General features: G+C 46.9%; 1 long non-coding RNA gene across 1 annotated transcript; it reads left to right on the top strand.

Moving 5' to 3' along the window:
• The first annotated feature begins 5,643 nt into the window (after positions 1-5,643).
• LOC147959813 (uncharacterized) lies at positions 5,644-9,358 on the top strand. The gene is made up of 3 exons (XR_015610928.1): positions 5,644-5,976; positions 7,374-7,445; positions 9,060-9,358. It is a non-coding gene; the product is annotated as an uncharacterized LOC147959813 (long non-coding RNA).
• Positions 9,359-72,089: the final 62,731 nt, after the last annotated feature.

Here is a 72,089-nt window from a genome sequence, read left to right on the forward strand (position 1 = left end):
AAACTGCTCCTCTAGGGCCACGGGGGCTATAACCTCAAACGGGGCATTGACCATATCAGTAGTGTCTGTGAGCGTATCTAGGGTCGGCTCGGTGGCTGCCTCCATCTTCTTGGGGCTCTCTGTCTCGTGGGGATCAGCCTCTCGCGTATGCTCCAATATCGGCAGATCTTTGCCTGGTTCTCCTTGATCCATCATGAAACTGACGAATACTAGGAGATCACTGAAAGGAAAACACAATTGCAATGACAATGAAGCAAAAAAGAGAGTGAGGATCAGTTACTGCTTTGCAAAAGTTCTTTTCTTCTCTGATCGAAAATATACCAACATCACGGATCTGCTTACCGTCCCTTCGTTGGGAGAGAAGAGCAGTGGCAGATGCGAGTGTTGGCTTTCTTGAAGACGGTGAGGGAGAAGGGGATTCAGCGAAGAGTGAAATGATGGTTGCTTTGTTCGTCAAACTTAGACTGTGGCGAGGTGGGGTTTTGTGATACAACGGCTCGTTACTACCGCGCTATGACCGGGGTGACTCTCCCCCTACATACTGCCTTCTAATTTGGTGGAAGGCATTTGGGCCCGCGTGCTGCATGGCCTGCATGTCGGTGAACACAAGTAAAACTGCATTCCGTAGAGGGAGACGTTTCGATGACCTCGGAGGAGCCAGAAGCGGTAGTGTATCCACTGTGCTAGTTGTAATTGTTTTGCTGGGTAGCTATAAAGTGTCTCCACTATACTAGTAGTACTTGTTTCTCTGGGCCCAAGACGAAACAACCCATCCACCCTAGTAAATAACAAAATCAATTCAAAAGCCCATATATTTACTTAATGAGAGGCGCTACCCACACCCAGCACACCGCCCCCCCAAAAATACCTGGGTGCTCTTCTTCCTCCTCACTCCCACCCACCTCACGTCAGCTCGCTCCACTCGTATCCCAAAATTTCTCACCTCACCCCTATAGAAAACCCCAGCTCCCCTTCTTCCTCACTACTACAGAAAAACCCCGGCTCCCCTTCTTCTTCACTCGCACTACAACTAGGCTCGTCATTCGTTACTCTGCTCAAATCCATGAGCTCGACGCGACACCCTCGAGGAAAATGGAGTCAGCTGACCCCAGCGCCAAGAAGATGAGGCTCCTGCCAGCGGCGACGCCTGTTGTAGATCCCGCACCCGGCAGCGCGGGGAGTAGTGGCGAGCCCGCCTCCACCGGATCCCTAGAACCCGTAGAATCTCGGTTGGACCGCATCAGCGATCTCACGGATGCCATCCTTGGGGAGATCATCTCGCTTCTCCCCACTAAGGATTGTTGCGGCACCCAAGTCCTCTCAATTCGGTGGCGCCCTCTATGGCGCGCCGTGCCCCTTAATCTTGATTGTTGTCAACTATCTCTCTTCAATGATTTTGAACTCCCAGAGCCATCATCTCCTCCCACCAGGGCTCCGTTCAAAGCCTCTGCATCCCGTCATGCTACCTCAACAAGCATACCATGCCCTGCACAGTGGACGCCTGGCTAAAATCCCCTGAATTCATAGAACTACAGCTGCTTGAGTTCTACTATTCCCTAGGAAATCACCTACTAGATACCGAACGCCATGTACTTGTGCCCTTAGCACCGATGTCCATCTCGCGGTTTTCCTCCCACTACTAGGGAAAACCCTAGTAGTAGCGCTTGTTTTATAGCTAGCAATAGCGCTTGTACGAGCGCTACTACTAAGGTGCTACAACTAACTAGTAGTAGTAGCGCTGGAAAGGGAGCACTACTGCTATACCTAGTTAGCAGTAGCGCTTTCGTTGGGAAAGCGCTACTGATAGTAGTAAGTAGCAGTAGCGTTTCTTCTGAAAAGCGTTGCTGCTAACTTTTCCTGTATTTTTAAAAATACAGCTTATTTTCATTGTGGTTTTATATACAGTATTTTCATCATATGATTTTATGACCATGATTAGTTATTATATATAACAGCGGGTGAAATGAACGTGGAGTAGATTCAAGTGGAGGCAACATCTGGTGCATGTCGAAAGTACTACTCTAATCCAAACTTTATCTAGTTTAGATTAGTAGTACTTTCGATGTGCACCACATGTTGCCTCCACTTGAATCTAATCCATGTTCATTTCAACTACTGATATATATAATAAGTCATCATGCTCATATAACAACTTAGCATCATGCATCATCGATCATAATAACAAATAAATCATCATTGGTATCATAATAACAAGTCATACTCATCATCATCTACAACTTCTACTCCATACCACATCATCATCATCATAGTCATCTAACCAATCCTACTTAGTTGTTCTTAGCACATGATCATGAGTATTAGCTAGGACCTACTACCTTCTCTTAGGTAAAATAGCATAAAACAAGATAGGCCCTGACTCTCCATTATGGAGAACGGAGATTATCCTATCTCCAATTCTTGCCTTTCGCACAATGTTGCTTCCAAGTACCTCCTTACGACTGTCCATGCATTTTTTTCATTCTTTGATTTTCATGTCTTCATTGGTTTTAGAAATCCGATATGGACAGGTGTGATTCGTAGGATGACCTAGCAGTATGTTCAATACATCAAGGCGACCATTCTGAAACATCAGATGAGGCACACAATCCTTTGGGATTTTCTGTTGAAAAACATAGTAATAACTTTGTAGTTAGCAATGTAGTTCAGTTTTAGAAGAATTTATGCATAACATGCATGGATGTCATAATAGTAAAAAATCTTACCACGGCATCTCCATGGATGTTACTGTAGGTCAACACGTGCACTAGTGGCATGTATTGACCATAATGTGGAGGAGTTTGATAATAGATATTGTAATTCTTAAGATCAGTACAAAATGCGATGAGATGATTTTTCTCATGATAGGTTAATTCTGAGCCATTGGTATAGTAGGTTCTGTCTACCATCTTTCGCACATTGTTTGAAGAATGAAAATAAGATGTCAACTATTTTGAAATAAACAATATAAATTAGTTAATAACTATGTTTGGGAAACTCACATAGCGGTAGAATTGGAAGCGTGTCAACAAGGACCCAAATGTCCATATTGTCTTGGTCGATGTCAGGATCACCAAGATCCATGGTGACAAGCATACCCTCATAAAAACCATACATCTTGCAAAGTGCTTCCCAATTTGTGCAACCAAAATGGGTTATGCTCTCAGAATTGTACAGATTTACTTCAAAATCCATACCATGATGGGTCCTTAGGTGAATTTTCTTTGTTTCGAAATTTTCATGGTCTTCAAAATCCATCCTCTCCAAGACATAGTGTCTTGCATGGCATGGGATAAGCTACTCGAATTGTAAAAGAAGAAAATTACACGTTGAAATAGTTGAAGTCATGCTTAATTAAAAAAACACTTGTCGTCGTTGCGTACCGTTTCAACATCGAAGGTCTCCTGGAGCTTAATGCTGAAGCGCAGACCTTCGTCCAGGTGAGGCCTGTCGCACAAACCCCGGTCGTCGTTGCACCATTCGCACTCCCCTGGGAGACTTTCATCGTCCGATAACGACATTTCCTAGGTTCATAATTCAAAGATTAAACTTGTACAATTCAATATATGTACTACAAAAACTAAATTAGATCATTATTATTCATCATGGGTTGACTATCGGTCTGCCGAGTCTTTTTCTTGAAAACTCTCAGCTCGCGTGGTTTATACATTCGACCGTTGGTGATGATCTCTCCTCCTTTCGTCCCCGAGTGCATTACACCAAAATGTCTAGCACACGGGAACGAAGGAGAAGCGACCCCCATGACAACAGTCGGGATTTTTCGTCCTCTCATATGTGGTGGAGACTCTCACTCACTGATTCCTCTTTGACATTTGCGACCGACGGTGATGGTTGTTACTCCTCCTTCCCCTAGTGCATAACAAAGGTCTAGCACTCGGAGAAGAAGGAGAAACGACCCCCACGACAACAGTCGGGATTCTTCGTCCTCTCTCATATATGGTGGATACACTCCCTCACTGATTTTTCAACCGTCGGTGATGGAGCCTCGACAGACTTAAAGTCAACCCGAAATGTCGTTTAATTATTTTTCTAGAAAATCAAGGCCACTTGATATTTCCTACATATTCTGGCACAAGTCATGCCAAAATTCACGGAAAAAGCCGGCATGACCTTTGCTAAAAAGGACATATCGAGTGCCTGAAATTTGCCGGAATGGAAATTAATCAACACTCCAGCAAAACATAGGCCACTCGGAGGTCTAACCTGCAAACATGGCTGGCCACTTGGGCAAGCACATATCCTATTTGAGCAACACAAGATATATATGTTTATATCTACATACACCTGAAACACCTAAATTCTATTAACTATGCCTAATTAAAAACCTACATTTTTAACATGATTCAATCATAACTAGGGTTCATACTACATTATTCTAAGATTAAACACCTAAAATACCTAAATTAAATTAACAACATGGGGTGGCTGGTCTCACCTCGATCGAGGTCGGAGGGGGTCGGTGACGGGGACGGTGGCGGGGATGATGCAGGTGCTCCTTGATTTCTGCAAAAACAAAATATAAACAAAAACATTATTATCGTCATCTTAGGACTTAGTGAAAACCCTAAATCAAAATATAAAAAACCTACATTTACTAAAAGTTTCCTATTCTATTCAAAATACCTACATTTACTTATTCTTTTCAATTTCATATATTTTATTATATTCAAATTACTTATTCAAATTTTCTAAAAATTTCCTATTCTATTCAAAAGGCCTACATTTACTTATCCTTTTCAATTTCATATTTTATTCTATTCAAATTACTTATTCAAATTTGAGGGGGGAGAGGGCAGGAGGGGGAGGAGGAGGGGGGGGGGGGCGCCGACGGAGAGGGAGGAGGAGGGGGAGGAGGAGGGAGGAGGGGGAGGGGGCCGCCGAAGAAGGAGGAGGGACGGAGGGAGGACGACGGCGGCGATGTCGGCCACGACGACGGAGGCGACAGAGGCGATGGAAGAGTGTGAGGAGGAGGGAGGGACCTTGGGGGAGGAGTGTAACACCCCCAGTGTCTTGCTACAGTAACCCTCTATGATTAAGCTAATCATTTTGCTTAACAGTGCTTGATCACATTGGAATCATATCTCATTTCAAATTCCAACTCAAATTGAAATTCAAATATGAGGTGAAATAAAAGTTGTCCAAATCCAGGAACTAAAAAAAGTTCATAATTTTTGTAAATAATCCATTGTGAATTATGTTCAGGGTAGCAACATCATCTAAAGTACCTGGATGGCTCTAACATCTTGAAAACAGAGCCAACATCACCTTTTCGACTCTTTTAATGCAATGCAAAAATTCAAAATGGAATTATATTGCTCCCAAACTTGTTGTGGCAGTGCAGTATATTGCATCATAATTATTAGGCCATATTGGACATTTTTCAAAAATGTTTTGGTGGCCAAACAATTTGCAAACAGAAAGAAAATGGAAATGCAGTAAAAGAAAAGGAAAATGGGAAAAGTGCACGTGCACTTGGCCCAGTTGACCCAACAGTGTGGCCCGGCCCATTTGGGTCGGCCTTTCCCTAACCCCCCTGCACGCACGCGCACCCGACGACCGGCTCGCCGTCGCAGTCGCACCAGCTCGCCTCCTCGCCTCCTCGCATCGCTACAGGGCGCCGGGGTGGATAAGAAGACCACCGCGGACACCCTGGGCAGCCCCAGATATTTTTCTCTCCCCCTCTTCACATCTCCCTCTCCGTCGATCTGGAACGAGGCCGAATGCCGCCGTCTCCATGACCACGGCGTAGAGGAGGCCACCTAGCTCCCCCTGCCTCCTTGTCGAGTCCCTCCGCTCCGCCATTGCCTCCCGCATCGCCTGCTACCGCTGGGTCAAGCCGGGAGCCGCTGTGCCGAGCGCCACGAGCTCGTCTTCTTCCTCGACTCCGACGGGATCCTCCGACGAATGCGCCACCCCCCTGCTGCTCCTAATCTGTCGCCGGCCATCTTGTGCCGCTCGGTGAGCTCCTCGCCGTCTCCCATCACTCCCCGGTTCCTCTCTGCACCCGTAGCGCCGAGCCCGCACTTGCCGAACTCGGTCCGCCGCCTGTCGTTTTGCCGTCGCGGCCACAGCAGCCACAGCCTGCCCCTGAGCACACGGCCGTGCTTGGTGCATCGCCGCGGAGCCGCCCACGGTCGCTAACTGCCTCGTCGTGCACCGCCCGCGCCCACTGTCGCCTGCGCCGCCCGCTTCGCCTCGCCGTCGCCCCGCGCACGGCCTCGCCTCCTCGCTGCAGCCACTGCCGCCAAGTCTGCGGCACACCTCCGCCCGTCCGCCCCCGTTGCTGCCCGCGCCTAGTCCGCACCCACGCGCGCGACCTCGCCTGGCAGCGCCCGCCTAGGACACCCCTTGCCGCTGTCTCCGGCCATGGCCACGGCCATGGTCATGTGTGTGTGTGCGTGTTGTACGTGCGTGCAGTGTGTGTGTGCGGTGTGTGCGTGCAATGCGTGTGTGCGCTGAGTGTGTGGCCGCGCCCACCTCCGGCCTCGCCCGCCTTCGGCCGGCCTCGTCGCGCCGCCACTGCCGCTCCCTGCTGCTGCTCTGCCCGCTGCACTGCTCCTCTGCTACAGTAACATTCAGTTACTGTAGCAGTAGTCAGCTTTGCAACTTTTACACTAACTAGTCCTCTTCACAGCCCTTAAACAGCAGCTAAACAAAAGTTAATATGAGTACAATTCATATGGGCATGGAGTACACTTGACAAGGTTCAAAACATCCCATTGGACCAAATTTAAAAGATGTAAGGATTAAATCCTATGAAAATCACAAAATCCTATGTTCGTATATTTTAACAGTTTCTGGAATTAACTTCAAGTGGCATTTTTCAAATGCAGTTTTGATCAAGCAACTGAACTCTAACTGGATGTTAATGACACTGTCATGTAGATCATAGAAAGGTGATAAAATTGGTAAGGGGCACTAAGCCATATGTTGAGCAGAACAATAGTTATAGCCTTTTGAAAACAGCCAAGTGATGTTTAAAACTGAGGACTTAGCAGAATTTTAGCCTTTTCAGAAAATGCTTTAAACTTTGAAAATTCTTAGAAAATAAACCGTAACTCGGATGAAAAAACTTTGTACATGAAAGTTGCTCAGAACGATGAGACGAATCCGAATATAGGGTCAGTTCATTTGTCACATGCCCCTGGCATGCTGAACATGGAACTTTCCCCACTCTTTTCCTCGGTCCGGAATCCGCCTAACGCCGAGAATTCATCCTCGGATGTTTATTCCCTCCGTCTGCAACGTGTAGTACTACATTAGGGCAACCCTAGCTCTGCCCGTCGTCATGTTGTGCCTTGTGATACATTGTTTGCTCTGTATTTACTGTTTCCTCCCCCTCTTCTCTCTGGTAGACCCCGAGATCGATGATGCCGCTGTGATCGACTACGTCACCAACGACCCCTCCTTCTTGTCTGAGCAACCAGGCAAGCAAACCCTCCTTGAGCATTCTGATATCGCCCATTTCTTTCCTCTCATGCTTGCATTAGAACTGCTACTGCTTTCTGTATGATCCTACTCTGATGCATAGCCTGTTTTTGTTACCTGCTTATCCTAAACTGCTTAGTATAGGTTGGTTAGTGATCCATCAGTGACCCCCACCTTGTCCCAGTTGCCCCGCTTTATGTTCGATGACTCGATCAACGTGATCGATGTCCAGGCCCCGACACCGCACATCACCCCCTAGTTGTATGACTCTGCAGAGTTACCATCGAGTGCCGAGGGTGGAACCTCTTACATCACTCCTGATGAGATCTCTGTAGTGTAGCTATACGGTCAAGGTCATCGAGGGTGATTTCCTCCTTAACCACTTTCGTTATGGCTCTGTCGTGCAACCCCTCAAGTGTGAACCTCGAGGGTGGATCCTCTTACGTTCACCTTGATGATAACATCGAGTGGAATTCACCGAGGGTGATTCCTCGGGTTTTCCCCTTGGTGTTAGACACACAGTTACTATGGTTACTATGACTTTGCACTGAGCCATGTTACTAAAGACGGGTCGGCCCTGAGGGGTACTCGCGCGAGCTTAATAGCGAGTGATGTGGAGTCGGGTTGACCTTGAAGGTGCCCGCGAGATACTTACGAGGTGTGGCCGGGCATTCTTAGCCCTTGTCGCAAGTACTCGAGACGGGGCGACGGGGTCACATTGATCGTGAGTCTCTGCTCATTACCGCGTGCTCCTAATCCACTACGATTTGGATATTTGATCCGAGGGGCCTCTGGCCTGATAGCACTAACCATCACGTGGGCATAGTATGGGCGTTCTGCGTCGTATACATCAGCCGAAGCTTAATAGACGTCAGCGACTAAGCGGTGCGCGCCGGGTTGGACTGGTAAGCACCTACCTTGTTGAAGGGGGTAGCTAGGTCTGCTCATCGGCCGCATACGCAACATGCAGGAGTTCCCGGGGAGATGGCCCATGACCCCTGGGGGCCTAGGTTTAGTCTGGCGTGCTGGCCTCTCTATTAAGCCTAGGTCGGGTTGCGGCGTATTGTTTGGCCGAGGCCGGGCATGACCCAGGAAAGTGTGTCCGGCCGGAGTTAATCGAGCGTGGTGGCTAAGTTGGTGCACCCCTGCAGGGAAGAAAACATCTATCGATAGCCTGTCCTACGGTAACGGACACTTGGAGTTGTATCCCGATCGATACAACAAGAACTGGATACTTGTGATGAGAAATGGATGGGGATGAGAAATTGATTGTGATGAGAACGGATAGTATGGCTCTGGGATTGCTTTCTCGCTGGGAGTCGAGAAAGGATCTCTGGCCGAGGTTGATAACACTACTACTTTACATTATGGTGATCTGTACTCTTCTATATGCAGCAAGATGTTTGAAGATGCTTGAAGATGCTAGTCTTCGATAGGCTAGGCTTTCCCCTTCCCTTCTGGCATTCTACAGTTTAGTCCACAGATACAACCCATTCCTTTGATACAGATGCATACTTAGGTTAGATCTGATGTAAGTTTTGCGAGTACTTTGGATGAGTACTCACGGTTCCTTTGCAACTTCTTTTTCCCCCATACCCGATTGTTGCAACTAGATGACGGATCCCAGGAGCCAGACGACGCCACTGATGACTACTACTACCCGGAGGATGCCTACTACTACGTGACGACCGCTGACGACTTGGAGTAGTTAGGAGGCTCCTAGGCAGGAGGCCTTGCCTTTTCGATCGATATTGTTTTTGTGCTAGCCTTCTTAAGGGAAACTTGTTTAACTCATGTCTGTACTCAGATATTGTTGCTTTCGCTGACTCTTGTGTATTCGAGCTTATGTATTCGAGCCCTCGAGGCCCCCGACTTGTAATATAAAGCTTGTATTATTTTAAATTTGTGTCTAGAGTTGTGTTGTGATATCTTCCCGTGAGTCCCTGATCTTGATCGTACACGTTTGCGGGTATGATTAGTGTACGATTGAATCGGGGGCGTCACTAGGAGGATGGTGATGCCGGAGGAGGACAGCGGCGACGGAGGAGGACGATGGCGACGGCGACGAAGGCGACAAAGGCGATGAGAGAATGTGAGGGATAGAGTGAGAGGACGATGCGCGCGGGCCGGTTTGGATAAGGGCCCTTAGTGGTAGCGCTTGTCCATAAAAAGTGCTACTGCTAAAATCTATAGCAGTAGCGCTCTCTGTAAAAATGCGCTACTGCTAAAATCTATAGCAGTAGCGCTCTCTTTAAAAACGCGCTACTGCTAACGCTAAGCATGTAAAAAAATTCAAAAATACATTGGTCATCAATGATCTTTTTGTGTAGAATCTAAATTGTAAATAGGCGGCCACAGATCCTACACATAGAGTTCAATGAAGACCAAGTGGTTGTGATGGTTTGAGAAGAACCATATTTGAGGTGGTAAAAATTCTGTTCGCGGAGCGAGGTGGGACTAAACTTTGGTCTTATTAGGAGGGGACTGAATTTATCAATAGCGCTGGTCAGGGAAAAGGCGCTATTGCTAAGATCAATAGTAGTAGCGCTTTCTACGCATGAGCGCTACTAGTATCCCTAGCATACCTGGAACGGTCTGTCAGTTTTAGTAGTACACATTTTCTAGCTTCAGCGCTACTTCTATGCTCATATTAGCAGCGCTCGTATTGCCCGAGCGCTACTGCTATTTAGCAGCAACACTTCTTTTGTAAAAGCGCTACTGGTGAGCTCCTGTGTATAAGCATTTCCCTAGTAGTGTCCTCTCTCCACACGGCCACCTTTGCATTGTGCTACCTACCAGACAATCTGGTACTAAACCTTTGACACCTATTTCTCAAAAAACTTTCACTTGTGCGGGTTCGTATATCGTAGGCCTCATTGCACAACATCATCCACTCTAGTTGCCCTGCCCTGGAGTGCTTGGTGCTTGTTTTCATAGTTAGAATTGGTTGTCTCCAAATAAAGTCGCCTAACCTTGTAAGAATTGGAATTTCTTTTGACGGAAGGCAGATCATCATCCAAGATGCCCCTTCACTTCAAAGGTTGATCCTTGATTCTAGTTATTCACCGTCGCAAATAACCGTCCTCTCTACACCTAAATTGGAGACCTTAGGTGTAATACATGATCCCTGTGCTCATTTCAAGATGGTGTTTGGCTCCATAGTTCTTCAGGTACATACTTTATATTATCATCTACACTTGTAACCATAAGCTGTATTTTAAATTTCTGCGCATGAGTTATATATCATCTTGGAGTACACATTTTGTACTAATATTATGTTCTATGCTCAATGAAGAGTTTCTCCATGGATAGCCTATCAATGGTGCTGGATTCTGTCAAGATCTTATATATCCAAATGAATAGTTTTGATCCGAACAAGATTATTGGCTTGCTGCAATGATTTTCATGTCTGGAGAAGTTGTATATCAAGATGATAATTTCACGCACATTGGAAGCCTGCATATAGTGTACTAGAATTAACCGTTCAGTTGTTGCTCTTTCGACACTCTTTTTTAGACCTTAACTGTTTGCAATCTTCATGTCTATTTAGGCAACAGGAGGGGGTAAGAAAGTTATAACCAATCGGTGGATTTTTAAGCACCAGGATTTTCTCACTTCTCATGACATTTGATTAAAGACAATAACGCTAGAACGATATGTAGTCAACCATGCAAACACTAGATTTGTCACATTCTTCCTGCTGAATGCGAGGTTACTATTGTCCATCAGACTTAAGTTTATCAGCAGCATGGTTTTGACGGATGGGTATGTCGAAGAGCAAAAAAAGGAGTTTCAGGTGGACAAAAGAGCTTTTGAACATGTCAGGCTTCTATTTACAACATATTGTGGTCACAATCCAGTAAATTTTACGACCCGGGATGTTCATTCTATGGACCTGGTCGATCCATTTGACTGTGACTGCCGAAAACAATGCTGGAGTTAGATGTTGTTGCCCTTTTCAATCTAGGTTTTGTCTAAACCCGATGAACAATTAACCCTCGTGCTTTTGTATAGTTTGTAAGTTGGAGTTAGATGTTCTTGCCCTTTTCAACTCGGCTGTGACTGTCATATTTTCTTTGAAACAAGGCAAATGGCTTGCCATTCATTTAATTTAGAGTGAAATATTGTAACAAATCCCAACCAAGGGAAATAACATCACTCTCACCGGCTGCTTGAGCTCACTGTGGATTACAGAAGCCAAGTGATTAGCCCCCACCAGCACCCACAAACTTATTTTGAACTAGCACACCAAATGGGCTATAAATTTTCATAAGAAAGGTTGCATGACCATGACAGATTTGGATTCTAACATTTAGGACCCACGAGGAAATAGCCTACCCAAGGTGGTGTCGACTTACTAGCTAGTCAACAAACGATTCTGCCTACCAGCCGTTGGATTGACATCCAACATCTATCGTGTATCTTCTATCTCTTGTCTTCTTCCTCCAGCCGCTCAAACCAAACCACCCCGTAGGCTCTGCCTGCTCTCGCCTCCCATGGCTGGTTGCGCCTCCGCCGCCCTACCGTACCCTCCAACCTTAGCTAGTCCCTCCCTCTATTCCCCCACACGTCCTGTTATTCTCCGGCGAAGTCAGCCCCAACACACACCCGCACCCAAATCAGTCAACCCTCGTACTCCCCTCCACATGCAACTGGACCAGCGCATCTTCCATGGCTCCTGTTCGTTCCGTCCGAGGCATCACCGTCGTCCTCCGCCTTGGTTCGCTCGCCATGCGTGGTGCGCCGCCCTCTTGCGTTGTCAACATTGTCAACAACCGAGAGGAATAAGGAGATGACTGTACGTGGAGAGGATGACAGTAGGGACCCACTAGCATCATGGTAGTATGCAAGAAAGTGCCTCGTTATTACAAGCCCAAAAAATGGTTCCTCCTAATGGTTGGACATCTGGGGCTCACGCCATTGTCAACGTAGTCAGTAAACGAGAGAATTACACAACGAGCGGCTGACACTAGGGACCCAGCAGGTCGTGCAGTTGTTATTTACTTTTTTTAGGAACAAGTAGTTGTTATTTATACTAGTTTTAGCGACGGATCAGGGTAACAATGGGGCTGTGCGGGGGCTGTGGCCTGTCTAGCCAGGGTTTTATTTATGTTTACCACATCATAAGCCCAGTTGTGTTTTTTTCTTGCTGAAAATGGCTAGCCCAATTCTACTTTTTTCAAAGAAATACCCAAACGATGCCCACTTGCTTCATCAGCCCTGCTGGGCTGCAAATCTTTCAAGACGAGGAGAGTTTCATTCGGTTGGCCAAAGAAATGGGCTATCAATAATGAGAAATGAGATGTACATTTTTAAAACACATCAAACCGGGAATTAGTTTCATTTTTTTCATTACAAGATTTTAAATTCCATTGATTTTTATGTGTGAACAATTATTTGGATTTTATATTTATATAAATTATTTTTCAAAATAGTTTGAACGTGACTCAAAATTTCGGGATTAAAAATAGTTGACCGCACCGAAATATGCAAAATTTCATATAATTTTTAACCGTGGACACAATATGGGCTGTAATGATAACAAAAAGAAGATGGGCTAAAAAAATCCTTAAGAATTAGCAAATGGGTTGTAAATTATTAGAAATAATGGTTGATGGGTTGTATGTTGTTTTCCATAGATTTCAGGTTGATGCGTACGCTTTCCTAAAAAAAGGTTGACGCACACGCAACGCTGTGTCAACTTAGTCAACACATGAGAGCAGTGACTGTTGGATGTCCATCCAACGACCGTCCTACTTCTTCAATCTCTGCTCTTCCTGCTCCAGCCGCTCAAACAAGCGCCGGCGGGACTGCCTACTCCCTCCTCCCGCGGTCGGCTATGCTGTCGCGCAGGCCTCACCGCCCCACCGTACTCCCATCGCTGGCCTAACCATCCCTCTACTCAACCACACCTGTTGTTATTCTCCGGCGAGGGCAGACGAACCAGTAAACCCACGTACTCCCCTCCGTGTGGGAAACAACTGCCGAGTTTTCCCTGGCTCCGTGTCGTTCCCTTCCTTGGCCTCGCCGTCGTCTACCGCCCTGGTGCTCTCGATGCGGCATGGTCAACGTGGTCAACGAACGACATCCATCGAAAGTGGACTGTACATGGAGAGGCTGACAGCTGGGTCCAAGGCCGCACACAAGGAAATGCCTCCTTATTACATGCAAAATAAAGATTCCTCCACCTGACAGCTGGGACCCACCGGAAGGGCCTCTGTATTTTGCGAAAAAAACGTTCCTCCCGCTGACAGGTCGGACCCACCAACTATATCTTCGCACGCAAGGAAGTGCCTCCTTATTACACACACAAAAACAAATACTCCCCCTACTAGCTGGGACCCACCATAGTTGGAGGCTGACTTGTGGGCCTACTGACGCGGACGGAGGGCTTTTTCAACTTAGTCAGTATGAATGATTCTAGCTCGAGTGACCGTACGATGTCCATCCAACGGCCGTAGTGCTTCTTCAACCTATGGTCTTCTTGCTCCAGCCGCCCAAACCAGTGTCGGTCGTGCCGCCTGCTCCTGCCTCCCATGGCCGGTTGTGCTGCCACGGAGGCCTCACTGCCCCCTACTACTCCGACCGCTGGCCAGGCCATCCCTCTACTCACCCACACCCCCTGTTATTTTGTGGCGACGACAGCTTCACACCGCAGCCGAACCACTGAACCCTCGTACTCCTGTCCGTGTGGGTATCCACTGTCGTGTCTTCCCCGGCTCCGGGTCATCTCCTTCCTAGGCCTCGCCGTCGTCCACTGCCTTGGTGCTCTCGACATGGCATGGTCAATGTGGTCAAGGAACGATTTCCATCGGAAGAGTACTGTACGTGGAGAGGCTGACAGCTGGGTCCATGGCCGCAGCAAGGAAGTGCCTCCTTATTACGCACAAAATAATGATTCCTCCACCTGGCAGCAGGGACCCATCGGACGGGCCACCGTATTTCGTGGAAAAATGTTTCCCCCTGACTGCTCTAACCCACCAGCTACATCTTTGCACACAAGGAAGTGCCTCCTTCTCCTTCCTGACAGTCGAGACCTACCTGGTCGAAGCATACATAGCGTTGTCATTCTGCACTACAAGAAATATATTAATACATGACGGATCTTGTCCGTCACAGATTAAGGAAAAATTGTCATGGGTGCCCATCCTTGACGGATTTGAAATCCGTCATGTATATCGCGTCATAATTTGATATTGTGCTTTCCTTGACGGTTCTTGACCGTCATGGATCTGCCGCAGGCCCGCCCAGGCCCAAACCTTGGTGACGGAACAAATCCGTCATAGACTAACGCCACGTCGGATTTTCAGTTGACCAATTCAAGTGACGTGGCTGGCTACATGGATACTATTTTTCGTCACAAAAGTCGTCATGGATTTAGGCACAATTTAAAGCGCAATTTAAATTTGGTCGACCCCATTTCTTTTGGCCAGACTTTGACACTGTACATTTTTAGCATAATGCGATACCCAAATCCTGTTTGTCCAACAAAAAGTATTTGCAAAGTTCCAGACATTACATAGTTTATCTGGCATGCAACCATCCGTATGCATATACAACATAGTAGTTTACAAAATCCTTTATGAAATGATGTCTTACAACACAGATTGACAAAATATATCACACATCAGGGTTATGAACAAGTACAATCAATTTTACATCATCAAAACATATAAAATATTGAGGCTGTTACTCAGGCTCTTGCGTTCGGCGCTCTTGATGGCAACTATCATGTCGTGGCTGATTGTGATGACCAGCACCAAGTAGCCCGCTGTCCAAAATATAAAAATGAATTACATGTCCAAAATTCTTAAATCTTATAGTGTCTACAAATGAGAATAACATTGTATCTACTATAAAAGAAGAGTAGACACGAGGTTGCTTAAAATTAATCCAAAGGAAAAGTGTGTGAATGAAAGTCAAATGACAAAGTAACAAAACACATATCATAGAACTCCAAGTACAATGGCAGCAGTAGTTGAGGCCATATAAAGGCCAACAAAATGGCATCACTAACAAACAATATCCCTCCATGATGTGTAAACTTGTTGACACATGAACATTTGAAGTTTACGACAACTAGGTCGACGAGCAACGACATGAAAGTTAATGTTTATGCTACAAGTACATCTTAAAGGGCTGACAAATAGTAAACAATACTTGCATAGTACTATTAATTATAACAGGAAACAATAATGAAATGAAATGAACTAGTATATATTTATACAAGGTGACAACAGTAGGAAGAAGGCTTGCGCATGTGTAGCAAACCTCATCGGCTTGCACAAGAACTACAAATATAGTCTATACATGGCTTAAAAATTACTTCAGGGTTATTAAGGTACAAGCCGAATCAGAACATATGAACAACGGGTGATGGCCACTCTATTAGTGTATTGAAGCAATGCAAGGTTGTTAAGTTACAAGCCAAAGTCTGAAGTTCCTTTTTTTCAATTGCTCATCTTGTACATATTGCATTTTATATATGCTCAATATAGGGGAACAAAAAAGGTATCACCATGAAACAAAAAGCATTGCTTAAGTATAAAATCCTAGCACATATCCTCCAACAATTTCATATTTAACATCTTCAGCGCAAATCAGAAGCATTTCTATTTCTTTTGTAATCTTAATTAGTGTATGGAAGTTGAACTACTGCACGCATATACATAATAGTAAGAAGTCACCTTAGTTTTTAAAAGCTAAAATAATTCATGCACACAATTAATTAAGTAGGATGTGGGATCTTGGAGGACTTACATGTACGCCTTACAGTAGCAATCACTAAGCTATAATCCATGAACCATTTGTCTATGTCAACTGTGTTGTACAGTAGTAAAAAGAGTAGTACCTCAAACAAAGCTCGCCTTGCACTTAGGATCCTTAATGGTAGGGAAGAATTGAAGAGCTCTGATTGCCTTAACATGAAATAATAACCAAATTTATTTTTAAAATAAATGGATGTGCAGAAAAATTGCATCCAAGTTGAACAACAGGTATATATATTTCTTTGAACAACACAGCAAAGTCGATGATGGATGTGACATAAGTCAGTTTAATAAAGAAGATAACGACAATAATGTGTTCTGCCAAGGCCACACAAGCGTTGAGTAAAACTACCACCGAGAGTACATGTTTTGTTTCATCACACAGAATAAAAACAAAACATAATTCTCCAACCATAGCAACTCCACCAGATTTTAGTTTAGAAAATTATATGATTTTGTTTCTTACTTAGTATTCACACCAGAGATTATGTAATATGCATTTGTGGCTTATGAAATGCGGCTTAGCATATAATTTTCCTTGGCCAGACCCCAGGTAGATGCTTCATAATTTATATCACATTTCCATACTGCAATCCAGAGATTCAGACGTTTATGATAAAAAATCACAGAAAGAAACATGCAGCTAAATATGTTTTCTGACTCCAGTCCATCAATATTCACAACATCCGGGTACATGCTATAAAATCGTAGGAGGCATAGAGCAGCCTTCTTTCTAATGGCAGGCCGGCATCTACTTGAAATATGATGGGATGTTTCATTACTCCGGCTGCTAAAGTCAGAAGATAGGAAAAGATGAGTGAAATACTGTCCACTCACGAGAAGTTACTAGGCACATCAATTAACAATGCATGTTACCATAGAAACGGGGGAGCTAGTAGTAACCATGCGTGACAAAAAATCAGGAGCAACATGATCTAATTTCAGATCTAGTGCCTGTATAGAAAATCAGCCATAGGAAATTGAGAATGACGAGTAGGGCGTGGAAGGGAATTGAAACTCACCCTGCGTATTTGCCGCTGTGCACATGCAGCGCAGCCGCCCTAGTCCTTGACCTTGGTGACCACGCCACTCTGCCTCTAGCATGGTGGTCGCCGCAGTCCAGACCAATGGGCGCGAGCGCACCGATCTTGGGGGCGCCATCCACGAGGCGAATAGGGTGTGAAGCTGCGTGGTGTGGGACGGACAAGAGCCGCCGAAGATTCGCCGACGATGGATGCGAAGCCGCAGCCGAAACCCTAGCCACGAGATTGGGTTCGCAGGTGACGCCAGAGACCAGGAGCGATGGATCCAGACGGACTGGGGGTTGGAGGGGTCGTAGACCAGCCCGTGAGCATGGTGCACGGTGGAGGACGTCGCCGGAATCTGCGGCCACTGGCCACGGCGTGAGGGGTCTCATGAGAGAGAGAGAGGGAGAGAGACGGGTTGCCAATGGGATGGATGGGTGCGGGCGCGGCAGATCTGGCAGTTGTCGGAGATGCGAGGTGAGAGGGGAGGGAGAGGAAGGCAGGGGGAGGGCCAACGACGATCTGTGGGAGGAGGTAGGAAAAGAGGTGGTGCGTGGCGGCTAGGAGAATCGAGAGGGGAAGAGAAGCAGGGGCAGAGAGCAGTGGGCTGAGGAGGAGGGTTCTAGGGTTAGCTTTTTATACGCGGAGCAGTTACACGGGCTTTAGCGGGCTTGTGCGGGCTTGTAGGGCTGTAGCAGGATGTCCATGACAGTTTCTGAAAACGTCATCGGAAATCTATCATGAATTAACAGGTTTCTTGTAGTGTTGGTCGCGAACGTGGACGTACATACGATCGGTCTGTCTGTAGGCTGCAGCGATGAAACATGGACGAGTAAGGAAGGGCACGTGTCGTAGTAGAGGCGTGCACATAGCATGTACACGTATGTACAGCCAGGGTGCAAGAAAGTAAATATGGCCACGTACGGACATACGGGCGGGGTGTCGAACGCCTACTCGCGCATATGTATGGCCAGGGCTCGTGTACATGGAGAGGCAGCGACGGGGTCCTGTTCATCGGCAGCCAACCGGCTGGGTCGGAATGGAGAAACTGCGTCGTCGTGTTCATCAGGAGGCAACGGAACGCATGTTGTTCATCGGGAGCCAACCGGGTTGGACGGAACAGCCGATCGAAACGAGGCCTGGCGTACCGCAGAATGGAGGAAACGGCCTTGCGTTCGACTACCTACGGTCGAAACGTGATCCTGTTCACCAGGAGGGGTGTGGCGTACCGCAAAACGGAGGAAACAGACTTGTGCTGGAGCGCTACGGTCGAAATGGGGGTCATGTTCATCGGGAGGGGTGTGGAGTACCGCAAAACGGTACTCCACGGCCTACTATTCATCTCCACGTCGACCTCCTCCAGCCTCCACGGGCTACTGTTCATCCACCGTCGACCTCCTCCAGCCTCCACCTGCGACTGTTCATCCACGGGCTCCTGTTCACCCAGCCTCCACCGCTCCTCCACCGGCTACTGTTCAACGAGCCCTCTCCACGGGGTACTGTTCAACCACCCCTCCACGGGCTACTATTCATCCAGCTCTCCATCGGCTACTGTTCAACCATCCCTCCATGGGGTCCTGTTCATCCAGCCCTCCACGGGGTCCTGTTCATCCACCCTCAACCGGCTCGATCGAGGTCCTGTTCATCCAATGGGAACGGCCTCTACTGCCACAAGGTCCTGTTCATCCAACCCCTCACCGGGAACTGTTCATCCAACCCCCAATGACGCTCACTGTTCATCAAGAGGTAGCAAGTTTGATCGGCTTCAGTTAGCAGCAGTAGCGAAGGAATCGCTCGATCGGGTTCTGCAAGTGCATCTATTGACACCCCTAGTTGGTTTTGGAGTATTGATGACAAACATGGTTGAGGGACTAATGTGTTTGTGAGAATTGTAGGATAACACAGGTAATAGTCCCTCATTGATTCGGTTTACCTACCAAAGATGACCCCTAAAAATGTGTGAAGACATTGAAGACAATGGTGGTCTGTGAAGAGATTCACGTTGAAGACTATGACATGAGAAGACATCGCATGAATACTATGGATTGCGAAGACATAGTTGTTTCATAGTTTCCTTTTCTTCTTTGTTGAGTCATAGGAACCACCGTATTGTTAAGTGGGGTCCAAGTGAACAAAGTCAGAGTGACTGAAGTGATGCTCAACCAAATCCTATGTCTTCGAGCGAAGACAATGAGAGAAAATCTTATCCAGAGCTGGATAAGTCAGCTTTACTTGTAGCCCAAGTCAAGCTGTCGCGTGTGTTTGAAATCTGACCGCTGGACACATGTCAGTTCCTTAGTGACCTTGGGTCATTTCAGGCAAATCAGGTCGGGTTGCCTCCTGGCTATAAATAGCCCACCCCTACACCATAAATTGGTGGCTGCTCAGAGTTAGTGCACGGCTTTTGTCGTTTGAGAGAAACCCACCTCCGAAGCCTTTGAGAGAGAAATCCTTGCAAGGACAAAGCCCTAAACACCCAGAGCCAAAGAGTGTTAGGCATCACTGAAGTCTTTCTGTCTGTGTGATCTGAAGACTTGTTACACTTGAGGACTGTGAATCCTCCAGCCGGTTAGGTGTCGCGTTCTGAGCATACAGGAGTCATTGTGGATCGCCCGTGAACGAAGTCTGTGAAGGTTTGGCAGTCTCCCTTGAAGACTTACCAGAGTGATTGGGCGAGGACTGTGTGTCCTTAGCTCAAGGGGAATAAGGTGAAGCTGTGGTCTTCTGAGTTGAATCTTAGCCTCCCTGACCAGACGTACAGTTGTCACATCAACTGGAATTGGTCCAACAAATACCTGTCCTCACCAAGCAACTGGTTCTATCTCTTACCTCCCTTTACTTACTGTTTGTCTCCGTGAAGTCATTGCCTGCTTGCATGATCTTATTGACTTCACTGTGTGAAGAATGATGTTGATTGGCTTCATACTATCTTCCATCTTGATCCATACTACCTAGTTGCTGATAGTCTTCGTGGTTTCACTTCATTGCTTACTTAGACTATTTCTTGTCTAGTGTAGTTTACCTTCCACTGCATATCAATAGGTTCATTTCTATTGTTTGTCTTTAAAGCCCCCGTGTTTTGAAGACTTTCATAAAAATTGCCTATTCATCCCCCTCTAGTCGATAACTAGCACTTTCAATTAATGAACCTATTGATATGTGTGTCCTTCCCAAGGCCGATGAAGGCGTCACCCCAGCTAATGTCAAGAAGTTCATTCAACTGGATTCTACTGCCAAGAACATCATCTATGGTCATCTGACCAAAGGACAGTATGGCCGTGTGAGTGCTCTGGAAACTGCGAAGCTAGTCTCGGACCGGCTCTCCAAGGTCAATGAAGGCATCTCAACCTAGAGAGACTCAAGGATCAGTGTTCTTCGCAATCTCTTCAACCGCTTCAAGAGAAATGACAATGAGAATGTTTAGCCAACGTTTGATCGCCTCACTGACATCACAAATGAGCTTCATGCACCCGGTGCCACTGAGAACACCAAGCATGAAATCATCAAGACACTCTTGAGATCACTCGATGGCTCATTTGACACCCTGGCCCTGATGATTCAAGAATGCCCTGACTTCAAGACTCTCGATCCGTTTGACATACTTGAGAGGCTCAACACACATGAGTTCCAGCTATCTGAGAAAAGAGATATCTATGGTCCCAGCTATGGCCGAGCTCGTGCTCTGATGTCAAAGGCTGTTTCCTCATCTGAAGAAGAATCTGACTGCAGTTCTGAGGATCCTGAAGACATTGGAAAGGAACTTGCCATGCTCGTGAAGAAGTTCCAAAGGTTCACCAGGAAGAAAGGCTCCAAACAGTCTTCAACATCCAGCTCAAGAAATGATGAAGCTTCCTCCCGTGACTACAAGAAGAGAACGTGCCACAAGTGTAAGAAACCTGGTCACTACATCTCTGAATGTCCTCAATGGGACAATGAGAACAATAAGAAGAAGAGCAAGAAATATGATTATGATGACAAGAAGAAGAAGAAATCCTCAAAGTTTTCTTCCAAGTCTTTATTGAAGTCTTCATCACACAAGAAGAGCTCATCTAGCAAGGCTCGTGCATTTGTTGGCAAGGAGATGGATTCAGAGGAGGAGTCTGCATCTGAGGAGGTGGAGATGGAGTCTGAAGAGGAATCTGATTCAGGCGTGGCAAGTCTGGCTGTAGCTTCAGCATACGTCGCCAAGTCCATCTTCAACACTGAAGACGATGGCCTCTTCACCAACGCTGATGCTAATGATGAGGATGACTCGGCACCCACCTACTGCTTCATGGCACGTGGTGCCAAGGTAAACTCATGCGATGCTCACTATCAAACATCAAGTGAAGATGACTCTAAATGTGAATCTAAACCTAGCTACAAAACACTTGCTCAAATTGCAACACAGCAACAGACTGCTATGGAACACATTCAAAAATTGTTAGACAAAAGCGATGACCTGTTTGACGCGGAAATGACTTGAACTCAGTCCTTAATAGAAGACATTAAAAATCTTCATGTTAAGTATGAGGAACTTGAAAGTCGTCATGAAACACTCTCAACTACTCATGAAAAGCTCTCCTATGATTATCTTCAAAGGAAGCAAGAGCTTGAGAACTTGAGATTGGCTCATGAAGATCTTCAAAAGGAGAATGAGTCACTCTGCGCTCAACAGACCAGTTCCGCTCAGGAAGCATTTGAACCACCATGTCTAAAATGCCTTGAGCGTGATAACGCTACTTCTATTGCTGGATGTTCTACTACTACTACTATTGCAATATCTTCAACTGCTGATGTGGTAACTAACCCCTCTGCTAAGGATACCACTATTATTGCTAATGAGAATGCCAGGTTGAAGACATTGCTTGAGACAGGAATGTACAAAATTCTCAAAGGGCATCAGACACTGTGTGATGTCCTCAAGAAACAGATTCTGAACCGAAACCCTAGGAAAGAGGGTGTTGGGTTTGAGAGGAAAATGAATGTTGATGGTTCTTACTGGAAGCCTGAGCAGTACCCCAAAACCACATGGGTTGCTGCAAAGGGACCTTCAGTGGATCCATCTACCTTATCTGGCTTCACTTGTGCTAACCCGATTATCATTGATGAATCCTTTGATGCAAACTATAAACTGTTTAAGAATCATAAAGGTGAAGTGTTTGCCAGGTATATTGGTACTAACTGCAGGAATGGACCACCTTTGAAGAAGATGTGGGTGCCGAAGAGTTGTCTTGAAAATTGTCAGGTGAATGTCATCATGACACCACCTGGGAAGAAGACAAATTCCAGACCAAAAGCTTCATATGGTCCAAAGGCTTCATACGGACAGAGGACTCACCAGAGTCACCCTAACACTAATGTTTTGCAGGGAAACCATACTCAGGCCTATGAATATGAGCGTGTTTCATTAAACCGCCATGTTCATAATATCAAGAACTATTCTGCCTATTCATATGAGTATTATTCACCTCTTGCAAGACTATTTGCTAGGGCTCCAAAGCCAAAGTTCTCAGATGCTGCACTTAGACTCATTGCTTCGAAGCCACCCCTGAAGATGTGGGTGGTTAAGAACAATTAACTCTCTTTTGCAGGGAAAGGTCTCCAGCCAGAAATCAAAGGCGTCAGATGCTATTGCTGGGGACCTAAAACATCTTGTGGGGCGCAAGATAAAATGCCCAAATGGTCTTACTATGTATTTTGTTCCTGAGTCACTTGCCAATCATCCTATCAGTCCTAACTTGGATCTAAGCTTTCGTAATCCACTTGCTCGTCAAATGTTTATGCTTCACAATACCCTTCGTGAAGCCTATCCCCCTAACTGCACTGTAGGGTATGACACCAGCTGCTTCAGAATGGATTATTTGGATGCACTAACCACATGACTGGCGATCAAAGTCTTCTCATGGACTCAACCTTACGTCCATCTGACAAGAGTCACATCACATTTGCTGACACTAGTAAAAGCAAGGTATTGGGTCTAGGTAGAGTTGCAATCTCAAAGGATCAGCACACGGATAAAGTGATGCTTGTTGAATCCCTTGGTTTCAACTTAATGTCTGTCTCAATGCTTTGTGACTTGAACATGATTGTGATCTTTGGAAAATACCATTGCCTTGTTCTAATGGAATCTGACAAGTCTCTAGTCTTTGAAGGGTACCAAAAAGGTGATCTGTACATGGTAGATTTCTCAGCAGGACCACAGTTGGTCATATGTCTTCTAGCAAAAGCTTCAGAGTGCTGGCTCTGGCATCGGAGGCTAGGGTAGGCTGGCAAGAGGAACTTGTACACTCTCGCGAAGAAGAAGCATGTCGTAGGCATCGAGGGCGTCAAGTTCAAAAAGGATCATCTATGTGGTGCCTACGAAGCCGGGAAGATGACTAGGGCCAAGCATCCTTCAAAGACAATCATGACGACATCATGTCCTTTTGAGCTGCTTCACATGGACCTATTCGGCCCTACTCATTACTCCACACTAACTACCACTGCTTGTCTCTATGGGTTCGTTATGGTTGATGATTACTCTAGATACACATGGGTGCATATAATTCTCTACAAGACTGAAGTGCAGGATGTCTTCAGACAATTTGCCAATAGTGCCATGACGAACTATGGCATCAAGATCAAGCACATCAGAAGTGACAATGGCACAGAATTCAAGAACACCGGCCTCAACACCTATCTTGATACATTGGGAATCACTCATGAGTTCTCTTCTCCATACACACCTCAGCAGAATGGCATCGTGGAATGCAAGAACAGAACACTCATTGAGATGGCTCAGACGATGCTTGATGAGTACAAGACTCCAAGGAAGTTCTGCCCTGAAGCTATTGATACTACATGCCATGCCATCAACCGTGTTTATCTTCACAAGATTCTAAAGAAGACATCATATGAGCTACTGACTGGTAAGAAGCCAAACATAAGCTACTTGAGAGTATTTGGTGCCAGGTGCTGGATCAAGGATCCACATCACACTTCAAATTTTGCACCGAAAGCACATGAAGGTTTTATGCTTGGTTACGGAAAGGATACGCACTCCTACAGAGTCTTCAACCTCTTTCACTATAAAGTGGTTGAAACTGTGGATGTGCAGTTCGATGAAACTAACGGCTCGCAAAGAGAGCACATACCAAATGTGCTAGATGAAGTCTCACCAAGTGAATCCATCAAGCTTATGGGTACTGGAGAAATCATACCTTCAGAGGCACAGGCTGAAGAGGAACTTATCATTTCTGCACCAAATCAACCTGAAGACTTTGCTCAGCCTGAAGCCAATGCTGAAAATGAAGACAATGATCAGCAAGCGAAAAATCTTTGTCCAGTTCATCCTCGGCATTGCAAATGAAGTACAAATTGAGAAGATAATTGATAGCATCAATGCACCTGGTCCACTCACTCGTTCAAGAGCAACTCAGCTGGCAAATTTATGTGGGCACTTTGCATTTGTCTCTATATCTGAACCCAAGAAAGTTGCTGAAGCCTTCATGGAACATGAATGGATTCAAGCTATGCAAGAAGAGCTTCAACAGTTCGAGCTGAACAATGTATGGGAACTGGTCAAGCCTCTTGATCCTCGCAAGCACAATATCATAGGCACAAAATGGATCTATCGCAACAAACAAGATGAGCATGGTCAAGTTGTCAGAAACAAGGCTCATCTTGTTGCTCAAGGATAAAATCAAGTTGAAGGGATTGACTTCGATGAAACATTTGCTCCGGTGGCTAGTCTTGAAACCGTTCGCATTCTGCTAGCCTATGCCAACCACCACAACATCCTTCTGTATCAAATGGATGTGAAGAGTGCCTTTCTCAATGGCAAGATTGAAGAATAAGTGTATGTTGCACAACCACCTGGCTTTGAAGATCCAAAACGTCCTGATATGGTTTACAAGCTCAACAAGGCACTGTATCGCCTCAAACAAGCCCCTCGTGCTTGGTATGACACACTCAAAGACTTCCTGAAGAGCAAAGGCTTCAAACTTGTTTCCCTGGATCCCACTCTCTTCACGGATATATACGATGGTGAACTGTTTGTGTGCCAGATCTATGTGGATGACATTATCTTCGGCTGCACTGACAAAAGATACAGTGATGAGTTTGGACACATGATGCAAGAGCAATATCAGATGTCCATGATGGGTGAGCTGAAGTTCTTCCTTGGTCTTCAAATCTGTCAGCAAAGCAACGTCATCTTCATATCTCAAGAGAAATACCTCAAAGATTGCCTGAAGAAGTTGGGAATGCAAGACTGCAAGGGATACATGACGCCAATGCCAACCAAAAGTCATCTGGGCCCCGACGACAATGGTAAAGAGTTCGATCAAAAGGTATACCGCTCCATGATTGGTTCTTTACTCTACTTGTGTGCATCTAGGACAGATATCGTGCTTAGCGTTTTCATGTGTTCCCGATTCCAAGCGGCACCAAAGGAGTCGCATCACTTAGTTGTGAAGCAAATTCTTAGATATTTGGCTTACACCCCAACACTAGGACTATGGCATCCAAAGGGCTCAGAGTTTGATCTAGTTGGATTCTTAGATGCTGATTATGCTGGTGACAAGGTTGATCGCAAGTCTACATCAGGCACATGTCACTCTCTTGGACGATCTCTTGTTTGTTGGTCTTTAAAGAAGCAGAACTGTGTGTCTCTCTCCACTGCTGAATCTGAATACATTGCTGCTAGATCTTGCTGTGCTTAGCTTCTGTGGATGAAGCAAACTCTCAAGGACTATGGCATCCATCTGAAGCATGTTCCACTCTACTGTGACAATGAAAGCGCCATCAAGATTGCCAACAACCCAGTTCAGCATTCAAAGACAAAGCACATTCAGATCTGTCATCACTTTCTCAGAGATCATGTCATGAAGGAAGATATTGATATCATTCACGTCAACACTGAAGAGCAATTGGCAGATATCTTCACAAAGCCCTTGGATGAGAAAAGGTTTTACAAGTTGCAGTGTGAGCTAAATATCTTAGAATCCTCGAATGTCCTGTAATTGGACACACATCCTAATGCTTATGCATGTGATCACTTAGATGTGCAACACACGAAGTAACGTATATCTTCAAATAATGAATACATACACTCTAAGTGTGAATACATTAATGCGGAAATTGACTTCGGAGCGCCACGATAATTGTGCATCGTGTCTGGGTCTAATACTTCCTATACGATGGGTAACGCCACCACCAAACTCTTGTTTGAAGTGTTTCGTTAGACGTCACATTTGCAAAGTCTTCGCATTTGGTTTGTCTTCAACATTGATTCGACTTCATGTTTATCTTCACAATGTTGATTTGGTACCATATTGGTATATACATATATTGGTGTTCTGTCCTCTACAGCATTCACTTATAGTTATGTCTTCATGTTTGAATCTTTTGATCTAAGTGAATGTGATCGGACCCTAACCCCCTCTATGCTTCTACCTCAGATTCTATCTATCCAAATCATATGCATTCTATTGAAACCGTCGATTGTCTTCTCTGAATCCTTGTCAGCAGAAGACACAGAGACAAAAACTAAATCTGTTTTAATGTTATATCCTTATTGCCTGAAAACCGGAGAAGCGGGAACGACCACCCGACAATCCAGGCATGCGTGGGAACATGGAACAACTTCCAATGTGTTGCATGCATGTCACATGTCCTTCAGATGTGAACCGCCAGGGGCACCTACGTAATAACTTTGTGTTGTCCCTGTCCCTATAAATACACACCTCATCGCGGTCATTATCTCTTCTTCCACCTCTTCTCGCACCAAAACCCTAGCGCCTCCGCTAGCTTGCGACGATGCCGGAGACGAAGCGCTTAGCTGCCGTGACATCTTCGACGCTGTCCTCACGCCGGCCGTGGACCTCGTCCTCTCTGCCGCCGCTGTAGGCGTCTTCTGCCGCCAAGTTAGAGCGTGGGAGATTGAACTACTCGGCCTCCCTCTCTACTTTGTCTAGCAGTTCTTCGTGTGGTAATTAAATCTTACTTTTACTGCTCTCATTTGATCCATCAAATCCATCCACTTCAACCAAAAGTAGTTTCTTCACTTTCATATCTGGATCTGTCCTTGTCTGCATCTCATATCATGCCAAGTGTATTCACTTATGCTTCACTACTAGTTAGATTCCTCACTTGTACTTATTCTTGGATTCGTACAAATCTGGAACCAACTCTCATCAAATAAGTGAATGTCTTCGCACTATGAGGTCAATGTCTTCGAACTGATTTATCTTCAAAATCTTCCAAGAATGCATATGACCTCTTCCCCTTCCCTCGCACCTCTAATGTTTTCACAGGTACATGTCCGTGGGAGAATCCCTTGGTTCTCATAGTCTACATTCGTTTGCAGAATTCTTACAGCGACACATCAATTCTCCTGAAGCCAGTTCCTGTTTGACCAGCAGAAGGAAGCCATTCACAGTTTTGAAGCCTTTCAGCTTGAATACTATGGCCACTGAGAAATCGGCTAGAAAGGGCGGCAGGCAGCGCCGTGGGGATACGGCCAACACTACAAAAAATACACTTCCGTGATGATATGTGTTTGTCACAGTAGGTCGCTTTTTTTGTCATGCATGTACATCCATGACAAATTTATGACAGAATCAAGATAGTCATACCTGTGCTGTCGTAGAAGTGTTCCATGACATTACCAAAATTATCATCACGGAAGTGTGCACTTCCATGACGATAAATCGCGCGTCACAGAAGTGCTTTCGTCAAGGGTGACCGACACGTGGCATCCACCGTAACGGAACGCCGTTAAGCTATCGGGTCGGGTTTTGGATCCGATAACCCGTTAACAACCCCGACCAATGGGAAATTTCCACGTGTAAAATTCTTATTGGCCGGACAAAACACGTGTCAGCTCGTCAGTGGGTCAGATAGGCGCCTATGATATGTTGACACGTGGCACGGCCCAACAGTGGCCCATTCCGGTGAAAAAGGCCGGCCCAGTAAAAATTAGCAGGCCGGCCCATATAAGGCCTACTTGTGTCAGGTCCATTTAAGCCCACGGCCCATACGAGATGTGCCAATTCGGCCCGTTAAAGATTTGACACCATTGTAGCCCATCGTTAGTTCGAGCCCGTGAACAGCCCACTATATACTTGGGCTCAATATCGGCCCGATGAGATTTCGGCCTGTTAACGGCCCATTTAATGGATGGGCCAATTTTCAAGATGTACATCTTTCGGCCTTTTAGTGACCCATTTATATGTTGGGCTAATTTCCGGCCCGGTGTGTCTTTTAGCCTGTTGACGGCCCATAAATATGATGGGCCATTTGTAGTCGGACCTGAGTTTCGGCCTTTTAGTGGCCCATTTAAGTGTTGGGCCAATTTCTGGCCCGGTGTCACTTTCAGCCTGTTGACGGCCCATAAATCAGTTGGGCCAATTGTAGTCGGACCTGAGTTTTGGCCTTTTAGCGACCCATTTAAGTGTTGGGCCAATTCCTGGCCCTGTGTGCCTTTCGACCTGTTAACGGACCATAAATGAGTTGGGCCATTTGTAGTCGGACCTTAGTTTTGCCCTCTTAACGGCCCATGCCCTTCATGGTCCAATACCAGTCCGGTTTCTCTTTCGGCCTGCTAAAGGCCCACAACACAGTTGGGCCGTTTACAATACGACCTGACTTTCGGCCTCTTAGCGGCCCATGCTCTTCATGGTCCAATACAAGCCCGCTGTCTCTTTCGGCCTGCTAAAGGCCTACAATATAGTTGGGCCATATGTAGCCCAAACTTAGTAACGGCCTGTTAACGGCCCATGAAATAAATTGGGGCCACCTGTTGCCCGCTTCGATGTCGGCCTATTAACGACCCGGGAGGTAAGAGGGCCGACCATTAACTTTCGGCCTAGTAACGGACCATTAACTCAATGGGCCCACTAAAGTTCGTTCATGTCTTTAGGCCAAATTAGATAATTTGAGCCCATTACGACGAGCAAAGGTACGGCATACAGGGAATAACATTGCACATCCAGAATATATTACAGGAAATTACATGCACTGGGCAATCAAAGATTGATGCCAGTGCAAATAAATGAGCAGAACCTAACCATCTACAACGTCACAATCTGCAACCTCAGCAAAGATGACGCCCATAAGCATGTGGGCAAGTTCTTGCTGCTTTGCCACACTGTCTCTGAAAACATTGATCAGTTGTTGTGTCGCACGACTCTGCACCTCTGATTCATCCACCATTTCCATCATTGCTTCAACCATTAATTGGTTCACAAACATACATTTATTCCGTTGCATTCGAGACAGAGGATACTGAACAGATTCAGATGGCGATTTTGGCAGGCTTGAATTATTGATAGTGGAGAGTGTCTTGACCACTGCATCATAACGTAAATTAGGATGGGAACCAAACATATTAATCATGAGTTATTGCCATATTACCTGGCCTAGATTTACTGGAAAGAAACAATGGGGTTGGCTTGCTGTTTTCAGAGTTTGTCTTCTTATCTTCAGCAGCCTGCACAAAATTAACACACTAGCATTGCTATCATTGGCCAAGTCAGATAATAGGAAAGCAACATTGACACAACGAACGTTTGGGCAACTAGCCTACACCAAATTAACACAATATGGCACAGCTATCATCAGCCAGGTAAGGTAATACGAAAGCAACATTGACACAATGAATGAATGGGCAACCAGAGAAGCACTACAATTCAGTAATGTGCGTGATATGAGATAGCACATTCATGTAGCTCAGTACGCAAAACTACCAGGCAGTTTGACTTACAAAAATCAACATTGGCGCCTTTAACATTTTGCTACAACTAATTTTAGATCAGATAAAGGTTAGATTCACGCCGATAAACAAAATACATGCTGATGTAAAAATATAGAGATATACAACAGGTACTTACATCAGCACTGGCGCACAGAGAATTCCCGCAAGATATTTTCCTCGAATACGATCCCAATGGAGGAAGTCTTGTATCGTTTAACCTTATTTTCTAAAAGAGAGACGGGTAAGAAACATGTAGAAAATATGATCAGAATGCTATAAAATTTTGTGATGCGAGGATACGCACACGCTTCTTAGAATGGAGTTGACATTCTTTTGCTGGACTGGAGCGGACTAGTTCTTTGGCCACTGGAATCTGCTTATTATTAGTGGGAGTTGGATTTCTCTGTGCTGGAGCAGTATCTATCAAAAATGGAGTTGGTTTATCTCCTGGCGTTTGGATCTTTTGCAAAGACCTGGTTTGTAACCCTTCAGATTCTAACATAGCCATCTTCCCCTTGCATGCCTTATATAGAAGAATGGTGATTCAGTTATAAAACATGCTACAACAGAGATGGAATAGGTACTGAAGAATAGAAAGGCATGACATATTAACATGTATTCACTCCATCTAGAAATAAATGGATGGGTCTAGGCGTATTTCAGTTCTAGATACATCCAGTTTTATCCATTTCTGCGACATTTAATCCGGACGGAGGGAGTATGATGTAAGAGCTAGGTATACAACAGGACAACACAATAAAAAAACACTGAAAAACCCACTGCAGAACCAAAGTATTCAAACCCACTGATATGAGATAGTACACTCATGCAGCTCAGGATGCAAAACTACCAGGCAGTTTTCCTTGCAAAAATCAACATTGTGGCCTTTAATCATACATTTTGCTACAACTAAATTTAGATCAGATAAAGCTTGGATTCACGCTGATTAACAAAATACATGCTGATGTAAAAATATAGTGATATACAACAGGTACTTACATCTACATTGGAGCACAGAGAATTCCTGCAAGAATCTTTCCTCATAAACGATACCATTGCAGAAAATCTTCTATCTATTAAGCTTATTTTCTAAAAGAGAGATGGGTAAGAAACATGTAGAAAATATGATCAGCATTCTATAAAATTTCATGATGCAAGGATACGCACACGCTTCTTAGAATTGAGTTGACATATTTTTGCTGGACTGGAGCGGACTAGTTCTTTGGCCACTGGAATCTGCTTATTATCAGTAGGAGTTGGGTTTCTCTGTGCTAGAGCAGTATCTATAAAAACTGGAGTTGGTTTATTATCTCCTGGCATTTGGATCTTTTGCAAAGGCCTTGTTTGTAACCCTTCAGATTCTAACATAGTCATCTTCCCCTTGCATGCCTTGTATAGAAGAATGGTGCTTTAATTATAAAACATGCAGCATCAGAGAGATGGAATAGGTACTGAAGAATAGAAAGGCATGACATATTGACATGTATTCCCTCCATCCGAAAAAAATGGATGGGTCTAGGCGTATTTCAGTTCTAGATACATCCTTTTTTATCCATTTCGGCAACATGTAATCCGGACAGAGGGAGTATGGTGTAAGAGCTAGGGATACGACAGGACAACACAGCAAAAAAACACTAGTTGAATGTAAAACTGTATGCTAGCGGAATGTAAAACAGGAAGGCATGACATATTTACATGCATGATCAGCATGCTAAGCACATGGCATTGCAACAGAGTAGATACACTCCAGGACATTATATGCATGTTGTACCCATATCACAGGCCAAGTTAGAGCAAGGACCTTGTGGGGTGAAGAGGATTCATCATCTTTCTGCAAGTCTTCTGAAGAACTGCCTTTACATGTTCCATCATATTGGGTATCATTGCCATCAAGTTTATTGGCCTTTACATTGCTCCGTGAGGTTCTTGTGGATATATCAGTGTGTGCAATTATATCTGACATGCATGGAAGACAACTAGTAGTTAGATTTATGTAATGAGTGCCTGTAGGAGACGACATAAATAGTAGGACTGGGGTTAACTAGCAGCAACAGGTCTCATAAACTAAAGGGAGAACACAAATGAAAGCTACAGAATATGTATCGTTTGTACTCGAGATTAACTAGATGGCACACAAAAGTATTAAAGAACAACATAGGAAATACTAGAATTGGTATAATACTATAATCACCAGCCTGTGGGATAGCATTGGCTGATGGATGATAACTATGGAACAGTGTTACCTAAAGAACAAGTATCTTAGCTGAACTATGGAACAACGTTAACTCCTGAACAAGACCCGTAAGAGATCAGCATGAATATACAGTGAAATGTGATGATCTATTTTCCATGCTTAGATGAATAACAAAGCCATAAATGTTCCACACAAGTAAGATGAGGGTACAACCTATCGGGCTGCCATCCATAGGAGTGAGCATCATGTGCTGACTTGTCGATGGCCCTGCAGTTGTTGTGGCTGTGCATGTCGGGCACGCGCATTCGATGCAGGGAACTGTTGAGTGGGGACTATAGCTCCCTTCTGGTGTATGCTTCCCTTGTTGGAGCAGCTGCAGTGAGTCGGAAGACGGTGTGTCTGAAGATGCAGATAACGCATAATGTTAAGAATGACATATCTCTTTGATCTGAAGAAATACACTAAGAGATCAACAGCAAGGTACGAGAGAGGTCACACGTCTGTTGACTGAAGACTAAATTGGGGTCACATGATTTTATTTTATTTTGGTACTGTCCGGTCTATGCCGGATGGCTGGCCGTCTTGTGCCTCCCGGCTGACACAGTTCGGAATCTTCCCCGAAGAGCCAGCGACCAACGGCAGAGCAGCCTGCCTCCGCCGTCCGTGGCCCCGGCCAAAACCCCGCTCCCCGCCCCACCGCACTGCCATGGTTGCGCTGCCCCCGGGCCAATCCACAAAGACTCCCCGTCATCCAGATCCGGCGGCGGCAGTACCTTCAACCCACGCAACTCTAAAAGATAGCCATCTAAGCGCTGCTTCCGCGGCGAACTTGAGGCACCGGACCCTTAGCCAACTGGCAGCCTAGGAGCTCCACCACCTCGAGGGGTGCTGCTTCCCATTACAAATCGATTGGCCCAGAATAAAAATTCAGACAACTGACGCCTACATAAAGTGATTTGAGATGAGGGTGCGACCTATCTGGCGGCATGGTGAAGTAGGCAGGTCCAGCTGCCGAGTCGGTGAGGCCGGCGCGGTTGCGGTGGCGACCGGCGGCAAGGAAAGAGGGATGTCACGACGGTCGATGGCTACGCCGAAGCAGCGCCAGGACTCTGGACGGATCCAAAGTTGGAGCCGCTCCGGCACCGTGAACAACGGCGGGGGTGAATCGGCTCCGGTATGGTTCACGCGGCCGTCGTCGAGGCAGCACCAGCAGCACGGAGTAAGAGGCACACGACCCAGTGCACGACGGCAAATGGACAGCGTCTCCGGCATTAGGGAGGAGGGCGGCTGTGAAATTGGTGCGGTGGGGGCGCCATGGAGGTGGCTGAGGTTTCATGGCTCGGGAGAAGGGAGCTTCCCAGGGAGAAGGTGATTTGGCGCCCACGAGGTATGAATGGGTGTGGGCGGGGGGGAATTGGGAGAGGAGTGGAACCATGTCTTACGGACGCATTTGTCTGAAATGTGAGGGGGAGTTACAGTTCTACCCTTGCCTATAGGCTTCTCGGCTTGGGTCTGTGTACTGAGGGTCGGGGATAGTAGAGTAACTTTGCTTCTCCCCAAATAGTGGGCGGGAGCGATTTCGGGCGAGGAGGGCGTGTTTTGAACTATAGTGGGCGCGAGTGATTTCGGGCGAGGAGAGCGTGTTTTGAAATAGTGGGCGCGAGCTATTTCGGGCGAGGAGAGCGTGTTTTGCCGACCATGGTTTATGAATTATTTGTCACATGTCATTTCGGCCGAGGAGAAGGTGCGCTTGGATGAAGTTACGAACCTACCCTCGATGTACAACGGGCCAATTGATGCGTGTCCCAGATAGGACGGTAATTTCGCGTCTCCCATTTATTTGCTCGGGCGAATTCCACCGAGCAGAGAGGATGTTTAACGGTTCGTTCAAATTTTGGGAGAACGAGCATCCACGTCTACCTTACCAAGTCGATTCGGATCAAATTTTGAAATATTAGCTTGCCACTTCTTTTTTAGATGGAGAGATGATGCTCGGGAGTAATGTGTTTTTACATGCTCGTTGCTAGCGATTTACTATATGACAAATAGTTGACCCACTCAAAAACGCGAATCAAACCCAAAATGAAATATCTCGATTCAATGAAATAGCTCGTTCAGTAGGTCAAAATAGTGAACTAAATCCAAAATTGAACACCTCAATCGAGTAGCATGTTGTACAGTATTATAGTATTCCATGAACATGTTGAAAGTCAAATTAATGAACTTGTTTGATATACGCATATATCCGTTCATGTGTGGATTGCAGACAACATGTTCTCCAATTTAAATATTTGAATGCAAGTTTATATCGAAACATGGTTTATATCAGTCTTTGATGCATAAAACACGACCTCTCCCTCTCCTGAACTCCTGTTCTCTCTCTCTCTCTCTCTCTCTCTCTCGCCGACAATCTTCAATTCTATCGCACGCATCCGACACAAAAACCTTGTTGGTTCCTCTCCCTTCCTCTCCATCTCTCTCTCTCTTTGTGTGTGTGTGGGGGGGTCTTTCTAGTTCGCATGCATATATACACCATCTATAGGTCTCTCTCGCACACTATGTATGATACTCTAGCTAGTCCAAGCTAGATATCTTGGGTGCACTCATCGTACGCACATAGATTCCTTAGCTCTTTGCCTGTAACTCTCTCACGCACCACTATGTCGTCTCGGAGCTCTTCCCCCCTCTCTCAAACTCTCCATCCACCTGGGTCACACATACACATGCATATCTCACTCGCACTCGATAGGCCCATCTAAAACTCTATCTCTCCCCCTCATTCTCTCTCCATCTCACACGCGCACACACACAATCTCATGCCCAGCTAGCCAAGTATGATGGTCTCTCACTCAATTGTAGGCACACGCAGTCCCCCCTATATGTATAAGACTAGCTAATCTTAGTCTCCATCACAAACATGTGCATCGTCTATCTCGATTTCTCTCGGGGCATCTTTCTATCGCGCACACAGTCCATCGATCTCCCACCCATATAGTCCCCTCACGATCTCAACGAGATCTCTCTATCACAAACACACCCTCTCTCCCTCCCCATGCGTCCATGCCATCCATGTGTCCCTCTCGACCTTTGTTCCTTGTTGGCCACACCTCTATTGGACATGTGCTACAGGGGTGTCTCTCTCCGTTGCAAACAATCACACATTAGCTATCTTCGTGTATCTCCTCGCCTCGCTTTTCCATCTCGGAGATGCATGCGTGATATGTTCGCATAAGAAACGAAAAAACACTCTCTCTTTCTAATTTATCGTTTGTTGTCACTTTCTCTTTCACATGCATACTCTTTTTGCACACTTACTCATTCTCCTTCACACGCACTTGATCTGTCTCGACTGAGGCACTCTCCTCGGTCCATAGCATACAGATTTATTGAAAAGTCAAACATCACAAAGTTTGACCATGTATGTGGAGAAAAATAATTACATCTAGTACGGCAAACATATACCATTAGATTCCCCATGAGATGTAGTTTTGTATGATGTATCTTTGGTATTGTAGATATAAATAACATTTGCGTAAACCTGATCAAAGTTTCCAAAGTTTGACTTCTAAAAAATTTACATGCACTGCATTATCGAGCGGATGGAATATCTCTTTCCCCCTCTCAGCTATCTGACGCACCACTCAGCCTTATCGGGGCTCCTCAATCTCTCTCAAACTTTATTGGTCAGTTTGGTTCATGACCTGACCCTCATGCCTTGATGGCCGGTACTGCCTGGTGTGGACGTGAGATGTAAATTATTTCTGCCTGGCCAGGCTTGTGTGGTGCTGAAGCATTTGGTTCATGCCTGGGCCAGGCAAAGCATCAACGTCCCATCAATCATTCCATGCATCAATTATTTAATTCTAATATCCATCCATGTTGTTGTTAGCCTCGTGGCCACATGACCAGGCACGGCCAGGTGTTCGAAATCGGTCGCCTGGGCCAGGCTACTTGCAGTGTCTGGAGTTCAGCCAGGCTAATTAAAGTGCAAGGGAACCCAGGCCAGGCGGGCTTTCTTTTTCACAGGGTAGCAACCAAACAAGCGTGCATGAAATCCAGCCACAACCCCAGGCCAGGCAAAAGATGCTCAGGACGCAAGCCAAACTGGCCTTATATCTCCCTGGTTCACACATACACATGTCTCGCTCGCGCTATACATATAGACCCATCCAACACTCTCCGCCCTTGTTCTCTCTCCATGTGACATGCACCCCCCTAAGTACCATAATCCCTCAATCCATCATAGGCGCAAGCACTCCCCCCACCCTCGATCCTAAGTATGATTATCTCTTACTAGCCATCAGGAACACACGTATTGTCTCCTTCCATCCATACGTCTATCTCGATATCTCTCGGGGCATCTTCTATCGCGCACACACCTTGTCACTCGATCTCCCACCCATGTAGTTCCATCACGATCTCCAGGGGATCTCTCTATGACAAACATACACTCTCTCCTCCCCATGTCTGCATTTTCTCCGTACGTCTCTCTCGACCTCTCTGCCTTGTTTGTCAGACCCCTCTTGGCCACATGCTAGGGGTCTTGCTCTCTCGGTTCCAAACAACCACACACTATCTCCTCACCTTGCCTCTGTTGTCAAAGATGCATGTGTGATATGTTTGGATAAGACACGTACGTTTTTTCTCTACTTTTATCGTGTGTTGTCCATGTCTCTTTCACACACGCACACACACTTTTTTCACTCTCTCTCTCTCTCTCTTGTTAGGGACTCTGTCACGTCCATAAGCATATGGATGTTTTGAAAAGTCAAACCTCAGAAAAGTTTGACCAGGTATATGTGGAGAAAAACATTTACATCTGGAACGATCATTAGATTCATCACAACATGTACTTACTTCATACTATCATTTATCTTTGGTATTGTAGATATAAGTAATTTCTTTATAAACTTGGTCAAAGTTTCAAAAGTTTGACTTAAAAAAATGTTGGAACTACATTATCGAACGGAGGGAGTAGCTCTTTCTCTCTCTCTGCTATCTCTCACGGGCCTCCCCTCTCACTCGAACTCTCTATACCGACGGATTATATGCTCACTGTGTCAGCGTATAGCTCCATATATTGTTTAGTTGACCGGTCAACCAATCCACATGCTGCCTTGTCAGCTCGTGTTCTGTATCTTCGTGTGCTGGCCCATGTGGCAGTGGGTGAAAATAAGTAAACTAGAGGCCCATCTGACACGCGGTGAAGTAAACAAAGTTGAAACCACTTAGTGTAGCACCCCACACGCTAGTAAGTTGAGGGCGCATTGAGGACAAACTTCTTGCACGGGAAGGACGCACTCGCGCACAATTCACCACCGCGCGGCGGCATGCACAGAAGGGCGCACTCGTGCACACCCAGCACACAACACACACCAGCACACGTGTACACCGGCGTCGCCGCCGGTTGAGATGGACGGCGAGGCAGCCAACAAGTGGAGGCGGCTCGAGCCAAAACCGCATCCGGCGAGCCTGGACTTCATCACCAGCCTCCCCGACGACACGTTGCTCGTCATCATCGGCCTCCTCCCCACCAAATCTGCCGTGCGGACCGCCCTGCTCTCCCGGCGGTGGCGCCCCCTCTGGCTCTGCGTCCCCCTCAACCTCACCGTCGACAGCTGCCTCTGCGACGGGGATTGCAAACGCATGGCCGCAGTCTCCAAGATCCTTTCATCGCACCCTGGGCCAACCAAACGCCTTGACATCCGCATGTTCAGTACCAACTGCAAGGTCCAACCCAAGTTTGACGAGTGGTTCTTATCCCCCGCCCTAGATCAGCTCGAGGAGCTCAGCTTTGAAGCTGGACGATGTCGCTCTCTGCCGCCGTCCGCGCTCCGCCTCACGCCAATGCTGCGCCGCGCCAGCTTCAGCTCATGCTATCTTCCGCAGATTAATGCCACACCCGCTCTTCTTCTCCCTCAACTCAAGCAGCTCGACCTCTTCGACGCTGTCATCTCGAAGAAGGCTATGGAGCACCTGCTCCGCAGCTGTACTGCGCTCGAGTACCTTCGTCTTGAGCAGATCCACGAGTTCATTAGCCTCCACATCGCCTCGACGAATATCCGATGGATTTATGTGTCTTGCTGGCCCCGCAACAAGACATCAATTAGGATGAGATCACTCCAGCTCTTCCACGTTATGGTTATTGAGAATGCGCCTTTCCTTGAGAGATTGCTTGTATCGGATCTAGAAGGTCCAACAAAAATCAGGGTCATTGACGCGCCGAAATTGACAGCATTGGTGTACTCGTCTGCCAAATTCTTCGAACTCTTTATTGGATCCGTAATCGTTCAGGTACAACACTCATCTTCTTCTCCGTATTCTTGGAATTCACATTTTTAAATTTCTTCTTGATGTATTTACGACCGTCTTCTAGAAAATGATTCCCACAAGCTTGACCCAGTCCATGCGCACAGTGAAGATCTTAGCACTAAAATCTATCGGCCCCAATCTGGATCAAGTTGTTGGATTCCTTACATGCTTTCCGTGCACGGAGAAGCTACTCATCGAGGTGAAACTTCTTTCCTATAAGTAAACGATAATCACAACGTAGCTCAATTTTTTTTGTAATTTTCCCAAATTACGATGACTAGTGTAGTGTTCAAAACTGCATCTACGCACTGCACCGAAAGAAATGTTTTTAGTATTTTTTTCTCACGTGATCACCTGCATCGTTTTTATGCTGTACTACTATAGTAGCCTAGGCTAGTCATAGTGGAAAGTAACTTATGGTTACCCTAAGAGCAAGTACTACCTCCGTCCTGGTTTACTCTTCCAATTTTGTAATATCAAAATTTGACCATAGATTTAACTGACAAAATGTTAATGCATGTCACTAAGAACTATATCGTTGGATTCGTATTTGAACATAATTTCAAATGGTGTAATTTTTAGTGACATGCATTGGCATTTTCTTAGGTAAATCTATGGTCAAAATTTTATACTAAATACGAGGTAGTATTACAAAAGTGGGCTATGTAGGCCAAAACATGTGCCAAATTCACTTGTGATGCATTTGGCATCGATGCCCCTCCATTGCTTACCTGGTGTCCCAATCTGGATCACCTACTTTGCTCCGGTGCCAAATTAACTCACGCAATGAAAAAACACTACATGGGAGAGAGAGAGGAGTGAGGCAATAAAAAACACTTGTTTGGGAGAGTGAGAGGCTGGTGTAGTTGGTTTGATTGATTTGTTTATACATGTGGGTCTGTGTGCACAGCGGTGCCAACTCTCACATCGCGAGAGCGGTGCTAAAATCTTTTGATTTGACATCGATGCGTATTATGTGGCATACTTTTGCGAGAGAGAGAGTGGAAAAATATCACTAGCCAGCCAACCCTATCGTATGAGCGAATGATATTGGTACCTCTTGATGACCCGACAATCTTATGCAGCCCGCTGCTCTAATATGTTCTCTTCTTTTGCAGATAAAAAAGACTCGAAAGTGAAAAATGTGCTGGACTATAACAATCTCATCGAATGCCTTGATCTCCATCTTACAGAAATTGATTTGATCAACTACCGAGGCAGCACATCTGAGATTAAATTGGCCAGGTTCTTTGTTCTGGAGGCAAGTGTGCTCAAGGTAATGAGGTTTGGCATTCTCTGGCGCAACAATGAATGGCGTGCTGATCACCGCAAGCGCCTAAGCCTAAATGACAAAGTCTCCGCAGAAGCTGAATTTGGTTTTGAAACATCAAGTGGCCGGAGACTCGAAAACTTATTTGCCCATTAGTGACTTGTCAGGGTGGTGGATTTTAGTTTGTACGATAATGCTGCATCCACCTAAAGTAAAGAAAGTTCTTACGTAAACTTCCTAGTAATTCCCTCTTCGTAGGTGCAGCATTACTCCTAACATTTGTAATATCAGTTTGAAACTTGTAATATTGCCGTGTCCTATTCCTGCATTTTCAAAATCCTGTGAATCAAACAGGTCCTGAGTTGGTGATGATATTGTGCCTCCCATCTTTCACCAATAGTCGTCAGATCTAGATCTGACGCATACAAACCAAGCTTCTCCATTTTTGCAAAAAGATGCCCGCACTTGTTCCCTATTTACAAACAACTCCTTATCTCTCACAATCAGCCTCATCTCCTTCCCACCACATCTAGGAGTAGAAGGCCATGGAAAAATCTAGCACGATGGCCGCTGCCGGAGCCGTCCACCCCCAATCTTGGTGTTTCGTGCAATGCACGGGCATCTACGCACGGGAAATTATGTCGAACAGGGCTAGTTGTAAGCAGGCTAGCTCTACAACCATGATGATAGTGACTGCAGACGGTGAGGCTGACTATAGCATGCCGAACACGGCGCCTATACTCAGGTGTCATCTCCGGCGCAGGGTCTTGTCACTTCACTGTGAGGAGCAGCACGTAATAATTTGACCAACGGGTAGTACAGTGCTAGTACTCCTACTACTACATTGGTAGTACTACTACTAGTACTAGTAGCACCACCGTCTAGATTTAGGAGTACTTCCACGTCCATCTGGATTTTAGTATTGACTAGCAATATCTAGTAATGCATGTCACCAAAAATGCACTACTCCCTCTGTAAATAAATACATGGTGTTTTATTCCTATCGGCGAGAGAACTTAATGTTTTTTTGCTAACTAGTGTACTTTAATAGGATTACATGCAATGAACTAAACACTGCATGTCATGTTTGGTACTAGTCTCAAGTCATTGAAAGCATGCACGGCCCACATCTCTCATTGGTTGATATGTCATGAAATAAGAAACAAGGAGGGAGTTAATGCACCATGCCTAAGTATTTTGGGATTATTTGGTTTTCATAAGGTGACTTACATAACATTTTTGTTTACATGCATTAACATTTTATTAGTTAAATCAAAGGTCAAAACTTGGCGCAAAATGCAAAGGGGACCAATAAACCAGTAAACATCAAACTTCTCTCGTTTGGCCCCAACTAGAGGTCCGTGAGATGACTATACTGCACCGGCACGGAGGGGGACGCAACTTCATTGACTTACGGCAACTGCCTTTGGGTGAATGGCACGTGGCCCCAGGGGGTGGCTGGCCCACCTATCATACAGCCAAAGGCAGGTGCAGTAGAGGGCCGAGGAGTAGTACGAAATCCTACGCACCTACACACGCTAACCAAGGGCTGAGTGATCACTCGAATCGCAAGATTAGTTGACTAGAAGCTACGCTAGACCCATGGAGGCGATGAGCACGAGCATCAGCCGGCTGTGCCAGATGGTCCACGACGCCGGCCTGCGGCCCGGCAGGTAGTATTGCTTGAGGCCGCCAGGGCGAGGGGCCGCTTGGACGACAGCTTCGCATCCTTGTTCGACGAGGTCCTCGTCGGTTTCCTCGACAAGTTCACCGACGTCAAGAAGCTTGCGGACGACTTTGACGTAAGCCTCCAGCCGACACGCCCAGACTCTACGATGCCCGCCACCCTCAACGTCCACTATGGTAACAACCTCTTCAACGCACTGGTGGCCCTGCGACTGCCCGCCATCGCGCCAGAGAATGTCCACCTCGAGGTCGCGCTCCCCGCGCAGCGCCTAGCGCAGCAAGACACCATCGGCATAATCACCCACGTCTACGCGCAAATCGTCCACAAGGACTAGTACATGCAAGAGGAGGAAGATAGGACGCTTGCCTTCTTGGAGCGCAGGGCAACCTTGGACGACACTGTTCAGAAGCACGTTGAGCTTGCCGCCAACGCCGCTGCTCCTCACACGTCGGTTGGTGACCCGGCGCACTAGGGCGTGAGGATGTTGTTGAACGTTGATGGATCCGTATGTATTTTTATCCTTCTGTCAAATCCATGTAGTAGTATATGATACTATAGTAATTATCTTACCTTTCGCATCAACTTCATAATTTTCGTACATACTCCATGCATGAACGGCGCCAGAAGCAAACTTCTCATTACTCTAGGAATCGTTATTTTCTATCTATCGGTCGCGCCATGGAGTGTTCAAAAGGAAACGCATGCCGTGTTCGCGTCGCACCCCCACACGGTTGGTCCGGCACGCCGCTCAAGCGGGAATGCGTGCGGTGTTTCATTTTCATTTACATGTGGGACCGCAGTTGAGCAAACCGACTATCGGCAAACCCCCACCCCGCCCACCGCGCGATGGCTGAGAAAAGAGGACAGGAGGGAGAAGAGATGGCTGTAGCATGGACTCCAAGAAAATTGGTGTCGGATGGGACTCGTGTCGGTGGCGTGTGCCGTACTGCTAGACGTGAATGCTAGTTATGGCCCATGCCACCCCACTATATCGAGCCTATATCGAGGTACGTAGAACAAATTTCCTGAAGTCCGTGCTCAGCCCTCCTCTATCTCTCTTCTCAGCCAACCAGCGGACGCGCGGAGCCCATCGTCTGTTTGCTCACATGCGGCCCCACATGTCAGTGAAAACGCAAGAGGACCCACTGAACATGCACATCTTTCACCTCGACGTGCTGGTGATGAAAAACAAATCCAATAAAGATCTTCGGTGGCCGCTTTTGGAGTTACTCAAGAGTAGTAAGATTCTATTTACAGTTTAACCCAAGATGCACATCTCGTGGCTTCAACTACCACTCTATTTTCTTTCATGACACGACCTGGATGCTGGATGTCCCATGTGTCGGCAAAAGGAGGAATAACCCGACCAAATCTTCGGTTCTGCTCTCGGAATAGACTAGTTGTGCTAACTTAAAAATTTTATTGTGTACTCCCTCCGTTCCAAAATACTTGACTTCCATTTGTCCAAAAATGTATGTACCTATATACTAAGACATGTCTAGATACATATATATTTTGACAAATAGAAGGCATGTAGTATTGTGCAACGGAGGGAGTAGAATGGATGCAAGTTTTTTTATTGGGAAGAAGAGTACATCCATATATTGATAGAGCGCAATTTAGTAGATGTTCTATCACTTTTAGCTAGTATAGAATAGAGGCTAGACATGAGATTGGATGCGAGGAAGCAACGTCTACTTCTTTACACTCGAAGAAGAAAGAAGCACGCAAGATCGAACCTCCGCAGATCAACAATGAATGCATCGAGAAGGCACTAATCCAACTTACTACAGGAGTAGTCAAAATTATCGTTGGAGTTCGTGCAAAACAGAGGTCCGTTTGGGGTCGTGCGTTGGAGTTGGCCTTACAAGTGGGACCGCAGTTAAGGATACCGACTATCGGCAAACCCCCACCTCGCCCGCCGCGTGATGGCTGAAGTTAGAGAAGCGACGAGGTTGAAGAGATTGCTCTCGCACGGACTCCAAGAAATAATATGGTGTCAGATGGATGTCGTGGTGGTGGCGTGTGCCGTACTCCTGGACGTGAATGCTTGTTCTGGCCCATGCCACCCTACTACTCCTACTATATAGTATACTAGTATCGAGGATTCGAGGTGCTGGTTACGTACGACGAACACATTAACATATGGCTACAGTAAAAACACCCGCCCGACGCGCGAAGCATGTGAAGCTAGTACAAATAGTGTACTACTATTGTTGATTGGCCTCATTTGATAACCTGTTGCAATGCACGTACAATTATGTATTGGAAAAATATTTTTTTGCCTCATCGCACCACTCACTCAGAGAAGCGACTCGAAAGCCATTCATAAATTTAGTAAGTTTATCACAGGCATATCATTTTATTACATAGAACAACAGATCATCAACCCACATCAACAACAAGGATACATTATAAATACTAAAGTTTTCACCACACAACAAATAACAAGCAATGAAATGAACTTCAACTCAACCATTCCTCGGCATTGGAAACGCTTGCTTTGAACCACAAGTGATTCTCTGGGACGGGCCATGCATTGTCGATCTGGAGACCAACGCAGGACTGATAATCCAGGCTGAAGCGACCTACTATATCAGTACCAGGGTAGGGAACCACGCAAATGTCCGAGGTATAGACACAGTTGCTTCTCATAAATGTGTCAACAGCGGTTGGATCGCCTTTCACCATCATCGGATAGTTTCGTCCTAGGAAGAGCGAGTTTTCTCCAAGACTATCAATTCTGTGCCAGGGAGAAGGAGTTGGTGCTAGCACACTAGTATCCATCCCGAATACCATGCAACGGGTGTTGGAATAGGTCCGGAGAGTGCGACCATGGGAGACTACACCTGCTTCCTTAGCAGTAACATCATCAGTGGGTTGTATACACACAAGAAGAGGTGATCCATCGGAATTAGTTGCCAGGCGCCACAGAGTATATCGGCGCTGCTCGTCCTCATGCTCGTGATCATCACCATCGTCATCTCCCCCTTGGTTATAAAAATCTTCAAGTATAGGTGGTGGGATGTCCACAGGACCTTGGAAACACAAGAAGAAGGTTAATTAGTAAAGGGAAAGTTGCTAACCCGCATGCATGTGGATGAAACAATTATAATTACGGTGGAAGACAAACGTACCAAAAAAATGAGGATCCCATGCAAAAACAGTGCCACGAGAGGTGGCAGCAAACACAAGATCCTTGTATTCAATTGCATCACAGTACACATCCGTGTATAAAAACTGATTTTTGAGTAATATCCATCCAGTCGAACCACGAAGGACGGCAACTAGCTTGTCGAAGATAGCAACAACATCATAGTTTTGTAATTCCAAGAGCGGTTGGGAACTCGACAAATTGCTATCTTCAGTACACGACAGTCACCATGATCGTATTTGAACGTACGTAGATCATCTGTGTGCTCAACCTCAGGGCACTCGGAGATTTTTGGAAGTGCAATCCGCTGACGAGTGTACACATTCACAAGTTCCCACTCGCAATTGTACCCAAAATAGACAACCCAATCTCCATTTGCGCCAGCCCGGGACTTACCCTTAAGCGATGGCATCTTGACATCACACGTATCATTATCAAGCGGCATCAACTTGCACAAGGCAAGGTCTCCGTCGTCCGCTCGCCAGCGAGCAGGGTCACGGCGAAGAAGATAGGGGAGATCAAACTGCTCCTTGACCCTTGGGTTCCTTGCAATGATGTTATTAGTTGAGTCGAGAATGGGCTGGAACGAACCTGCCATGCTAGCCGAGGTGATGACGTTGCACCGATCAATGAGTTCCTCCACCACGTCATCTTTCAGATCGGGGCAAGAATAACGAGGTCGTTTCCGGTCTGTTCCCTCCATGGAGAAGACGATCGAACAATGACAGAAGAAAGGGTGAAGGGCTAAAGGAAAATGGAGGAGGGAGAGGAAGAGCGTGCGACAGCAGTTCCAAATCGAGAGGGAAAGGCGAAGAGTCGGTGGACGGTTGCGAGTTTTCCATGGTGCATGAAAAGGCGCCCCGGCCTACACGTCCGTTCGGAAATACTCCTACTACTCGCCGTCGTCTCACTGATATGTTGGAACGGGACCACATGTCAACAGAACATGGTGTGTAATTTCTCGTGCAAAATGCGATCTGGCGGCGTTGGCCCGAGGTACCGCATTAGTTATCGACCTTTATTTTTTAATGGCATGCCGATCAGTTTTGAAGGACGACTAACTGGTACTATACGCAGATAAAATATAAACTACTCTACCACTACCCCACCTCCAGTACTAGTAGTATAAAAAAGATATATATAGGCTGGAGCTTCAGCGCTTTCTTGCTAAGGGCTGCCCACTTGCTTCTCACACTACCACCCTATCTCCAGATCTAAAAAAGACGGCCCCTCTCTCCCTCCTCACCGGTGGTCACAGATCCGCCGGGGAAGAAAAGGACGTGCAGCATTGACACACTCGTCGTCAGTGAGCGAGGTCACGCACTGATGACAAGGCCATCCTCTCAGACCTAGCGCCCGCGCGGGATGGCCTCCTTCCCCAAGCTCGCTGCCGTAGTGTGTGCAGAGGACGACGACCACGAGCAAAGCCACTTCCCACCGACCCTCAGGTATGCTACCTCTTTTTGAGCCATAACCTTGTTCTATTGCCCCATCTGCTACGTCATTGCATGTGGATCTTTTTCCACTCCACCATCTTCCCAATTTGCTATCCTCTACTCTGCTGGCCACGCAGACGAAAACCATAATTTGCACTATTAAAGGAAACCCTACTTCATGCAGACTAATCCATGTCTGGGTTGAATAAGGAAAGGAAGGGAGACCGTACTGTCCAAGAGAGTAGGCATCGAACCCGCATCTAGGTTGAAAAGGGGAAAATCAGTAGCTAAGGAACGAGTCTCATGTCTCTTGGTTGAAGAAGGGTAGAAAGGCATGACAACGATATAGAGAATGACCAGGTCGATCGGTTTGTTGTCCTCGCATAGGAAAAAGGTGGCAAAAGAGAACAAAAATGGGACCGTAATCCACATATGCTGCCTGCATATTTGTTGCTCTGGGCAACCATACCTCCCTCACCACTCTGCGTCCGTGGAGGTACATCGTATTGGTGCCTCCCATGCTCTTATTGCCACTTTTTTTGCTGTTAGTATAACGCCAGCAGTCAAGTCAAGCAATGCTACTGCTAAAGTGATGCCACATTTAACTAATGCCGCTCTCAGTCTAATGCCACCCATAAATTTAAGCAATGCCATTTAATGTCACTAGATTATTTCAGGGTTAGCTGTTGATTGTGGATGTATTAAAGATTTTTCAGCTATAAGGCATTCTAATCACTACTGGAATCAGCTAGTTTGCCATCTGCCAGTTCTTTGTCGTCCGCTAGCGGACGGCAAAGAAGCTCTTTGCCATCAGCTTCCAAAAAGCAGACGGCAAAGAACTGGCTGATGGCAAAGACAAAGTTTGCCATCAGCCAGTTCTTTGCCGTCTGCTAGCGGACGACAAAGATTCTTTGCCGTCGGCTAGCGGACGGCAAAGAGGGAGGGGCCCCACTGACGAGCTGCAAAAAAAAACCTAACAGGCCCCCTCTTTGCCGTCCGCTAGCGGACGGCAAAGAGCAAGAAGGCGGACGACAAAGGGTGGCGGACGGCAAAGAGGGAGGCCCCACGTAACGTTAACGGGGCCGCGCCCCACACCCCCCTCTCTCTCTCTCTTTCTCTCCCACCTCCACCGCCCCGTCGCACCACGCCCCAGCGCCCCCCGCCGCCGCCCCGGCGCCCCCCCGCCCCGTCGCCCCCACCGCCCTGCCGTCTGGGCGCCGCCGCGCCCCGGCGCCCCGGCACCTCCGCGCCCCGCCGCCCCGGCCGGGCCCGGCGCCGCCGCCCCAGGCCGCCCCGCCCCCTCCTCCGCCGCCCTAGGCCGCCCTGCCCAGCTCCTCCGCCGCCCCAGGCCGCACCGCCCCCTCCTCCACCCTGCAGGTGAGGTGATCTTCTTCCTTTTTTTCCTTTTTTCTGTTTTTTAGTTTTAGGTTTATGTTTAGTTTAGATTTAGTTTTAGTTTTAGGATTAGTTTTAGGTTTATAGGTTTAGTTTTAGTTTAGTTTTAGGTTTAGATTTAGTTTTTTTCTTTTTCTGTTTTTTTAGTTTTAGTTTTAGGTTTAGTTTAGTTTTAGGAAAGAAGAAAAAGAGAAAAAGAGGAGATCAGGAGAAGAAGAAGAAGAAGAAGAGGAGGAGGAGAAGAAAAAAGAAGAAGAGGAAGAAGAAGAAGAAAAAAGAGGAGAGGAGGAGAAGAAGAGGAAGAGGAAAAAGGAAAGGAGGAGGAAGAAGAAGAAGAAGAAGAAGAAGAAGGAAAAAAAGGAAGAAAAGGAAAAAGAGGAAGAAGAAGAAAAGGAAAAAACCCGATCCGACACGGTACCCTGACCCCGACCCGGCACCCCGACACGACACCCCGACCCCGAGACCCCGACCCCGACCCCGAGACCCCGACCCCGACACCCCGACTCCGACTCCGACCCCGACCCCGACCCTGACACCCCGACCCCGACACCCCGACCCCGACCCCGACACCCCGACCCCCCAAGCCTGACCCGACACCCCGACCCCGACCCCGACACCCCGACCCCGACCCGACACGGTACCCAGACCCCGACCCGGCACCCCGACACGACACCCTGACCCCGAGACCCCGACCCCGACCCCGAGACCCCGACCCCGACACCCCGACCCCGACCCCGACACCCCGACCCCGACCCCGACACCCCGACCCCCCAAGCCTGACCCGACACCCCGACCCCGACCCCGACACCCCGACCCCCCGAGCCTGACCCGACACCCCGACCCCGAGCCTGACCCGACACCCTGACCCCGACACCACACCCCGACCCCGAAACAACACCCCGACATCGACACGGCACTACCCCGACATCGACACGACACCCCGACCCCCCGACCCCGAAACAGCACCCCGACCCCGACACGGCACCCCGACACCGACAGGACACCCCGACCACCGACACCTCCCGAAAAGGTGTTCTTTGGCCTTCTTGAGGCCGACGGGGTCATATATTTGTGAATTATTAGTTAGGTCATATATTTTTCGATTTTGTTATGAAAAACATCATATATAATTGTGTTGATCGTGTAGTTTTAAATGTGCAGTTGTTTCATCGCTGCGAGGTTTGGTGTTCGACGACCTTGCCGTGCGTTTGACGAGCTCTGCCCCTTCGTTCGTGGGTGAGCACAAATGACAAGTCCTCCTCCCCCATTAATTATTTGATCTATTCCGATGAAACTTGATAGCTAGCTATATATGTGTCTTGAATCATCAGTATGCGTAACCAATATGTGTCTCCCGTTCGAAAGCGTCATAGTTATAAATATGCATGCATTTGCATATTTATAACCTTGATTCTTTCGAATTGTCCAACGCTATCCATGGACAGCCCGAGTATGTGTAGATTGGGTTCGTTTTCCCATATGCTTTGCTCCGGATCCGACGCATATATTTCGTCAGTGCCTCCCCTGTTGTTCTCCGGGTACACATCCTCTCTGTTTATTGCAGAGACGTGTATCAGGAGAACAGCGGGGAGGTGCTGCCGAAATTTTGTGTCGGATCCGGAGCATAGCATGGGAAAATAAACCCAATCTACACATACACGGGTGGGATTAGGACCTATCGTTACCTATTAGAGTGTAGGTTGCATGGACGTAATAAAATTGACAAAGTAGATCAACTGATGAATATATACATGGTGAATTACATATATAATTGTTGTGTGTCCAGTAGCTCTGAAAGTCAAGATGAGTGACCGTGCTTGGATGTATACCGGTCACACTGGTCAGAACAAATGGAGCGCTGAATGGTTCACAAAAACTAAGGGGTTTGTGCAAGCCGCATTTGCAAATGGCCAAAAGAAAACCTGGTGCCCCTGTTTCCGGTGCGGCAATTGGGAAAAGAAGACAGAGGCTAAAATGGGCAAACACCTGCAGAAGAGTGATTTTACGCCCGATTATATGGTGTGGACATTTCATGGTGAGTCTGCCCAACGTGACCGAGCTGAGGTGGATCGTTGTCGCACCGACGAGCATGGTACCGGGATGGAAAACATGGTGCAAGGCTATGATGATGCTCGGGATTCGGACAAGGAGATGGAGGAATCTGCAAAGGCCTTCAATGAAATGTTGGAGTCTTTGAAACGTCCGCTCCACGAGCACACTGAGCTTTGTCAGTTGGATGCCATCTCACAAGTAATGGCTCTGAAGGCTCAGTTCAACTTGGGCAGAGAATGCTATGACGCAATTATGACAGTATTTGGACGCTCTCTACCCAAAGGCCATGTAATGCCTGCAAACCTGTACCAGTCGGACAAAATCCTCCGTGCACTGAAGATGCCCTATGAGAAGATACATGCCTGTGAGAAAGGATGTGCCTTATTTAGGCTTGACTATGCGGACTTGAACTATTGTCCCATTTGCAAGTCTTCCAGGTATATTGTGGTAGACAACGGTATGGGTGAGAAGACACAGACCAAAATCCCCGTTAGTGTTCTTCGGTATATGCCAATCATACCAAGACTTCAACGTCTTTTCATGGTCGAAGAGACGGCCAGACAGATGACATGGCACAAAACAGGCAAAAGAACCGAACTAGATGCAGATGGGAATCTAATGATGGTACACACATCGGATGGTGTTGCGTGGAAAAAGTTTGATGAATTACATGCTGACAAAGCGGCAGATCTGAGGCATCCTCGAGTCGGCATCAGCACGGATGGGTTCAGTGTGTTTGGTATGACGGCAGCCCAATACAGTTGTTGGCCCGTATTTGTCTTTCCACTCAATCTCCTCCCCCGGACAGATTATGCAAAGAAAGAACATTTTCCTGACGTTGATAATTCCAGGACCCAACTATCCGGGCAAAAATATGAATGTGTACATGCAGCCGCTTAAGGACGAATTGCAAGAAGCCTGGGATAATGGGTTCAAGACATACGACGCCTTTAGCAAACATAACTTCATAATGCGTGTCTAGTACATGTACTCGACGCATGACTTGCCGGCGTATGCGCTATTCGTTGGTTGGTGTGTGCATGGAAGGTTCCCGTGCCCCACATGCAAGGGAGCTCTTGAGTTTCGTTGGCTTCAGGCCGGTCGCAAGTTTTCTTGCTTCGACATGCATAGACAGTTCCTGGATCCTCACCATAAGTTCAGGAAAGACAAGAAGAACTTCATCAGGGGTAGAGTTGTCAAAAACTCTGCACCACCTGCATTGACAGGCCAACAGACCCTGGATCAGTTAAACGCTCTCGAGCCAGATCCACAACGTCCAGGGTACTTCAAGGGGTATAATACTAAGCACGCGTGGACTCACAAAACATGCTTATGGGATCTGCCTTACTTCAAAGACCTCCTTTGCCCACACAACATCGACGTGATGCACACTGAGAAGAATATCGCCGAGGCACTTTTTGGTACATTGTTCGGCATAGATGGGAAGTCAAAGGATAATACTAAGGCTAGAGTCGATCTGGAGGAGCTATGTGATAGGCCGTTACAAAACATGAAAGAACCGAAAGGAAAGCAGAACTGGACGAAGCCAAAGGCATGGTTCAATCTTGGAAGGCCAGCTATGAGGGAAATTCTCTTGTGGGTGCAACAGCAGTTGATGTTCCCCGATGGGTATGCAGCGAATCTAAAGAGGGGAGCGAATCTTGATAAATTGAAGATATTTGGTCTCAAGAGTCATGATTGGCACATATGGATTGAGCGGGTAATGCCGGTGATGTTGCGTGGCTTCATCCCTGAGGATGAATGGCTAGTACTGGCAGAACTCAGCTATTTCTTCTGTGTTCTTTGTGCGAAAGAACTATCGCCTGGCGTGCTAGAAGAAATGGAAGAGTTGGCGCCGGAGTTGATCTGCAAGTTAGAGAAGATCTTTCCAGCGGGCTTCTTTAATCCAATGCAGCATTTGATTTTGCATCTCCCGACCGAGGCAAGATTGGGGGGGGGCCCGTGCAAAATCGTTGGTGCTACCCAACTGAGAGGATGCAGAAGACGCTTCGAGAAAAATGTAAAAATAAACGTAGAATTGAAGCATCGATGGCTGAGGTATTCATCACAGAGGAGGCGGCAAACTTCGTAACAGCGCACTACGAAGCCAAAAATCGTCATTTGCATAATCCGAAGCCTCGGTACAATGCTGACGAGCCTAAAAAGGGTGGATCCAACCTCAGCCTATTCAAAGGGAATCTCGCACCAGCTAGTGTTTCACATCCAGTATATTTGGATAACGAAGAATGGTGGACCATTTTGTTGTATATCTTCAACAACCTGATAGAAGTGCGGCCGTACATCGAGTAAGTTCTCGGTACATTGTTTCGCAACTTCTATTTCCTTTGAACTACTCTTATTCCTGGATATGTCATACAGTCGATACGTCACCATATTCTCGTATGGAGCGGAGATCCAAAAGGATTCTGTCGAAGAGTATGAGCTTCTCGCAAAGCAAGGAGGTGGCTATCCCGGTTTCATCTCTTGGTTCAAACAAACGGTAATTTCTATTAGACAATTTCATTTCATTCGCTAATTTGTGCATAATGCAACAATCCTTTCATATTAAACTTGTAGGCTAATTCAGAGTCTATGGACGCCGAATTGAGACAAGTCGCTAATGGTTTTGACTATAAGGTCCGTTCATTTGACAAGTACGACATCAACGGGTATCGCTTTCGTACCTATGGCAAAGAGCTATCTATGGCCGACCGAAAGTCTACAAATTGTTGTGCATCTGCTATCGGCGAAGGAGGTACCGAGTATTATGGGAGAGTTGAAGCAATTTATGAACTTCTGTTCTATGGTGAAAACCCACCGAATGTCGTAGCCTTCAAATGTTATTGGTTTCAGCCGAAGGAGACTAGAAGGACTCATGAACATATAGGGCTAGTTGAAATCAACCAAAGCACTCATTTAGATGTTCCTGATGTCTATATTATGGCTCAACAGGCGACCCAAGTATTCTATCTACCGTGGGCCTGCCAAACTAATCCAAATCTGAAAGGTTGGGATGTCGTTTATGAAGTGCCGCCCCGTGCTAGACTTTCTCCCCCAAAGGAAGAGGATTATGAACCTCACATTAACCCAGACACATATGAAGGAGAATTCTTCCAAGAGACACGTCTTTCCAAAAAGCGTTTCAAGAACCGCTATACTTCACCCCAAAACATTGAAGTAGACAGCGACAATGAATCCGACATCACCCCAGAGGAGGAACAAGAAGAGCCGGAACAAGAAGAGGTTACTGCTGCGGATGACCTGTCAATGCTTGACCGATTACGTCAAGGTGGCCTTGCACATGTTGATGCCAATGAACCCTATGAGCCCGTCATTGATTATAGTGATGATGATGATTATGCATTTATTGATGATACTGATCGAGATTATTAGTAGTGTCAGGTATTACATTTTTTTATGTTGTACTTGATGATGATACACTTAAGTGATACACATATTATTATTCATGTCGGTCTTTTTTTATGTTGTACTAATTTCGTTTACTGTTTGTCATGGCAGGTGTTGAAAGATGGTGGGCGCTGGTCGGGAGCGTGGTCTGAGGTCTTCCATTCCAGACGCACCTCTCCGCCGAGCGTTGTTGGACAGTATGGCCACACCGCCGGGCCCTTCTTCGTCGACCGCGGTGCCCAGCAGGGGACGAGCTTGAGGTAGGAAGAGAGGAGGTGGGGCACGTGGTCGTGGGAGAGGAGGTAGGGTGACTGCTACGGCGCCTTCCTCGCCGCCACCCCCGGCTGTTTCACCCGAGCACGTTACTGCTAGGGTGGACTCGTCCGAGGAGGAGGCTACACGGACTCCGGTCCACGAGCCTCCCGTCCACGGGTCTTGGGCCCACGAGCCTCGGGTCGACTCGCCTTCGGCCCACGAGAGTTCGGCCCACGTGACCCCGGAGGAGCACACGTCCGGATGGGGTACCTGGCCGGATCAGCCCGAGGAGCCGAGTGGCCATGCTGATGATGGCGGGGAGCCGACTGATCTTGAGGAGGAGGGGGGCACCGTCTACCAGCGTGGTGCTACACGGCTCCCGTCCGTGCCGGTGACCCGCGAGCAGAGGTGGTTGATTGTCCCTGATGGGGAGAGGTACGTAAGTGCATTTAATATTTTTGTACCTTGTGCATTCACGTTTTTTCAAATAACTAATGCGTTGGCCTTGTCATGCTGCAGGGGTTGGGACCACCATCATAGTGTCCGCCGGCCCAACTCCGTCCTTGGAGTTCTTTGCCGGCAAAACTTCTCGGGGTTTGTCACGTTGCCTGGTGAGGGTCGGCTTCCAGAGCTTGGATTGAGCTGGGAGCACTACGTGGCTGCCCCGGCCCCGCCGGATGAGATTATCGACGGTGTCGTGTGCGACACGAGGGCAGACATGGTGATCAGAAAGTTTTGGGTAATTTCTCCTTTACACATTTAAAAATCTTCAACTAGCTAGTTATTAATTGTACTAATCAATATTGTCTCATTTGATTGCAGACATTCTACAGGTGTGAGGAGGGATACGAGGAGGACGCGACACATGTTATCGAGAACGTCTGCAAGCGCCTACTCCAGAACTTACGGCACGAGGCTCGGGTGCAGGCTGTTCGAGACTACTACGCCTTGCGTGGTATCAAGAAGACCAAGCCGGCGTGCCGCGGTAAGTTCCTGAGTAAGGAGCAGTACATGAAGGTAATTCTTAAGGCCTTCTCTACTTAAGTTCCTTCATTTAGTAATTCTTAGCCGTAGCGCTCAAGTTTCTATTTGCTAACTTAGGCGCCTCCGAGATGGTGTGCGGATCGGATGGATTGTTGGGAGGTGTTGGTCGATGAGTGGTGCTCAAAACAATGGCTAGCCCTCCACAACGAGGCCAAGGACAAACGTGCCCAAATGGAAGGTGTGCCACACCATCAAGGCAGCTCCAACTTATATCAGTTCGGGCGCAACTGGGTATGTGGTTTGCTTCATGATTCATGCAATTCATTCATCATGCTAGCTTGAGCCCTTTAATTACTAATTTTCATTGTTTCTCTCTTTCAGGCATGCTACAATAAGGCGGATAAGGTGCCAGAGGTGTACGACCTGTATGCCATGGCCCACACTGCCTCTTTCAAGAAAGTCAAGGCTTTCTCTCAGTTTGACCTCGATGATGCAAACAACTTCACCAACATCTCCTCCCACAACAAGCTCGTGAGATATAGAGATGAGGGGAAGGCGAGGAAAGGGGAGGACTTTAACCCGAGCCAGGGTCCCATTGATCTAGAGCTATTGATGATATCTGGTGGCGGGAGGTCCCATGGCTCCATAGCCATTGGAGATGGACTTATCCGTTGTCCTAGCACTCTCCCGGAGATCAAGGCGCGCCAGTCGAGCTCCGCTCCTGAGATAAGGCCTCGTGAACGGCCAGTGCAACTCGCCATCAAGGTTAGTGATACGTACTCATTTATCTTTCTCCATTACATTGTGTGCGCTTCCATCAATGATTACAAATGGTCATGTGAGTGGTGTTGCAGGCTGCTATACAGAGTGAGAGAGATAGAACGGAGAAACTTCTGGCGGAGGCGGCGGAGAGGCAGCGGGAGTTGGAGGAGAGGACGACAAAGATGATGGAGGAGGAGAGGGCACGGAATGACATGCAGGCAAGGGCCATGTACGAGCTCCTTGTGGTAAGTTTCTTCTGCAGATTAGCCAAAACATTCATGTAGTGTTTGTCTCATTACTAACTAGTATGACTGAGTCGTCAAAACCAAATGTGCAGTCTGTGTGCGAGAAGACAGGTCAGACCGCTCCGCCGATGCCAGTGATTGCTCCTGGGACCACGGTGAGTTTTATTTGAATGGACATTACTTGCTAGTCTTAACATTTGAGTGTCATCATGCTAACAAGACATTGGAAATGATCTTTGGTGCAGCGTAACTCCAGACAAGCATCGCATGATCCTTCTCCAGCTACCGACACGAGCCACCCCGCTCCTACACCTCCTGGATCTTGGTAAGTTTATCTAGTGTTTTGCTTAACACATGCATAAAGACCTAGACTTAGCTTTATTTCCTCCAATGCTTACCATAATGACCTAGACTTAGCTTCTTCACCTCCAAAATGACTTAATAAGCTTACTGACCTCCAAAACCATCCATTTTACCTAAGTTAGCTCTAAAACGATCTGTACTTAGCTTACTTATGTCAAAAATTGCATAATTAGCTTAGTTAGCTCATAGACGATCCATTTTACCTAAGTTAGCTCTAAAATGACCCATTTTACCTAGGTTAGCTTATAAATGATCCAGTTCATCCAAGTTAGCTAAAAAATGACCCATTTTACCTAGATTAGCTCCTAAATGATCCATTTTACCTACGTTAGCTTTAAAATGACCCATTTCACCTAGGTTAACTCCAAAATGACCAATCTTACCTAGGTTATCTCATAAACGATCCATTTCAACTAATTTAGCTCATAAACGATCCATTTCACCAAGTTAGCTAAAAACGATCCATTTCACCTAAATTAGCTCTTAAATGATCCATTTCACCTAAGTTAGCTCAAAAAGATCCATTTCAACTAAATTAGCTCATAAATGATCCATTTCACCTAAGTTAGCTCAAAAACGATCCATTTCAACTAAGTTAGCTCATAAATGATCCATTTCACCTAAGTTAGCTAAAAAATGATCCATTTCACCTAAATTAGCTCTTAAATGATCCATTTCACCTAAGTTAGCTCAAAAAGATCCATTTCAACTAAATTAGCTCATGAATGATCCATTTCACCTAAGTTAGCTCAAAAACGATCCATTTCAACTAAGTTAGCTCATAAATGATCCATTTCACCTAAGTTAGCTAAAAAACGATCCATTTCACCTTAGTTACCTCAAAAACGATCCATTTGACCTTAGTTAGCTCATAAACGATCCATTTCAACTAAGTTAGCTCATAAATGATCCATTTCACCTAAGTTAGCTAAAAAACGATCCATTTCACCTAAATTAGCTCTTAAATGATCCATTTCACCTAAGTTAGCTCAAAAAGATCCATTTCAACTAAATTAGCTCATGAATGATCCATTTCACCTAAGTTAGCTCAAAAACGATCCATTTCAACTAAGTTAGCTCATAAATGATCCATTTCACCTAAGTTAGCTAAAAAACGATCCATTTCACCTTAGTTACCTCAAAAACGATCCATTTGACCTTAGTTAGCTCATAAACGACCCATTTCAACTAAGTTAGCTCATAAATGATCCATTTCACCTTAGCTAGCTCTTAAACGACCCATTTCAACTTAGTTAGCTCATATATGATCCATTTCACGTAAGTTAGCTCATAAATGACATACTCTTCTTGTTCTACTCTTGTTCTTGTTCTACTCTTCTTGTTCTACTCTTCTTGTTCTAGTCTTCTTCTTGTTCTACTCTTCTTCTTGTTCTACTCTTCTTGTTCTAACTTTCTTATTTTTCATTTTGCAGATTTCATTCACTTGACGAAAGCTTGCATAGATGGAGTGCTCCTTATCCCTTTCTCTGTTTCTTTTGTATCGTTGAACTATGCATGTATCGTTGGATGAAACTATTGTAATATATATGGTTGGATGCCTCTATGTTGAACGATGAAGTTATGTGTTGGATATCTTATATGTTTGCTCTGTAATGGCCTTTTGAAATATATCTATATATGTCATATATATTTGTGATGAAAATTGTTGGATTTAATAAAAAAACAGATAAAAGAGCCAATATGCAGGCTCTTTGCCGTCTGCCACCGACGGCAACGGGCTCTTTGCCGTCTGCCACGGACGGCAAAGAAGACACGTGGCATCCAGCTGTGCTTCTTGGGAGATGACCCATTTGGTCAGTTTGCCTACAGTGGCAGACGGCAAAGACTTTGCCATCAGTGGCATACGGCAAAGACTTTGCCATCAGTGGCAGACGGCAAAGAACCTGCCATGTAGTGACGTGTAGATGACATCATACGGCGGACGGCAAAGACCCTAGCAATTTTGCCGTCAGCGGCGGACGGCAAAGGCCTGCCGTTAGCCACTTAACAGACTGACAGCGCAATTATTGCTGTCCGCTCTCTTTGCCGTCCGCCGCAGACGGCAAAGACTTTGCCATCAGTAGCAGACGGCAAAGTAGCTGTTTACCGTAGCCTACTTTGCCGGAGCCTTTTGCCGTCCGCGGCTGACGGCAAAGGCCTTTGCCGTCCGCCGTTCATGCCTTTGCCGTCCGCGGTGGCAGACGGTAAAGTAGCTGATTCCTGTAGTGAATGCTGTTGCACAGCCAGTATACCAATGATGAAACTTGTTACTCCCGTCAGATTTTTGCACTGTTAATGCTTATAGATTACATACCTCACTTTCATGAGATAAGTTAATTTTTTGTATAGTGTCACCAAAATGCCAAGGCACTGATGTCATTTTATTTTGGTTAAACTGCACAGACAATTATGAAGACAAGAGGAAAGGTCAAGAGTGGGCACCTCCTCCTCCGGCTGTTCTCTTGAGGAGGTCTGTATGTTTGTCTATAATGCCTGTCGACTACATACCTGACATCATGATGTAATGTTAAGTCATTTCCTTTTGTACAGTGTCACTAAATTGTCAAGGCGGTGATGGCATTTTATTTTAGTAGAACTGCACAAAATTTTCTTAAAAGAAGAGGAAAGGTCAGGAATGGCTCACTTTTCCAGAAAAAACTATGTATGCCTTCCTCACATGAGCCGTTGTTGCTTTATTTATTCCTTCAAACAGGTGGTTAGAAATAGTCCTGCTACCTTTTCCCATTAAGAAATTGGAATGCTTATATTTGTGAGTCTATGCTTCAACTAGTGCCACTTTTAGAGTAATCACACTTTCAATATCTATGCAAACAGGGATGCTCGATTTTAGTGGAACTGCACAAAAAGTCCAACTGGTTCAACATTAGGAGCATGTTTTTCCCAACCTTTATATCCAATTGGTGGCACTGTGAGCTGTTCATTACGAAGGTACATGGTTTTCTACTATCTTGCTACTCTTTTTGTACTGTCATTAGATAGTAATACTAGTGGTTTGCATGTGAATTTATTGGCAGGGTGGACCTACATTGGAGGTGTAGGACAGGATTCAATGATTGGATGCTCAATTTCGGTTGTATCGATTTCACCTCTTCCATCACTGCGAACATGGATATACTTGGTCTGATGAAGAATAGGCGCTATATTTCTGCTCTGAACCAGCAAATCAATTCAGTATGAAATTGTCCAGGGTAAAACATAACTGTATCAGATTGTCCAGTGCAGAACATGACAGATGCTAAGCGGAAGAGACATGTTTAAACCAAAAATACAAGGTGTGGTATATGTTTACTAGCTGCTTGATATTTGTGCAGACAGAGATGTCTTCCTGTTGCTATTTGGCAAACCAACAAAGTGCCTGCAATTTTGGTTGAACTACACAAGAGAATAGTATAGTCACTGCATGCAGTGCCATTTGAAAATAGACACAGAAAGATTGGATAGTCACTTCATGGACTGCAGAAAAGTAGTACTGTACTATTTATTGGCCAACAGTAGGTGCTTCATTGCTTTGGTCTGATTATACAATGGGCATCATTTTGCCTAAGTTAAAGTTTGTATTCCGAAAATAGTCTCGCCGTGTGATCAAGAGAAGACCAAATCATATTGCAGTGGATGTTCCTCCATCATGTCTGGTTCATTCTCATGGTTCTAGCTGTTGGTGAAACCACTTACGTTTGCAAGAGAATTGTAGAATTCACAAACAAATTTGTATTTCAGTCTGTACTAAATGTTGGCCAAGAGAAGCATCCATGTTAGTAGGAAGAACAGATGTTTTTTCTAGATCTTTGCTTTTGGAGCTACATATTTGTATATGATCTGTGAGTCATTGAGATGCATTAACATGTTGATCTTATGTATGGGAATCGTACTAGTTAGTTTTAGTTGCGATGCAAGATCCAAAGTGGCTGATCTTTGCTTTTGGAGCTACATATTTGTATATGATCTATGAATCATTGAGATGCATTAACAGTTACTTATTTCTGTTCGCTCAGTGTTTACAAGTTACTGATCGATCACTAGCTAGCCTACAAATGCGCTCCTGGCAGTTTTATTTGCGACGCAAGATGCGAAGTGGTAGTTTTTTGAATAAAAATGCCTACCTATGAAGAAACTGACAAGCTACACTATCGATCCTACACGGATAAAAATGCCTACCTCTGAAGAAACTGACAAGCTACACTATCGATCCTACATGGATAAATAGCGGATCACGCACGTACTACCTCCTTTCCAGTTTGCAGGGCTCAATTCAAGAAACGACCTACTCGATCCTACACGAATAAATAGCGGATCACGCACGTACTAGTACCTCCTTTCCGGTTTGCAGGGCTTAATTCAAACCTCTCACCAACCAAGGTACTCCCTCCGTCCGGGTTTATTAGTCCCGTGAGCAAAGCAGCAAGACCAAGGCATGGCAATAATTAACGGCATGCAGAAGTTTAATCCTAATAAATTCCAGTGATTTATGTGGCTGCATGCATGCCCTAGGCATGCAGAAGTTTACGCCTAATTAATTCCAGCGATTTAAGTGGTTGCATGTTGCTTCGCGTACTGCCTGCGAGCGATTCTGAGTGCCTGCATGCAGCCGACCGTAATTAAGGCAGCTAACTGATGCGAAAAAAGATACGCTTTAAATCCATGGAATCATTATTGATAAGGAGGGAGATGATTCGAGTGCACTCGTTTGACCGCCATGCCGGCGTGCGACCCAGACGGGATGGGACGACACAGTCATAATTTCAGTTTCTCTAGTTTTCCACGGCAAGCTGGCGCGCTAAGCCATTATGCATTGAATTCCGATGACCGTCGCGCTACCTTCCGCCTATAAGTACTGTTTCCCAGCCTTCTCAGGTGCCACCGTGACCCAACTCGCCATATCCTCATAAGCCCCCACCGGCCCGACGTCGCTCGCCACGTCCGCCATGCCCCCGCCCGTCCGCGGTAGGCGACGCCGGAGGCGGTCACCGCCGGAACTAGTGTTCGGGTTTTCACTAGAAGGCAGATGGAGGGAGGAGGCATTCTATCTGTCTTTAGATGGCAATGCGGAGATCGAGGAGTTGTTGGAGCGCGACCACATGGCGAAGGAGCAGCATCTCGCCGATTTGCGCCGCCAGAGGGACATGGAGCAGCAGCGCACCGATGCTCTGAGTCGCGAGCAGAGCGCCCGCAACTGGGCCGACTACATGGAGGCCGGCGCCTGGCAAATAGCCCTGGAGGCTGTCGGGCACGCACGCGTTCGCGATGCCGATTTTTACTACCAGCTCGTCAAGTGGGTTTCCTGCTTGGAAGCCGAAGCTTCGGTGGACCACGCCGGCATGGAAAGGGCCAACTCACGCGAGCACGCGCCCTATCGCACCTCTGGCAAGTCCGAGGCGAGGCGGAGGACGCCGGTGCCGGCGTTTAGCATGGACAACAGATGGCGGCCGGCATCGTCTAGTTAGCTAAGAGTAAGTTAGTACTTGTACGCTACTAGAGTGTTAGTGGGAGTAGATAGTTCACTTGGCTATGATGGTTGTTAACGTGGAAGTTCAGTACTCTATATGTGGATCAGACCTGTTACTTTGCTCTGAATGTTGAACTTTCCGTTTGAACGTATGGAATGGGCTGTTATTTTTTTAAATGGGTTGTATTTGTCCTCCACGGTTTAGAGGCTGACTTGTGGGCCTAGCAAGTTGACGCGTACACAATCAGGAGATGATTGTACGTGGAGAGGATGACAGCAGGGACCCGCCAAGGTCATGGCAGTACGCAAGCAAGTGCCTCCTTATTTCAAGCCAATAAAAAAAATGGCTCCTCCTAGTGGATTTCTGACATCTGGGTCCCATGCCATTGTCAACGTAGTCAATAAACGAGACAATTGGACAACGAGCGGCTGACACCAGGGACCCAGCAGCTCGCCCAGTTATTTTTGTTTTGGGTTAATTTGATACATGCCACTCCAAATCTGGTGTATCCGAGAAATGCCACTGCAATTTCCAAACTTTGAAAAATGCCATTTCATGCCATTTCTAGTGGCATTTTTCGAAGTCTGGAGTGGCGTTTTTCAAAGTTTGCAAACTGCAGTGGCGTTTTTCAAAGTTTGCAAAAATTGTAGTGGCATTTTTCAAAGTTTGGAAATTGTAGTGGCATTTTTATGAATCGCCATAATTGGAGTGGCATTTATCTAATTTGTTTTTGAGACGGAAGTAGGGTGTCAACTGGGCTGTGCTGGACACTCTGGTCTGTCTAGACAGCCTTTTCTTTTATGTTTACCACAGACCAGCCCAGTAGTTTTTTTTTCTTTCTGAAAATGGCTAGCCCAGTTTTTTTGTGATTTGTCAAGTAAGTCGCTTTATCAGGCCTGTTGGGCTGGAAATCTTTCAAGACGAGGAGAGTGGCCTATCAATAATGAGAAATGGGCTGTACATTTTTAAAACACATCAAACCGGCAATTATTTTCAAATATCTTTTTTTCATTTCGAGATTTTAAATTGCATTGATTTTTATGCGTGGACAATTTATTGGATTTTATATTGATATACATTTATTTTTAAAATCAGTCTGAATGTGACTCAAAATTTCGGGATTAAAAACAGTTCAGACCGCACCGACATATGCAAAATTTCGTATAATTTTTTAACCATGGCCACAATATGGGCTGTAATGCTAACATAAAGAATATGGGCTCCAAAAAAACCCGTAAGAATTAGCAAATGGGTTGTAAATTATTTGAAATAATGGTAGATGGGTTGTATGCTGTTTTCCACAGATTTGAGGCTTTCCACAGATGGCCTGTATACTGTTGGATGTCCATCCAACAGCCACCGTGCTTCTTCAATCTCTGCTCTTCCTGCTCCAGCCGCTCAAACAAGCGCCGGCGGGACTGCCTGCTCCCTCCTCCCCGCGGCCGGCTGTGCTGCCGCGCAGGCCTCACCGCCCCACCGTACTCCCATCGTTGGCCTAGCCATCCCTCTACTCACCCACACCTGCTGTTATTCTTCGGCGACAGCAGACGAACCGGTAAACCCTCGTACAGTCGTACTCCCCTCTGCGTGGGAAACAAAAACAACGGCCGAGTCTTCCCTGCCTCCGTGTTGTTCCCTTCCTAGGCCTCGCCGTCGTCCACCGCCCTGGTGCTCTCGGCGTGGCGTGGTCAGCATGGTCAACGATCGACATGCATCTGAAGTGGACTGTACGTGGAGAGGCTAACAGCTGGGTCCACGGCCGCACGCAAGGAAATGCCTCCTTATTACGCGCAAAATAATGATTTCCTCCACCTGACATCTGGGACCCACCGAAATGGCCTCTGTCGTGAAAAAAACGTTACCGCCGCTGACAGCTTGGACCCACCAGCTATATCTTCGCACGCAAGGAAGTGCCTCCTTATTACGCACAAAAAAATGAATACTTCCCTTGCTAGCTGGGACCCAGTATAGTGGGCCTACTAAGTTGACGGGGACGAAGGGCTTTGTCAACTTAGTCAATATGCACAATTCTAGCTCGACTGACCGTACGATGTCCATCCAACGGCCATAGTGCTTCTTCAACCTCTGGTCTTCTTGCTCCAGCCGCCCAAACCAGTGCCGGTCGTGCCACCTGCTCCTGCCTCCTGTGGCTGGCTGTGCTGCCGTGGAGGCCTCACCGCCCCCATACTACTCCCACCGCTGGCCAGGCCATCCCTCCACTCCACTCACCCACACCCCCTGTTATTCTGCGGCGACGGCAGCGCAGCCGAACCAGTGAACCCTCGTACTCCTCTCCGCGTGGGCATCCACTGCCGCGTCTTCCCCGGCTCCGCATCGTCCCCTTCCTAGGCCTTGCCGTCGTCCACCGCCATGGTGTTGTCGGCGCGTCGTGGTCAATGTGGTCAACGATCGAATTCCATCGGAAGAATACTGTACGTGGAGAGGCTGATAGCTGGGTCCACAGCAGCCGCAAGGAAGTGCCTCCTTATTACACGGAAAATAATTATTCCTCCACCTGACAGCAGGGACCCACCGGACAGGCCACCAGTATTTTGCGAAAAAATCATTTCCCCTGACTGCTGGGACCCACCGGACGGGCAACCGTATTTCGCGAAAAAACGTTCCCCCCGCTGTTAGCTCGGACCCACCGGAAGTGCTTCCTTATTACGCACAAAAAATGAATACTCCCCCGGCTAGATGGGACCCACCTTGGTGGGAGGGTGACTTGTGGGCCTACTAAGTTGACGGGGATGAAGGGCTTTGTCAACTTAGTCAATATGAACAATTCTAGCTCCAGTGACCGTACGATGTCCATCCAACGTCTGTAGTGCTTCTTCAACCTCTGGTCTTCTTGCTCCAGCCGCCCAAAGCAGCGCCGGTCGTGCCACATGCTCCTGCCTCCCGTGGCCGGCTGTGCTGCCGCGGAGGCCTCACCGCCCCCTACTATTCCCACCGCTGGCCAGGCCCTGCGGCGACGGCAGCCTCACACTGCAGCCGAACCAGTGAACCCTCGTACTCCTCTTTGCGCGCGGGGGCTTCCACTGCCACGGGTTCCCCGGCTCCCCGTCATCCCCTTCCTAGGCCTCGCCGTCGTCCACTGCCCTGGTGCTCTCGGCGTGGCGTGGTCAACATGGTCAAGGAACGACTTCCATCGGACGTGGACTGTACGTGGAGAGGCTGACAGCTGGGTCCACGGCCGCAACAAGGAAGTGCCTCCTTATTACGTGCAAAATAATTATTCCTCCACCTGACAGCGGGGACCCACCGGACGGGCCACCGTATTTTGCCCCCCTGACTGTTGGGACCCACCAGCTACATCTTCGCTGGCAAGGAAGTGCCTAACAGTCGGGACCCACCTGGTCGAAGCGAACGTAGCGTTGTCATTCTGGTCGCGAACGTGTATTTACATATATACTGGTGGATGTAGAGGCGCGCACGTGTCATGGTAGAGGCGGCCAGGGTGCAAGAAAGAAAATACGGCCACGTATGTGTACATACGGGCGGGGTCTCGAACGCCTACTCGCGCATACATACGGCGAGGGCTCGTGTACATGGATGGGTCGGAACAGAGAAACAACGTCATCGTCGTGTTCATGGGGAGGCAACGGAATGCGTGGTCATGTTCATCGGGAGGGCTTGGATGGAAGAGGCGATGAAACGAGGCCTGGCGTACCGCACAACGGAGGAAACGGACCTCCTACGGTCGAAACGGGGGTCCTGTTGATCGGGAGGGGTGTGGCGTACCGCAAAATGGAGGAAACGGACCTCCTACGGTCGAAACGGGGGTCCGGTTGATCGGGAGGGGTGTGGTGTACCGCAAAACGGAGGAAACAGACTTGTGTTGGAGCGCTACGATCGAAACGGGGGTCCTGTTCATGGGGAGGGGTGTGGCGTACCGCAAAATGGGACTCCACAGGATACTATTCATCTCCACGGTTGACCCCCTCCAGCCTCCACGAGCTATTGTTCATCCACCGTCGACCTCCTCCAGCCTCCACGGGCTCATGTTCATCCAGCCTCCACAGCGCGCTACTCCACCGGCTACTGTTCAACCACCCCTCCACCGTCTACTGTTCATCCAGCCCTCCACACCACGCGGTCCTGTTCAACCACCCCTCCACGGGGACCCCTCCACCGTCTACTGTTCATCCTGCCCTCCACACCACGGGGTCCTATTCATCCACCCCTCCACGGGCACCCCTCCACCGTCTACTATTCATCCAGTCCTCCACCACACCACGGGGTCCTGTTCATCCAGAGGCAACGCCACCGCTCACTGTTCATCCACCCCCCCCCCCCCCGCAACACTCACTGTTCATCCCATCGATCGGCTTCAATTAGCAGCAGTAGGCAAGGAATCGCTCGATCTGGTTCAGTTAACAGCCATCGATCGATCGCTCGGGTTCAGTAACGTGTAGCTTGCAGTGCAATCGCTCGGGTTCAGTTAGAGCCCAACGCCTCGCTCGGGTTTAGTTAGAGCCAACGCCTTGCACACACGCACGTACGTGTACGAGAGAAACGCGCATCGCTCGGCCCCCGACCTCCCACCGTAACCGGGAACTCCCCGAAATTTTCCTCCCCCTCGCTTCTACCACGGTTTTTTTTGTCATGGACGGCCCAAAGAATGTCATGCAGCTGCGTCTCCGGCCCACCCAGGACGAAAAGCCCATTTTCTGTCATGATTTTTTGTCATAGAAGTAGGAGCCCACCACATCTATGATGATACCGGGTTTTGTCACAATTATCATCATAGAAGTGTCATATGTATGACAGAAAAAAAATTCGTTCGGCCCAAAATGTCACGGATGTGTCTTTTTTTTGTAGTGCAAGGACCTGCCACCAGATCTCTTTGAACTATACAAGTCAGATCCTGAAGAAACCTATGGTCAGCGCAAGACCCGAATCCAATGGATTCGAAGATACTGGGCAGAGGAATGGTTCAAGTACAAATTTGTGACTGCTGAGTATGCAGAAAAGAACGCCATCAAGCGACCATGGGGAGATATCATATATAGAGGTCTGCAACCCAAGTACAAGCCCGAAACCATTGCTCAAGGCTTCTATCCTTGCATGGTCCGAGGACCACAGCCTGAAGATGCTGATCCATCTAGTCTGATATGGTGTCGCGATGACAATCTCTTCAGGCGCAACTTTCAGTTCGCCAAAGAGTCTGCCAAGAAGAACAAGCAGCAGTTGGGCCTCGACTTCAACCCAGGTCCATCTGCTCCAAGGGATGATGGCACACGTGATGCCAATCCCAATGAGATCGGCCCCTTCTACAACCTCGAAGGTCTCATCACTCATATTGCTGTCCAGGGTGCTACGGTGGACCACTCAGCTGGTGACGCGGATTCTGAAGATGCGCCAGTCCCACCAAAGCAGAAGCAGAAAAAATCAAAGGCTTCAAAGCCCTCTGCCGCACCGAAAGTTTTGCATGTGAAGCCATTGGCCACTGCACCTCCTGAACCCAGTGCGCAGACGGAAGATCTTTCTCGCATCTCCAAGAAGAAGGAGAAGCCCAAGAAGAAGCCCATGAAGATTTCTGGGCATGAACTGACTCCATCTGCCGTTCTGAGGAACGAAGATGAAACCATTGATCTGTCAAGCGATGAAGACTTTGGTGATGATGCTCTTGAGCTTCTGATAAAGAGAAAGCAAGAGGAGGAGATATTCAACGATCTGCCCCTCTTTGATGTAGAAATTCTAAACAACTTCATTGATGACTGGTTCAACGACCAAAGCATCAGCATCGATGATCTTCAGCTGCCAGTGGACATTAGTGTCACCTTCCATGGAGCCATTGCAAATGAGCTAGCCTTGGCTCAGAAGATCATCGATCTGAAGAACAAAATTGATTTTGAGAAGGCTCAGTTCAAGAAGCACATGGCAAAGCTCAGTGTAGCCGATGTTCAAAACTTCAAGTAGATGCCGCATAACCTCAAGGAGCAGTTTCACCAGAAACGCGAGGAAGCCAATGGCTCAAGAGAGCGGATGAAATACTTCACAGAGAAATGTGTTCAAGCGCACAATGAGGCTGAGAAGCGCAAGGCACTGGGGCGCCCTGGCATCGATCCAAGGATGGCTGCCAAATAGAAGAAGAAGTCTGTTGCGGCACACACTGAAGCACAAAGGCAGGATGCACCTAGCATTGTCTTCCCTGCCGACATGACAGGCTCGAAGCCTAAGGTCCCCTCAGCAGCTTCAGAGCTGAAGAAAACAAGGGCAACTGAAGCGGATGCCAGGAAGCGAAAGCACAAGGATGCCTCTGATGGTGCTCCATCAACCAAAGCCGAAGACAAAGTCTTCACGAAAAGAGTGTGCTGCTACCACAGAGCCACTGGTTGTTGAGCCCATCTCCGTTGCACGTCATGCCTCCTCCAACCAAGAGCATCAGCTTGTAGTTCACGAGCCTGCTACCACAGAGGCTCCTAAAGACGAAGAAGTACCAGTTGTTGACCCCATCACAGCTAAAGACATTGGTCGTGAAGACAATGTAGAAGATGATGAAGTCCTTCCTCAGATCGAGCACCAACCGGTATCATCGCCTATTCTCACGAACAACGAACTCATCAGCATTGGTCGTCCTTTGATGCCAATTGCTCAGGATGCATCGTGGGCTGATCACCCATAGCAAGACACCCCCATTCAAGATGAAACCCCTAGAACTCCAACCCCTCAAGTCACCACTCTGGTACTTGATGACGACTACATGCTGCAGACCACTCCATCACCACAGGTGTCGCTCGCATTTCGCAGGCTTCGCAAAGGCCCTAGGCCTCCGGTAACCATGTCGAGCATTCCAGAAGGAGAAGTGCAACAAAGCTCAGTCGCACGAAAAGTGTTTCCTGAAGCCACTCCTATTGTGAATGTCTCTGAGTCTGAAGCCAAAGCTGCTGAAGACATTCCGGCTGCATCAGCCGAAGAAAATCCAGAACCAAGACACGAAGAAGAAAGAGTTGCCACACCCCCCGTCACTCAAGAAGTTGTTCTCGAGGAGAACGTGTCAGTGCCCGACCCTCCTGCTACTGAAGAGGAGGTTGAAAACATTAAGGCGGCCACAACCAACACTGCTGAAGCCAATGATGTTGTCATGGCTAAAGACAATCTGGCGCCTGAAGCTGATGTTGCACCCGAAGCTAGTGTGCAACCTGAAGCCCATGTGGATGCTGAAGCCACCGTTCCATCTCCTAGGCCTCACACAATTGAACAGGCCTTCGATCATGGACAGCTGGTCACTGTGAAATGGCCAATCATGGTTCCTCCCACTGCTCCCGGACCTCAATATGAATACCATGTGGAGCATAGGCCTCGGGTCCAGAAGCCACAGCCCAGACTGCCAAGGTTTCCCAGTGCTGCTTAATCACCAGGCTCGTTCAGTGTCAACAGCTTCAGGGCACACAACACATTCTTTGACAGTGCCAAGAACCCATACTCGAAGCCAAAGATCTCATTTGATCGCTTCTGGAGCTTTCCGCGGGGCATTTATTACTCCTATGTCTTATACAATCAAGAGTGGATCTTTCCTCACATGCGTCTGGATTGTGAAGCCATTGCTAGACTGCCCTATTGGGAAGAAGCCTTAGACTATTTTAGAGATGTTGGCCTTCTGCAGTTTGTCACTGATAAAGATGAAGGAAATATGCCCTAGAGGCAATAATAAAGTTATTATTTATTTCCTTATTTCATGATAAATGTTTATTATTCATGCTAGAATTGTATTAACCAAAAACATAATACATGTGTGAATACATAGACAAACAAATTGTCACTAGTATGCCTCTACTTGACTAGCTCGTTGAATCAATGATGGTTATGTTTCCTAACCATAGCCATGAGTTGTCATTTGATTAACGGGATCACATCATTAGAGAATGATGTGATTGACTTGACCCATTCCGTTAGCTTAGCACTTGATCGTTTTAGTTTACTGCTATTGCTTTCTTCATGACTTATACATGTTCCTATGACTATGAGATTATGCAACTCCCGATTACCGGAGGAACACTTTGTGTGCTACCAAACGTCACAACGTAACTGGGTGATTATAAAGGTGCTCTACAGGTGTCTTCGATGATACTTGTTGAGTTGGCATAGATCAAGATTAGGATTTGTCACTCTGATTGTCGGAGAGGTATCTCTGGGACCTCTTGGTAATGCACATCACTATAAGCCTTGCAAGCAATGCAACTAATGAGCTAGTTGCGGGATGATGCATTGCAGAACAAGTAAAGAGACTTGCCGGTAACGATATTGAGCTAGGTATTGAGATACCGACGATCGAATCTCGGGAAAGTAACATACCGATGATAAAGGGAACAACGTATGTTGTTATGCGGTTTGACCGATAAAGATCTTTGTAGAATATGTAGGAACCAATATGAGCATCCAGGTTCCACTATTGGTTATTGACCGGAGACGTGTCTCAATCATGTCTACATAGTTCTCGAACCCATAGGGTTCGCACGCTTAAAGTTCTGTGACGATCGGTATTATGAGTTTATATGTTTTGATGTACCGAAGGTAGTTAGGAGTCCCGGATATGATCACGGACATGAAGAGGAGTCTCGAAATGGTCGAGACATAAAGATTGATATATTGGAAGCCTACATTTGGACATCGGAAGAGTTCCTGGTGAAATCGGGATTTTACCGGAGTGCTGGAGGGGTTACCAGAACCCCCCGGGGGTTAATGGGCCTTGTTGGGCCCTAGTGGAGAGATAGAGGGGCCGGCCAGGGCAGGCCGCGCGCCCCCTCCCCCTCTGGTCTGAATTGGACTAGGAAGGGGGGGTGGCACCCCCCTTTCCTTCTCCTTCTCCCCCTTCCTTTCCCCCTCCTAGTAGGAGTAGGAAAGAGGGGAGTCCTACTCCTACTAGGAGGAGGACTCCTCCTCCTGGCGCGCCCTACAGGGCCGGCCGGCCTCCCCCCTTGCTCCTTCATATACGGGGGCAGGGGCACCCTAGAACACACAAGTTGATCATTGATCTCTCCCAGCCGTGTGCGGTGGCCCCTCCACCATAATCCACCTCGGTCATACTATAGCGGTGCTTAGGCGAAGCCCTGCGACGGTAGCTTCATCAACATCGTCACCACGCCGTCATGCTGACGAAACTCTCCTTCGAGCTCTACTGGATCGTGAGTTTGCGGGACGTCACCAAGCTGAACGTGTGCTGAACGCGGAGGTGTCGTACGTTCGGTACTGAGGATCGGTTGATCGTGAAGACGTACGACTACATCAACCGCGTTGTCATAACGCTTCCGCTTAACGGTCTACGAGGGTACGTGAACGACACTCTCCCCTCTCGTTGCTATCCATCACCATGATCTTGCGTGTGCGTAGGATTTTTTTTGAAATTACTACGTTCCCCAACAGTGGCATCCGAGCCAGGTTTATGCATAGATGTTATATGCACGAGTAGAACACAAGTGAGTTGTGGGCGATACAAGTCATACTGCTTACCAGCATGTCACACTTTGGTTCGGCGGTATTGTTGGATGAAGCGGCCCGGACCGACATTATGTGTGCGCTTACGCGAGACTGGTTCTACCGACGTGCTTCGCACACAGGTGGCTGGCGGGTGTCAGTTTCTGCAACTTTAGTTCAACCGAGTGTGACTACGCCCGATCCTTGTTGAAGGGTAAAACATCACTAACTTGACGAAATATCATTGTGGTTTTGATGCGTAGGTAACAACGGTTCTTGCTCAGCCCGTAGCAGCCACGTAAAATTTGCAACAACAAAGTAGAGGACGTCTAACTTGGTTTTGCAGGGCATGTTGTGAAGTGATATGGTCAAGGCATGATGCTATATTTTATTGTATGAGATGATCATGTTTTTGTTGAAGTTATCGGCAACTGGCAGAAGCCTTATGGTTGTCTCTTTATTGCATAAGATGCTAGCGCCAAATAATTGCTTCACTTTATCACTATGCAATAGCAATAGTTGCAAGAGCAATAGTTGGTGAGACGACCATGTGATGAAATGTTGATAGAGATCAAGATGATGGAGATCATGGTGTCATGCCGGTAACGAAAGAGATCATGATGGTGTTTTGGAGATGGAGATCAAAGGCACAAGATGATGATGGCCATATCATGTCACATATTTTGATTGCATGTGATGTTTATCCTTTATGCATCTTATTTTGCTTAGTTCAACGGTAGCATTATAAGATGATCTCTCACTAAAAATTTCAAGGTACAAGTGTTCTCCCTGAGTGTGCACCGTTGCAAAAGTTCGTCGTGCCGAGACACCACGTGATGATCAGGTGTGATAAGCTCAACGTTCTTATACAACGGGTGCAAACCAGTTTTGCACACGTAGAATACTCGGGTTAAACTTGACGAGCCTAACATATACAGATATGGCCTCTGTAGGATCGAAAGTATGTCTAGAGGGGGGGTGATTAGACTACTTGACCAAATAAAAACTTAACCTTTTCCCAATTTTAGTTCTTGGCAGATTTTAGCTAATTTAGGCGAGTCAAGCAATCATCACATAATTCAAGCAAGCATGCAAAGAGTATATAGGCAGCGGAAAGTAAAGCATGCAACTTGCAAGAATGTAAAGGGAAGGGTTTGGAGAAATCAAACGCTATTGGAGACACGGATGTTTTTCCCGTGGTTCGGATAGGTGGTGCTATCCTACATCCACGTTGATGGAGACTTCAACCCACGAAGGGTAACGGTTGCGCGAGTCCACACAGGGCTCCACCCAAGGGTAACGGTTGCGCGAGTCCACACAGGGCTCCACCCACGAAGGGTCCACGAAGAAGCAACCACCCACAAAGGGTCCACGAAGAAGCAACCTTGCCTATCCCACCATGGCCAACGCCCACACAGGACTTGCCTCACTAGCGGTAGATCTTCACGAAGTAGGCGATCTCCTTGCCCTTACAAACTCCTTGGTTCAACTCCACAATCTTGTCGGAGGCTCCCAAGTGACACCTAGCCAATCTAGGAGACACCACTCTCCAAGAAGTAACAAATGGTGTGTAGGTAATGAACTCCTTGCTCTTGTGCTTCAAATGATAGTCTCCCCAACACTCAACTCTCTCTCATAGGATTTGGATTTGGTGGAAAGAGGGTTTGAGTGGAAAGCAACTTGGGAAGGCTAGAGATCAAGATTCATATGGTAGGAATGGAATGTCTTGG

This window comes from Triticum urartu, chromosome 7A (assembly GCF_056163025.1).
Source record: "Triticum urartu cultivar PI428250 chromosome 7A, HENAU_Tu73, whole genome shotgun sequence".
NCBI lineage: Eukaryota > Viridiplantae > Streptophyta > Magnoliopsida > Poales > Poaceae > Triticum > Triticum urartu.